Source organism: Cavia porcellus, unplaced genomic scaffold, assembly GCF_034190915.1.
Source record: "Cavia porcellus strain 051 isolate PalLab524CR breed Dunkin Hartley unplaced genomic scaffold, mCavPor4.1 scaffold_3, whole genome shotgun sequence".
NCBI classification, from domain to species: domain Eukaryota; kingdom Metazoa; phylum Chordata; class Mammalia; order Rodentia; family Caviidae; genus Cavia; species Cavia porcellus.
In genome coordinates, this window is record NW_026947486.1 from 20,158,082 (window position 1) to 20,215,595 (window position 57,514).

The following is a 57,514-nucleotide window of genomic DNA, read 5'->3' on the forward strand; positions in this document are numbered from 1 at the left end:
GTTCATTAATAATCTGAAAAAAAAACCCTGAGGAAAAGACACTCATACTCGAATCTGGGGAACTAGGCAGCCAGAGGTGAGTGTCTGTGCATCATCCCGAGCCCTGGGAGATTCAGATCATCACTCTGAGTGGTCAAGGAGCTGCCCAGCTTCCTGCCACACTCGACCAGCTCCAGCTCCACAGGTTTTCAGCCTGCCTATGCCACCCCCAGTAACCCTCTTTCAATCTGGGGAACTGGGCAGCCGAAGGCCCATGGGAAGCCTTGGAACAACACTTGAAACAGGGAAATATAGGAAAATGACAAAACAAAAGGCCAAAATGCAATCTCAAACCTCCAGCCCATCCCAAGAAAGCTTAGGAACTATGTACATAGAAGAAAATATATTCCATACACCTGAAATACCTGAAATAATAGCAACTGAAATAAGGAAGCAACTCTGGGAAGCTTTAAAGAAATTCAAACTAGAAATAATCTCCCAGGTAAAAGAAGAAATGATAAAAGTAACGAAAAAGATGCTGAACACATCTAAAGAAGACACAGTTTAAAAATTAGAGGAACAAAACAAAATGATAGAACCCCTGGATGAACAATATAAGAAACAAAAAGAATAGAATATTAAAAGCTGTTAGAAGAGACAGATCACCTACAAAGGAAAACCTATCAGAATCACAGTAGACTTCTCAGCACAAACAATAAAGTCAAGAAGAGCATGGAGTGAAGTATTTCAGATCCTAAAGGAAAATGATTTCCAACCTAGACTGATGTACCCTGAAAAACTGTCCTTCAAAATCGATGGAGAAATAAGATACTTCCATGACAAAGAACAGCTGAAGAACTTCATGATCACCAAGCCAACCCTGCAAAGAATACTGAAACACAGTTTAGATACACTTAGGAAAAAAAAACCACTAGGCAAGGCACATAATTAAACAGAATGGAAAGATAAACATCAGAAAGATAACATGTCACCAATAAACCAATCTATAACAATTATAACCATTAATGTAAATGGTCTCAATTCACCAATTAAAAGAAACAGACTGGCAGAATGGATCAAGAAACAACATCAAAAAACCCATCTAACCCAAAAGGAAACTTATGGACTGAAAGTCAAAGGATGGAAAACAATACTTCATGCAACAGGTACCAAAAAAAGCAGGGATAGCTATTCTGTTTGCAAACAATGTGAACTTCAACCAAGAATGATCAGAAGAGATAAAGAAGGTCATTACATACTGGTTAGGGGAAAACTTCAAGAGGAAGAGATAACTATCTTAAATATATATGCACCAAATTCCAGAGCACCCAGTTATACAAAGCAAGTATTAATAGAAATGAAAAATCAAATAAGCAATAACACAATTATAGCAGGAGACCTTAACACACCATTGACACTAAGAGACAGATCAACCAGACAGAAAATCAGCAAAGAAATAACAGAATTGAATCACACCTGTGAACAAATGGACTTGACAGACATATACAGAGGGTTCCATCCAACATCATCAGAATACACATTCTCCTCAGCAGTACATGGGTCATTCTCTAAAATAGACCATATACTAGCTCACAGAACATATTTAAATAAATGCAAAAGAGTTGAAATTATCCCATGCATGTTACCGGATCATAGCGCCATGAAACTAGAAATTAATGATAAAAGATACTACAAAAATCCCACAAACACAAGGAAATTAAATAACACACTCTTGAGCAATCAGTGGGTCACAGTGAAAACTAAAGAAGAAATTAAACAATACCTACAAGCAAACGGAAATACAAATACAACTTACCGGAATCTGTGGGATGCAATGAAAGCTATCCTCAGAGGAAAATTTATTGCACTGAGTTCCCACATCATGAAAACAAAACGAATACAAATAAATAACCTGATGCTATACCTCAAACATCTAGAAAAAAGGAGCAAGTCAAGCCCAAAGCCAAAAGAAGGGAGGAAATTATAAAAATCAGAGCAGAAATTAATGCAATAGAGACTAAGAAAACAACCCAAAGAATGAATGAATCAAAGAGTTGGTTCTTTGAAACAATAAATAAAATTGATAAGCCCCAAGACAACTTCATTTTAAAAAGTTAAGAAAAAGCTCAAGTTCATGCAATAAGGAATGAAAAAGGTGAAATCACTACAGACTCTGTAGAAATACAGAAGATCATCAACAACTACTTCAAAAACCTCTACTCTCGGGGCTGGGGATTTAGCTCAGCGGCATAAGCGCTTGCCTTGCAAGCAGGCAGTCGTGAGTGAGTTTGATCCCTGGTACCGATAAAAACGAAAAAATAAAAAAAAAAAAAAACCTCTACTCTCATAGGTTTGACAACAAAGAAGAAATGGACAGATTCCTAGAAACATATGAAGTACCAAAGCTAGGTCAAGAAGAAGTAAAATTGCTGAATAACCCAATTTCTATTAATGAAATTGAAAATGTAATTAAGTCCTTACCTACAAAGAACAGCCCAGGCCCCGATGGATTCACAGCGTAATTCTACAAGAAATACAAATAAGACTTATTGCCAACACTCCTCAAACTCTTCAATGAAATTGAAAGGGAAACAATCCTTCCTAAGTCATTCCTGGAAGCAAATATTACTCTAGTACCAAAATCTGAGAAAGACCCAACTGAAAAAGAGAGCTACAGGCCGATCTCTCTAATGAACACAGATACAAAAACGCTCAATAAAATATTGGCAAACAGGATGCAACAAATCATCAAGAAGATCATACACCATGACCAAGTAGGATTCATCCCACTCATGGTTCAACATACATAAATCAATAAATGTAATCCACCATATCAATAAAGCCAAAAATAAGAATCACATGATCATTTCTATGGATGCAGAAGAAACTTTTGATAAGATCCAACATTCATTCATGAAAGAACCTTACAGAAAATTGGCATAGATGGTCTTTACCTCAATACGATAAAGGCCATCTATGACAAACCCACAGCCAGTATCATATTAAGTGGCCAAAAACTGAAGGCCTTTACCTTAAAATCAGGCATAAGACAAGGATGTCCCTTATGATTGCTCCTATTCAACATAGTGCTGGAAATACTAGCCAGAGCAATTAGATAAAGAGAGAAATAAAAGGAGTATAGATGTGAAAAGAGGAAGCTAAATTATCATTATTTGTGGATAACATGATATTCTACATAGAAGACTCCCAAAACTCCACTGAAAGTCTAGATATAATAAATAAATTCAGCAATGTAGCTGGATACAAAATCAATACTCAAACATCAATAGCATTCCTATATACTAACAAAATCACTGAGAGAGAAATAAGAGAGGCCACACCCTTCACACTAGCACCCAAAAAAATGAAATACTTAGAAATTAATCTCACAAAGGAAGTAAAAGATCTATGCAGGGAAAATTATAATACCCTGAAAAAATAATATCTCAGAAAATGGAAAGCCATCCCTTGCTCATAGGTTGGAAGAACAAATATTGTTAACATGGCCATTCTCACAAAACTGTTATACAGATTCAATGCAATCCCAATAAAAATACCATCAACATACCTAATAGATCTAGAGAAATCACTTCTAAAATTTATCTGGAACCAGAAGAGACCTAAAATAGCAAAGACAATTCTAAGCAGTGAAGGCAAGGCAGGAGGCATCACAATCCCTGACTTTAAGTTATACTACAAAGCAACTGTAGTAAAATCAGCATGGTACTGGAATTAAAACAGAGGCAAAGACCAATGGAATAGATTAGAAAATACAACCACAACTACAAACACACTCAACTGCCTTATCTTTGATAAAGGAGCCAAACATATTCACTGGAAGAATGACAGGCTCTTCAATAAATGGTGCTGGAAAAACTGGCTCTCCATATGCCGAAAACTAAAACTAGACCTGTGCCTATCATCATGTACTAAATTAAAATCTAAGTGGATCAAAGATCTGAATATTAAAACAGAAACACTAAATCTATTGGAAGACAAATTGGGTAAAAACCTTGAAGACATAGGGGTAGGTAGAGAATTCATGAATAGGACTCAAACCGCATGGCAAATACTTCCCAGAATCAATAACTGGGATCACGGCTTATTAAAAAATTTCTGCATTTCAAAAGAAATCTCCAGCATAGTGAAAAGAAAACCCACAAACTGGGAAAAAATCTTAGTGAACTGTCCCTCAGACAAAGGACTTCTGTCTAAAACATATAAAGAATTAAAAAAATCAGACCCCCAAAATTCAAAGATCCAATCCAAAATGGGCATCTGAGATGAATACATAGTTCTCAGATGGAGAAATACAAATGGCAAATAAATACATGAAAAAATGTTCAGCATCATTAGTCATTAGAGAAATGCAAATTAAAACCACACTGAAAGTCCATCTCACTCCTGAAAGAATGGCCAGGATCAAGGAAACCATCAACAACAAATGCTGGAGAGGCTGTGGGGAAAAAGGCACTCTCCTACACTGTTGATGGGAGTGTAGACTGGTGCAACCATTGTGGAGGTCAGTCTGGAGATTTCTCAAAAAGCTGGGATTGGAAGTCCCATCTGTTCCAGCTATTCCACTTCTAGGCATATTCCCAGAAGAACTGAAAGCATCATACCACAGTGATATATGTGCACCCATGTTTACAGCAGCACAATTTGTAATAGCCAGATCTTGGAAACAACCTAAGTATCCATCAACTGAGGAATGGATAAAAAAGTTGTGGTATTTTTATACAATGGAGTACTACTCAGCTATAAAGAATGCTCACACTGAGATATTTATAAATAAATGGACGCAGCGTGAGACCATATTTATAAGCAAAATAAATCAAACTCACATGTATAAAAACCATATAATCTCCCGAGTGTAAGAAATGGTAAGACTACATAAAAGTATATGGTAATCATGATTACCCATTATATTGCTTTGAAGCCTTATAAATGTTTTCATTCATTAGTTGCAATGGTTTTATTCTGGGTTGATTTTATTGTCTGTGATGGTATGGACAGCTGTTTTAAAGAAAATGAGACATTATAATAGCTAGTGCTGATTTAATATCATCTTGTTTTGAAGTCCTACCATGCTTTTGTTCTTCTGTCTCCATTGGTTTTATCATGTTGTATCGTATTGGATTTTATTATATGTGAAAGTATAAACAAATTTTCTATGGAAAATGAGATAATATAATAACCATTGTTCATTTTCTGTCAGTTGGTTCTGAATACCCTGCAATACTTTCATTCTCTTGAATGGTTTTATACTATTTTGTTATGTTTGATATTATAGTGTATGAAGCTATACTCAAATATTTCAAGGAAAGAGACACTATGGTAGCCACCGTTATGTCAGGTTGTCTTGTGGTGAAACACTATATTGCTTAAATTGTTCTGTTCTGATCTGTTTTTTTTATATCCTCTTTTATCTTAATCTTTTTAAACTAATAAAAAAGACACTCATACTCATTTCACTAATGAAGAATTGAGACTTGGAACTGATGAATACCTTGCCTTGACCACACCAATTTAAGAAATGTTATTGACATTTGATTGAGTTGCTTTGTCTTCCACCCCTAGAGCTCCGGAGATGGGAACTGTGGAAGCACATGGGTCCTGAGCATGTTATGAATAAGCAGCCATCCTCAGGGAAAAAGATCCTGTCAGCTAGGTGCCACCGCAGTGCCACAATGCAGCCCACTGAAGCAGCCTATTCTCTTCGCAAGAACTGCCCAGAACGGCCCTAATGCTTGAAGCTGCACACTGTGGGAGCCCCATACTCTCACATGCAATTTCCTTTTTGAAATGTTGGGAATAGAAACATGTACAGCAACACTGAATCATATACCTGCCCTGTGGCATCTCCAGGAACCCCAGATCCAACTTGCCTTATGAAACACAGTCTGGAACTTGTGCCTACCCTCTACTCTGAATTCCAATGTATCTTTATTTTTTCAGCAGTACTAGGGATTAAACCCAGGACCTTCTTCACTGAGCTATATCCCCAGCACCCTTCCCTTTATTTTGCGAAAAACTTGCCCTCCTCCAACCTCTCAAAGTGCTGAGATTACAGGCAAGGTTCATTGTGCCCTGCCTGACTTATCATATAGGCAACTATGGCTTCCCCTAGTGTAGGACTCCCTGCCTACTGCATGGCTTCCATGTGCTGAGGCTGACAAAGCCCCGCCATTCTCTCCCTACATTAGCTCCCTTGCCCTGATCCTTTATAGGAAACCTGGCTGTACAACTGTACCAGGATCTCTGATTGGATTTGCTGCAGAAAACTCTTAGCCAGGTATAATGGTACACACAGCATTCCGGGAGGTTAAAGCAGGAGGACCCTAAGTAAAAGTCCCACCTGGGCTATTTAGCAACTTTTGTTTTTGAGACAGGGTCTTACTGTGTAGTACAGACTCATGTTGAACTCACTGTGTAGCCCAGGCTGGCCTAAGACTCACAGTGATCCTGCTGCTTCAGTCTCCTGAGTGCTGGAATTACTACTACACCAAGCAACAATTTAGCAACTTTGTGAAACTGTTTAAAATAAAAAAGGGCTGAGAATGTAGCTTAATGTGAAGACCTTGGATTTAATTCCCAGAAAAAAGAAAACCTCTTTGCTGAATCTCAACAGAAATCCTTTATATATTTATATGAATCCCTCCTGACCTGACTCAGCCCTGATGGGATTCTGTTAATAGCCCTTGCACTGGTAGCCCAATCCTGAGCCTGCACAGGAACCACTGTCAGTGACCTCACAGAACACTAACCTGAATCACTGGAGGAACCTGGCCCCTAAATCTGTAAGGACTCTCCTCTAATTCCCAACAGGAAACTATGCCCTAAGCTGCTACAAAACCCCTGCCTTTATACTCAGTGAGAACCTTTGGTTTGACTCTTTGGAGGGATCCAGGGAATGAACCTATATAAAAACTCCTACACGATAGTGGAACCCATCCTGACCTTGTTAAACAACCCATAATCTAAGCTGGGCACAGTGGTACACATCTGTAGTCCTGGCTACATGGCTGTTGTTTGCAACACTGGGGAACAAACCTGGGGTCTCACACATGTTAGGCACGTACTCTGAGCTACATTCCTAGCCTTGGATTCTAGTGTTTCTATTCTTTTCTTTCGCTGTGCTGTGGATGGAATCTAGGCCCTTGCACATCCTAGACAAGTATATTACCACTGAGTTACAGCTCCAGACCCTGTCCCAGTTACCCAGGCTCAGGAAGAAGGATCACCTGAGCCCAGGAGTTCAAGGCCAGCCTGGGCAACACAGTGATATCCCATATTGGAAAAAAGAAAAAAAGAACATTCCATAGAGACTACATGTATCTGCAAGTTTTCACTATTTACTACATGGAGTAGTAACTTGTAGAGAAATGTGGCTGATGCCTCTTCTACAGGAACCCTTCCTCTGACCAAACAGGAAAATGAACCTTGCTGAGCCCAATAGTCACACTTGCAATCCCAGCACTTGGGAGGCTGAAGCAGGAGGATCACTGCTAGTTTGGAGCAGTCTGAACTCATAGTGAGACCCTGTCTTCAAAAGGTGCGGGGCACTTGACCCTTTTTAGTGTCATTACTTTGCAGACATCACGACCTCAGAGTATTTTTCAGTAAATATCACTATATGTTGTTTTCGTCAAGTGTAGAGATTTGAAAGTCCTGAGTCTGTGACTCTCTTGCATTAAGACAAAAGTCATGCTTGGGTGGAAAAAGAGTGGAAAGAAAGAAGCTGAAACTGACATTTTCAAGAGGGTCAGAGGGTCTGGCTACTGGGCATCAGAGCTGTCAATCTGTTTATTAGTCAGCAATGCTAAACCCCAGACCGCTTATCTCTCTGGCCCCAGCCTACAGAGGGGTAGGAAATGGTGGAGAATGAGAGAGAGAGATTATGAGGACAAAACGGCCTCCTGCAGTTCTGATATTTAGACACAGGGTGGGAGATGCAGGGGGGTGGGCAAAGGTCAACCCCCTTTACCTCCCAGGTGCCCATGTGCTTTCTACTACAGCTTGAAACCAGAGGCTAGCCAGAGCCATAGGGAGAGCCACCACACATGAGAAATTCCCTTCCCAAGTCCACTCTGGCTTCATACTATTATCATCATTTTTTAGATGAATAAACTAGGCACAGAGCTGTTCACTAACTAGCCATCGGTCACATGGCTAAGACCCATAACCTCAGTTTCCTTATCTGCGAAGCAGCCTTAATAATGGGAACTACCTCACGGAACTGTGGTTTTCACAAATGCCCTTCAGTAATTGCTAACACTACCATTACTCGTCCCTGCAGAGACTTCTTCCACACCACCTTCTACTTTCGCAGCGGGTTAAAAGCTAACATTCGGCGCCTCTTCGGGACCACTGTTATTATTATTGTCACAACGTTTAGCATCATCGCCACGCCTATTGTGGGCACCCACCAGCCGTAGTCCAGGGTCAACCTCGTTTTTTAGCCCAGCCACCAGCCTGCCCGCGCTACGTCATCACTGTGCGCTGCGCCAGAACCCCTGGGAGAAGACGCCCCTTTCTGACGCCTTTGCTTCCTTGCTCACTCTCGAGTCACTGTGGCACGTTACAGTTGGCGTGGGTCCGAAGAGCTCCTAAGGTGACTGGGCAAGGACAAAGGGATGGCAGCTCTAGCAACCAGGACCACAGCGACGGTAGCTGGGATTGGGAAGCGCTTAAGCCACAGTCGGGTCTCGAACAACTGATGCCCGCTTCACGCAGGCTCTGTAAGGCTCGTCACTCGCTGACGAGCAGTTCGGTTTATGAGATCGTGAGAGGTGTGGTCGAAAGAGGAACGCTAGCCAGTGGCAAGGTCCAGGCTGTGGACAGGATCTAGATGGGCACTGAAGAGATCCAGCCCAAGGGAAAAGAGGGGATCTCGCACCCGCGGCCAGACAGGTTGCCAGAAAGTTGGCAGCGCGAGCCAAAGGCGGAGCTTGAAAAAGGGGCTGCGTTCAGTGAGTGGAGCCGGGAGGATTGGCTGGCGTGGACTGGCTGGGCGGGAAGGGGTGGAGGCTGGCTCAGGACTGGCTAAGGGGATCTAATGAAACGCTAGAGATCCGGTCTGGGAAGGGGGTGGGGTCCTGGGGAAGGAAAGGGGTAGTTCCCAGGGGAGCAGGACTGGCTGAGACGCTGGGGGCGGGGTCTGGTGGGGTGGAAGGTAACGGTACGGCCTGATAAGGAGTAGAGTTAGGTGGACGTTAAAGGTGGAGTCGAGGCAAGGGCTAGGTCTGGCTAAGAGAAAGCGTGGGCGATTACCCTGAGATAGGCCGGAAAGGGCAGGCCGGAAGGGATACGGTCTGGGCAAGGTTGAGAGGAATGGCGGGTTCTGGGAATGAGGCTTGGTAGCATGAAGGGCGGTGGTTAGACGCAAGACTGGCTGAGCCTTGGAAGGGACTCAGTAGATCGGTGAAAGGGTATGACGCGAAAGACTCAGGGGAAAGGGGTGGAGCCCAGTGAAATGGGCGGGGCTGGGTGGAAAGGACCCGGTAGACTGAGGCGGCCTCGGAGGGGCGGGGCTCAGAAGGCTGTGAAGATAGTTTAGGGAGGGAGGCTTGCCTAGGGGGCAGGGCCTGGAAGCGGTGGGGGCTTGGAGAAGGGGCTGGAATAGGGGGGTTCCCTGGGCGATCAAGCCCTCACTGCCATCTCCATGTCACCCTTCAGGGTAGTGTCAGAGGCCGAGGTTCCCTGATCATGAGCTCCACTGGCCAGGATTCCACTACAACCAGGCATCGAAGGAGTAGGCACAACCCCCAGTCACCTCTTCACGACTCCAGCGTCACTTCGGTGAGGTCCCCGACCTGCCCTGATGAGAGAGGAGAACTAGCCCGCCCCTCTTGGACTCTGACCGTTTCCCTCTGCTTGGCAGAAGCGAAATACCAAGAAGGGTGCTGTACCCCGCTCCAGCCCCAATCTAGCAGAGGTGAAAAAGAAGGGCAAAATGAAGAAACTCAGCCAAGCAGTGGAAGATGATCTAATCATAGGGTTTCAAGAGCTGGTAAGAGGGGCCCTGGTTTGGGCTCCTGTGATAAATCAAAACCCTGAGGCCCCCATCTTGGACTGTAGAGGTTGCTCCCTTTTCCCTGAGTGGATCTGTGTCTCTCTGCAGGATGTGAATCCTGAGGCCAAGATTGCCGTGGGCACCGGGCTGGTGTTTGATGAGCAGCTAAATGAATTCCACTGCCTCTGGGATGACAGGTGAGACTGAGCCTTCCAGGCTGTCCCCAAATATGCAAATAACACACATTCCCCCACCAAGTAAAAACGAATCTTTTTTTGGGGGGGGGCAGGATGTCCTCAAACTTGAGGCAGTCCTTCTTCCTCAGCCTCCAGAGTGATGGAATTGCATACTTGGACCATCACACAGGCTCAGAACAAATCCTTTCTAAAATCAGCCTGGAGACTGGAAGCAGAGGATTTAGAAAGATGGGGCTCTACTGGGTGTGGTAGCACACTGGCCTGTAATCCAAGTATTTGGGATAGTGAGGCAGGATCACTGCCTTAAGTCTGAGGCCATGGTGAATTACAGAGTGAGACCTTGTCTCAAAAAAAAGAGTGACACTCACACTTAAAAAAGTTCCTCTTGTTTAGCCAACATGTATTTACTGAAGTGTCTACTTATACCAAGTCAGTGGTATAAGGTCCCAAACAAAATGGTCCCTTCTCAGGGAGCTGGCTGGTGAGTGAGTAGAAGGACAGATCACTTAAACAGCCAACAGTAGTAGGAGTATTGTTTTTTTGAGACAGGGTTTCGCTATGTGGCCCAGGCTGGCCCCAAGTCACAGTTCTCCTGCTTCAGCCTCCTGAGTGCTGGGATTATAGGTGTGTACCACCATGCCTAGCAGCATATTTAGTCCTACACTAATATCCAGGATTCCCAGAAGCCTTCCTTGAGAAAGATATTTGTGTGAAAACAGAAGGATTACCCCTCAACTCTGCTTTCAAAAGCATCAGCTATTTTTTTTTTTTTTTTTTTGTACCGGGAATCAAACTCATGACCTTGCGCTTGCTAGGCAGGCACTATGCCATGAGCTATGTCCTCAGCCCTCAGCTAATTTTTTTGCTCTGTGTTCAAAATACATTCAGTGTCTATCCTCTCACTAGTCCTCTGCTTGCAGCCTCTACACAGCAGCCTAAAACACATGTATGGGATGCTGTTCCTTTTCTTAAATTGCTTTCTAGGTAGTATGACTTCATCATCCTAGCCTGTAGGATTCCATATGATCTAGCTCCACATCACCTGTGTGAGCTCAGCAGGCACCCTCCCCCATTCGTTTAACTTCACTTCACGACCCACCCTTGGCTAGCCTGGTACCCTTTTCATTAAGGCCTTTACCCTTTAAACTGATCCCTTTCCAGCTTTTCACATCTCAAGGAGACTATACAAGAAGGAGTTTACCTGAACACTACCATCCCTCCACACATGATCTTAGATATTTTCATAGCCTCTGCCAATGTTTGTTAATCATTATACTCATGTATTTACTGATTAATAGCTATCTTCTTATCCTGACCTAAGAACAACTCATGAGGGCAGAAGACTCATTTGTGGAATGCATACTTACCATTTCTGCAGGAGCTGGGAGTACAGCAGCAAACAAAATAAACAACCCTGCCTTTAGGGTGAGGGGAAAGAAGGAAACAGACAAACAGGAAGCAGATGATGCAGTATTAGAGAGAGCACTAAGGCTGGGGGGAGTAGCAAAGTGCAGTGGAGAAGGTGACACCCACATTTCCATTGAACAGGACAGTCAGAGAAGGCCTCTCGGACTGATGAGCCTTGGAGCCATCTGGGAGAAGCAGCCCTTAGGCCGGAAGGATGGCTGCAATGAATTCTCAGGGCTGGCTAAAGGGAGGTGGATGAGAGCAGGAGGTCCAGCGCAGGTGAAGCAAGGCATGAGACGGGGCAAGTGGTGGGAGACGTAAGCAGGAGGGTGCTGGGCCAGATTGCTTATGGCCTTCTAGATGTAGACTCTGGCTTTTACTCAGAATGGGACAGGAGCCAGGAGAGGGTTTTGAGTAGCCAAGGGCTGTGACCTGATTCAACTTTAACCACTCTCTGGCTGCTGTGTACAGAAAGGATGTTGGAGCAGTGAGGGTGGAGATGAGGGGCCTAGGACATGGTGGGGTGGCCCAGGCTGGAGGCTAGGGTGTCAGCAGTGACAGTGGGAAGGAGAAGGTCAACAGCAGGAGGCAGGGCTGAGCCTCAGCTGTGGGGTGGGCAGCTAAGGCAGGCAGGTGGGCAGACGTAGTGAGAGCAGACAGAGTGCTTCTCGGCGTTCCCATTCTGTGCATCTGTGTGACTGTGTCTCCATCTCTGCAGCTTTCCTGAACGTCCTGAGCGACTCCATGCCATCAAGGAGCAGCTGATGCAGGAAGGCCTCCTGGATCGCTGTGTGTCCTTTCAGGTGAGGCCCCCAGTGGACACTGGGCGGAGGAAGGGAGCTGGGAGGACCAGGCATAGCCTGAGTCTTAGTCCCTCATTCCTCTGTCTCCTCAGGCCCGCTTTGCTGAAAAGGAAGAGCTGATGTTGGTTCACAGGTTAATGCTTGGAGCCTGGCTGGGCTGGACTAACCAAGGCGGGCTGGATGCTCTGGGAAGGAATGTCATAGCCAATGTGGGTGGCCTTGGGCAGGTCACCAAGCCCACCTGAATCTGTGTTACTGCCTGTAATATGAGGGCTGGTACACATAAGTCTCCTCTGGAGGGCTCGATGAATGCTAGGTGCTTCAACCCTGCCCAATAGTTTATCAGCCCAGGATGAACTGTTGTGGGCAGAGTGATCAAGGGGTTCCTTCCAGGGGCCTGCAGAAACCCAGAGGAAGAGGCTTGGAGTGATGTGGCTCAAAGGAAGCTAGTTTGGCAGAGAAAGTAACTGAGCTAACTTCTGAGAGGAGAAAAATAGTCAGTCTGATCAAGTGGAAGGCTGAGGGAGGGAAGGGCCGACAGCTGCAACAGTCCAGCTGAGAGCCTGAAAGGAAAATGTGGCATGACTAGAGCAGGAGAGAAAGGATATTACTGGCAACCAGGTGTAGTGGTACACGCCTATCATCTAAGCACGTTGGAGGCTGAGGCAGGAGGATCATCACAACTTGGACATCATCCTGGCTACGAAGTGAGCTCAAAACCAGCCTAAACTGCATAGTGAGACTCTGTCTCAAAAAAACAAAATACTGGAAGTGAGGTGGGCTAGGGAAGAAACACAGACTGTGTCCTATGTCACAATTGTCCCCTCAGGTTGACAGTAGGGGGAGGCCTGATTTGAGCAAAGGTCTTGGTGTGGGGGGCTCAACTGAGGAGGGGGCAGGGCTCTCATCCCTTATGTGTGTCCCCAGCCTGGAGTTTATTGATCTGATGGAAACGACCCAGTACATGAATGAAGGAGAACTCCGAGTACTAGCAGATACATACGACTCAGTTTATCTGCATCCGGTATGGATGGGCACTGTGGGGTAAAGGAGTGGTGACAATCCTGGGGTTCCTCATCACAGTCCCTACCAAAGCCACCAAGCAGATAGGGCTGCTCTTCTGACTCTCTGGCTCCCCACTGTCTATAGAACTCGTACACTTGTGCCTGCCTGGCCTCAGGCTCTGTCCTCAGGCTTGTGGATGCAGTCTTGGGGGCTGAGATACGGAATGGCATGGCCATCGTCAGGTAGGATCTTTTGGCATTTTACTACTTCCATTTTTAAAAAGTTGTTCTCTCAAGTGTGAAGCATATAGACCTGCAAATTACGTTCATGTAGTATGAGAAGCAGAAGGCACAAAAGAGAATACAATACAAGGTCTGTTTCCCAGTGGGGATTTAGCTCAGTGGCATAATGCTTGCCTAGCAAGTGCAAGATCATGAATTCAATCCCTGGTACAAAAAAAAAAGTAATCTTAATACAAAGTCTGTTTCCTATCCTTGTCTCCCAGGTGTCACTTCCTTTCTTGGGATATAGTTATCAGAACCAATGATTCCTGAGTCTTTCCACAGATAGTCTTATTTAAGGAATAAGTATCATATTCCATTACACTACTTTTAATTTTAATTTTAATTTTTAGACAGGGTCTTGCTATGTAGTTCAGGCTGATCTTGAACTCACTATGTAGTCCAGGCTGGCCTCGAACTCACAGCAATCCTCCTGCCTCAGCCTTCTGAGTGTTGCGATTACAGGCATGTGCCACCACACCCAGCACCATTAGTTCTAAAGTATACAATTTTTCATATGTAGAACATTTTGAAATCCAGATGCATCTAGCAGTGATGTGTCAGAATTTCATTGGGAGCATTTTCTGCTTCTTTGTGGGCTTATAGAATCATAGAACATCTTGTCACAATTGGCTTTCTGGAATTGACAAAATACAGAACATAGAGCCCTTGTCCCTCAACCTCTTTTCTTTAGCTTCTCTAACAGTATGGAGCTTACACTTCAGTGGATACCACTGCATAAATCCACTTTGAATTAACTACTCTCCTACCAATGGGTGCTTAGGTTTGCCCCAGTCATTTGCTGCTTCAAACAAGTGTTACAGCAAATGTGGAGCCACATTTTTAAACAAATTATTTTACCCATTTTGTTATACAGTTTGTGGGCTAAGACCCCACAGCAGAATAACTATGAGAATGTATGCTTGGATAACTTTAATGAACATTATCAAATCTCCTTTGGAGATAAAGCAGTAGATTGGGGGTGGTGGCAGTTTGAGGGTCCTGGTTACTCAGTTCCTGGCAGATTAGTGGCACTGACAAGAAAGAAGTTGGAGGTCTCAGGAGAAGTTAGTGGTCCCAGGATTAGAGAGCAGGGTGAGTCTGTCTCTGTGAAGAGCAAGACCCCGCCCTTAGCTGAAGCCTGTCCCACACCGCCCAGGCCTCCTGGACACCATGCCCAGCACAGTCTTATGGATGGGTATTGCATGTTCAATCACGTGGCTGTGGCTGCCCGCTATGCTCAAAAGAAGCACCGCATCCAGAGGTCAGTGGCATGGGACAGGTGGCAGGTGGGATGGTGGTGGGCTAGAGTGGGCTAGGGTGGGTTACTGTTCCTCCAGATTTTCCTTGGTCCCCTGGGACAGAGCACCCCTCTTTTCTTCTGCTCACAGGGTCCTTATCGTGGATTGGGATGTGCATCATGGTCAAGGAACACAATTCACTTTTGACCAGGACCCCAGGTACACCTCAAGTCCCAACCTAGCTGCTACACTCTGGGATTCTCCCCTATCCCCACCCTCTCAGGCCCAGTCAAAAGGGCTGGGAGGCAAGGAAGGCATTTATCTTCACTGAACAGCCCTGGGACCAGGGTCCTTGCTCCTCCCCTGTGTGTCTGCTGCATCTGCATCTCACTGCATTGAGAGTCCCATTTTACAGATGGAGGGGACTAAACCTTACCCATTCAGAGATCACACAGAAAAGAAACAGGAGAGATTTGGCTGACAAATACTCAGATGTTTCTTCATTCTGAATTGTTTTTCCCTGGTCCTTCTCCTTCATACTGGGTTTTTTTTTTCCTCAAATGTCTTTCCATGCCTTTTGATCTCCTGATTCCTCATCTCTCAGTCTCTTTAAGTCCAGCAGCAGGGAGACAGATTGGGCAGTTCTTAAATACTATTATGTAGGTAAAGAAAACAGATAAAACTAAAAGTCAAGTACATGCAAGAAACAAGTAAATGTGGTGAGTCAGTCATTTAGCAAATTGGCTATGCAGAATTGATTTTGTGTGCGTTGACCTGGATCTGCACTTGATTTCTTCAGAAGAGAAACTTCAGACCATCCCAGGTGGGTGTTTGCCCACCTACTCAGCTGGGAGAGGGCTCTAGAACCCCAGAGCCTCAGCATCTATTTTCTAGAGATTTGCTGAAATCTCTTATCCAGAAACTTTCTCTTGTTTTCCTTCTGGATTGATTTTAGTCTCAGTGCTAGGGATTGAATCCAGAGCTCCTTGCATCCTAGGCAAATGCTTCACCACTGAGCCACATCCCCAGCCTGATATTTTTTTTAAAATTCCTTTACTGATGGGGTGTAGCTCAGTGGTATAATGCATAGTTTATGTCCGAGATCCTGGGTTCCTTTTTCAGCACCAAAAAATTAATAAATGGGTGCAGGTCTGTAATCCCAGTGGTTTAGGAGGCTGAGAAAGGAGCTTTGTGTGTTCAAGGGCTATTTTTTTAAAAAAAATTTTAAGCAAGGATTGGGAATGTAATTTGGCGAGGATTTGGGCTCAGTTCTTATACAGAGAGAAATAAACAACAGGTCTTTACTTCTTTAACTGGAATAAAAGGAGGGCAAGAAGGTAAATCACTGGTATCAAACTACCATTTCACTGGAGATTGGTTGAACTTTTTATTTTTTTTTCTAAACAAGTTCTCACTAAATAGTCCAGTCTGGCCTGGAACTCACTGGGTAGCCCAGGCTGGCCTCAAAGTTGCAGCAGTCCTCCCACCTCATCCTCCCAAGTGCTGCAATTACAAGGGTGCACCTCTACACTTGACAAGTGAATGTATTTTATTTTATTTTACTTTATTTTATTTTTTTATCTTTTTGAGACAGGATCTCACTATGCAGTTTAGGCTGGCCTTCAATTCACTTTGTAGTCCAGGCTGGCCTCAAATTCACAGCAATCTTCCTGCCCCAGCCTTCTGAGTGCTGGGATTATAAACGTGCACCACCATGCTCAGCAGTTGAATGTATTTTTAGATCCCCTTCTGGGCTGGGGTAGTTCAGTAGTAGAGCACTTGCCTAGCATCCATGAGGCCCTGAGTCCTTCACCAGCACTGCAATCAACAAATCAATCGTTTCTCTTCAGATTGTTTTATAAACTTAGTTTCCCTGGGTGCTGCTGCTTTTTTTTTTTTTTTTTTTTTTTTTTTCTTTTTGAGATGGGGTCTTGGTATGCAGTTCAGGCTGGCTTTGAGCTCACTTTGTAGCCCAAGCTGGTCTTGAACTCACAACAATCCTCCTGCCTCAGCCTCCCGAGTGCTAGGATTACAGGCGTGAGCCACCACGCCCAGCTACTACTTCTTTTCTTTGTTGACTCTGGGAGCTTTCTCATGGAGTTAGCTTTCTTTAAATTTTTTATTTCCTTTCTTCTACTGGTAATTTTTTTATATGATGAAGCCAACTAAAAATATAAAACAGTGCATGAATTTATCTTTGCATGGGGCCATGCTAGTCTCTGTATTTTTCCAATTTTACTATATGTGCTACCAAAATGAGCACCCTGGTGATAATATTTATGACCTCCTGTATATTTTTCTTCCTCTAATGGTTACCTTACTAAAAGTGTACAGTCAGTATTTAAATACCAGTGTCAAGCCAGGCATGGTGGTGCATACCTGTAATCCCAGTACTGGGGAGACTGAGGCAGGAGTATCATTTCAAGTTCCAGACCAGCCTGGGCTACAAAGTGAGTTTAAGCCAGCCTAAACTGCTTAGTGAGACCCTGTCTCAATACATACATACATACATACATACATACGTACATACCAGTGTCAAAAATAAAGCTGGGCATGGTGGCACACACTTGTAATCCCAGCAATTGGGAGGCCAAGGTAGGAGAATTTCTGGGAGTTAAAGGCCAGCCTGAACTACATAACAAGATCCTGTCTCATAAAACCTCAAGATATTTTTCTTCATATTTAAGAATTATTTTATGTTAATTGCTTTAAATTTCACAGCTTTGTTATCAACATTAATGACAATATGACTTAAATTTATCTAGATTCATTGATTATCACTATTTTTTACATTCCTTACAAGAGAAGAGGGCTGAGGATATAGCTCAGCGACACAGCACCTGCTTGGCAAGCACAAGGTCCTGAGTTTGATTCTCAGTACCAAAAAAATAGGAGGAAGAAGTAGAGAAATACTGCTCCTTTTCCAGAAAGAAGAAAATCCTTCCTGGAACAAGGCTGATAGATGGGCGGGGTAGACAGATGGACAGATGGGTGATAAATTACTCATTGTTCTTTACCCAGTCAGAATTGAGTCCTCTGCCATGCTTTTAGCTGGAACCTGTTTGTCATGCCTTGCAATGGGAACCTGTGCATCTCGGCCTTTCAGGGAGCATCTGTTCATCCATCTTTTCTGTTAAAATCTACATCATGCTTTTTAGTACCTGTTTGTCAGTCCCTCTGCCCTACTGAGTACTCACTTCCTCACCTGTGAGGTGGAAGTATGGTAGAAGCAGCCTATAAACCAGCGGGGACTGACCTTAGGACAGTGCTAGCCAGCATCCCCGCTCTAGATGCACATATGGATCCAAGTCCCACGCAGCCTTACCCTTGGCCCCTGGTTTCCCGCCTTTTAGAGGAACTGCTGAGCTTCCAGCATGGGCTGAGGCTCTTTGTTTTTTTATTTTTTTGGTTTTTTTTATTTAAAGAGAAAAAAAACAGAAAAAAAGGGTAGAAACAGTACAGAATTTCAGAAAAATAAACAGTAAGAAATCACCAGTCCATAAGTTACATACCGTCATCTTAAAAATAGTTGCTTGAGTTACAAAATTGAAGCATACAAAGTGATATTCAAATAATGACACTGCAAACAGTTCTGCTCAGTGATCCAACAAGAACTTAGTAATATGGTTATCAGTCATACACACTTGTTTTTTATCTTAAAGAGGGTAAGTTTAAACATAACAAAACAGTTTATAAGGAAACAATTTAAAGAAACACAGATTTCAAAGCAATTCCTTCACTGTCTTATCTATTTTCTCTAGTTTTCTTCCAAATAGTTGTCCCCATCTTCAGACACATTGAATATATACTGAACACTATAGAACTAATCAAATCATTACAGGATGATGAAGACTTTTTAGGTCTTCAAGACCTGATTTTGGGGAAGTCAATAATGACTACCATAATGTTTCTCAGTCTCTTCATAGTAGCTGTTTTTATCTTTATGTATGCTGAAATTGAATATAAGAGACTAGACTAATATCACTCTGAACAGTGAATGATAGTATTGCTAGATTTTATATCATAATGCTACAGAATTAGCACTGGGTTTCTTAGTGTCTCTTCTTCAGAGTATCTGTTCATTACATCGTGTATTATCTGTTCTCATAAATAGTTTAGAAATTCTTCCCATGTGTGAATCTCTACATGTATATCAATTCTTTCTGTATTATAGGGAAAAACAGATCAAAACAAGACAACAAAATAAATTCCTAGAAAAACATGAAATGAAAAAGACATATAAGACCACAATATTAGGTGATCTACAGTAGTTACTATGCTTTCTCTTGTTATTTTCAGTAGAATTGTCCATATCATCAGGCATAATATAATTGAACATAACATTACATAGCTATTTTTCACCAAAAACACAACTTTGAAGACATTGTAGGACTTGAAAGCAGTTAATAATCAAAACCAGGGGCTGGGGATTTAGCTCAGTGGCATAAGTGCCTGCCTTGCAAGCAGGCAGTCGTGAGTTCGATCCCTGGTACTGATAAAAACGAAAAAGACCAAAAAAAAAAATCAAAACCAGAATGGATATCTTTTACATCTTGTCATCTTCAGAGTAGTTACCTCTACTCTTAGACTTGATACTATCAAGCATACCAAATTTAAATGAAATCAGTTGAGGCTAAACAGTGGTTTAACAAATCAGCTTCAAATAAGATCAGTCATAGTAAGACAATGTAAGTAATACAGGGTTTCAGTGTAAGTTAATAGGAAATTAAGGATATTTACTGTGGTATAACCTGCTATTTTTGGGTTAGCTGTCTGTGCCCTCAAATCTCATATGAGTAGACAGACCAGAACAAAATATAATCAAAGCAAACAGAGCGATAAGACTACTGTGACTTTTAAATCCTGATACACTATTAACAATGTCCTCTGCCTTCCTTTTTTAGACAGTTCCTTCCTTTTTCCCTTTCTCAGGGTACTTGTATATTTTGTGTCCCACTAGCTCTTAATTAGGGGGCCAACCTGTTATCTATCTGAGTGTTGCTAAACCTTTTTACCCCTGAGCTTGATTTGAGCCGTATTCCTTTACTTACTAAGGTCACAAGGTTTTCCTTCCTTCCAGCTGTGTAGTTCTACACTGCCCAAAAGTGTCATAGCTTTCCAATCTATCTGCAGCTGCTGGACGAGTTGTCCCTATTTCTCTCTGGTTTCCTGTCACATATGGCACGTTTTCTCATGTTTGACTCTCAGTTTATTAACCCTCTTTCAGGTTGAGTGTATTTCCTATTCAGAGCATCTCGATGGATCCTGCCTCCTAATCTACTCAGCCTGTGTTTCTTTTTTTGTTAGTGTATCAGGACTATCTGTATTAAAGATTATAGCTTACTGTCTCTGCCTCATTTCTTCTATTTTATTCTTCTGCTATTATTTGTCCACTTTACTCCTTCATTCCACTGTCTGCCCCATTCATTGAGGCCTCTCTGTCACTGTTGCTGGAATCCTGGTATTTTTTCCTCTGTCTCTCTGGAATGTCCTTCAATATTTTTGTAGGGTTGGGTTGGTGGCCATGAACTCCCACAGTTCCTCCTTGTCTTGGAAATATCTTGTTTCTCCACTAATTTTGAGAGAGAGTTTTTCTGGATGCATCAGTCTTGGTTGGAGATTATTTTCTTTCAGGGCTTGGACTATTTCCCCCCAGGCTCTTCTTGATTTGAGAGTTGTGTTGATAAGTCTGTCGTTATTTTGAAAATTTTCCATTGTAGGTAATCTGCTTCTTTTCTCTGGCTGCTTTTAATATTTTCTTCTTGTGGTGGATTTCTGGAATCTTGATTATTATATGTCTGGCTATAGATCTGTTTTGGTTGTAGGTGGGGCGTGAGGTTCTTTGCAGCTGAGCTGGCTCCCCTAGCCAAAAGCTCTGTCACCTTCATGTGCCTCCAGTGTCACGGGAGTTTCCTTGCTGTTCCTGCGTTGATCACAGAAGCCCTTGGCAGGCAGATAAGATCTAGAGCAGGTGTGTCCAACCTGTGGCTCACTTGTCCTCTTGCCCTCTTTTCTTTAATGTTATAAGTACAAAAAGGGAGATTTATCAGTTATCTACATTAACTATATGTGGCCCAAAACAATTCCTCTTCACTTAGTACAGCCCAGATAGGCCAGGCAATCAATATCCCATAGGTTGGACATGCCTGACTAGAGTCTGCCACAGGATCAGGAGGTCCCAGAGGCTGTGGTAGACCGCATAGCACTTGGGGTCTCAGACTTGATTCCGGAGTTGGGTAGACACCAAAGGGACAGTGCTGTTTGGTGAGGGAAGGCTTCTGATGGGGAACCAAATGAATGAGAAAATGGGTAAATAAATGTAAGAATTAATGAATAGGAAGATAAATTAGTGGAAGAATGGATGTACAAATTAGGCCCTCCTGTGGTGGCATATGCTTGTAATCTCAGTACTCTGGAGGCTGAGGCAGGAGGATTGCAGGTTCAAGCTCAACCTGGGCAACTTAATAACTTAGTGAGATTCTGAATCAAAAATAAAGAATCTTTTATTTCCTTTCTTCTAGTGATAATTTTTTGTATGATGAAGCCAACTAAAAATATAGAACACTGTATGGATTTGTGTATCGTCCTTGCATGGGGGCCATGCTAGTCTCTCTATTTTTCCAATTTTACTGTATGTGCTGACAAAATGATAATATTTATAACCATGTATATAGCTTAGTGTGAGGATCCTGGGTTCAATCCCCATTACTGCAAAAAAAATAAATTGATAGGGAAATAAGAGAAGGGGGAGAGGTTGAATAGGGAAATGAGTGGTTGAGTAAACAACAGCTGTGGGTTGGGAGTGTCCATGCTTCTCCTTCCTCCTCACCTGTTTTTCTTTGCATTGCTAGGGATGAACCTAGGGCCACATGCATCCTAGGTGACTTCTCACCTCATTGTTTTTCTCTGCCCCCAGTGTCCTTTATTTTTCCATCCATCGCTATGAGCAGGGTCGGTTCTGGCCCCACCTTAAGGCCTCTAACTGGTCTACTACAGGTTTTGGCCAAGGTCAAGGCTACACCATCAATGTACCTTGGAATGAGGTCAGTGTCTACCACACTCTGCCCCCAAAGTGAGACCCAGCCCTACCCTCTGCTGTCTTGGGCAGGTAGCTATCCATCCCCATCATGCCTCTGTTCACAGGTGGGGATGCGGGATGCTGACTACATTGCTGCTTTTCTGCACATCCTGCTACCAGTTGCCTTTGAGGTCCTGGGGTCTGGGAAATGTTGGGGTGAGGGACAACAGTAAGGGATGGCTCGTGAGGACAGGTGGTCTCATGTAGTCTGTTCCCCCCTCAGTTCCAGCCTCAGCTGGTCCTAGTAGCTGCTGGATTTGATGCCCTACAAGGGGATCCCAAGGTAAAGCAGGCCTCTGAGGTTGGTGGGTGAGTGAAAGGAGCTGCATAGAGCCAGGCTCACCCTCCCTGTCCCCCCAGGGTGAGATGGCCGCCACTCCAGCAGGGTTTGCCCAGCTAACCCACCTGCTCATGGGTCTGGCAGGAGGCAAGCTGATCCTGTCTCTGGAGGTAAGTGACCTTTATCTCTCGGCCTGTGAACCCTGGAAGGCTTCAGAACACAGCTTTTGGGCTGGAGTGTGGCTCAGTGGTAAAGCATTTGCCTAGTATGCATGCGGCCCTGGGTTTAATCTCCAGCACTACACACATGTGAAGAACAGAGTTTTAAAGTCCACTAGGAGTCCCTGGTCTGGCATCTCCACTTACTAACTGGACAGTGTGACACATGTCACTTCACTTCTTTATGCCTCTGCTTTCTGTACACAAAATGGGGAAAATGTTAATGGTAATCACCTTATGTCACCTTCAGTGAATTAAATGAAGTCACCCTGTGAGTTCCTTGTTGCCTAATATGTAGTATGCACCCTAGTGTTGTTATTGTCATTATCATTCTTCTTGGTAACATCTGGGCCTCTCCTCACCTCACAACTCCTCTAAGGGTGGCTACAACCTCCATTCCCTGGCTGAGGGTGTCAGTGCATCACTCCACATCCTTCTGGGAGATCCTTGCCCCATGCTGGAGTCCCCTGGTGCTCCCTGCCCAAGGTGAGCCTGGAACAAAAGGTCAGGAGGGGCTCCCATTGCTTTCTGGAAGGCATTTCATTGCATTGTCCCCTCCCCTCTCTCCAGTGCCCAGGCTTCAATCTCCTGCACCCTGGAAGCTCTTGAGCCCTTCTGGCAGATTCTTGTGAGACCAGGTAAGAAATGAGGAGTGGGCTTGATTGGGAGTGGCCATGGAGTAAGCCAAGGGGGAGACTTTCAGATCTCCCTCTGACTCAACTCTCCTGGGCCACATTGATGGCGAGTGTCAGGCCTTCTCACCTGGCCCGGGTTTCAGGCCTCCTCTTTATGTTTGGACCACCTGTGTCCTAAGTGTTAGGTGGTGGAGTAGGGCAAATTGACTTGTCCTCGTAGCAGAGACCCCAGAGGAGGACAGTGTGGAGGATGGTGTGCAGGAGATCGAAGAGGAAGGACCTTGGGTGCCCTCCGTGCTGCCAATCCTGACCTGGCCCTTGGCGCAGGCTCGAACTGGGCTCGTTTATGACCAGCGGATGATGAATCACTGCAACGTATGGGACAGGTGTGCAGTGAGAGGGCTGGCCTAAGTTAGAGGGGCTCACTCCCCTCAGCACCGAGACTGACCTCTGCTCCTACTAGCCACCATCCTGAGACACCCCAGCGCATCCTGCGGATCATGCGCCACCTGGAGGAGCTGGGCCTCGCTGGGCGCTGCGTCACCCTGCCTGTGCGGCCCGCCACAGAAGCGGAGTTGCTCACTTGCCACAGGTCAGGTCCCCACCTGGGTGGGTAGCACAGGGTAGGGGCTAGGCTTCTGGGTCAGGCCCTGAACCCCTCCTCCCATGTGTGTGTACTGCCATAGACCCAGGGGCATCCGAGTTCTTGTCACCAGGTTGGGGCTTTCCAGAGCAACAGAGCCTCCTCACTGTTCCCCGGGCTCTTCTCTGTGCCTCCAGTGCTGAGTATGTGGAGCGCCTACGGGCCACTGAGAAGATGAAAACCCGGGAACTGCACCGTGAAGGCGCCAACTTCGACTCCATCTACATCTGCCCCAGCACCTTCACCTGTGCACAGCTTGCTACAGGCGCTGTCTGCTGCCTTGTGGAGGCCGTGCTGTCCGGAGAGGTAGGTTCTGGGCTGGGGGAACAGGGTCCTAAGGGACAGAACAAAAGGGCCACCTGCCACTTTTGATTGCCTAGAGAGAGTTAAGCAGGGCCAGAGGAAAGGGGCAATGGGGAGGCCCCTAGCAGCTGGTGGACAAGTGGGCAAAAGAGAGGGATGAGATGAATGGGGAGCACGTGTAAGGGAAGTGATCCAGTCCTACTCCTCATTGTTCCCCCCAGGTTCTAAATGGTGTTGCTGTGGTGCGCCCCCCAGGGCACCATGCAGAGCAGGATGCTGCGTGTGGTTTCTGCTTTTTCAACTCTGTGGCTGTGGCTGCTCGACATGCCCAGGCCATCAGTGGGCGTACCATGCGGTAAGGACTCCCTGGAGATCCCCAAATCCTGATCCTTGTGGAGACCTTTCCCCTACCTTCCAATCCAATGCTTCCTTGGCAAGCCCATGACATATGACATAGCCACTAAAACTTTTCCAGAAACCACCAGTTGTCCACTTGCCCAGCACCTCCCCAGTAAAGGACCAAGGAGGGGGCCTTGCAGTGGCTCCCCTGCTAGGACTCCTAGATTGTGGCACTCAGGCACTTACAGCCAGGATCTAGGGTCATACCCCTGTTATTTCTCACCCTTAATAGTCATCTCAACAGGATCCAGACCTAGGTCCCTAGGGATTACTCTCAAAATCCCAAGATCCAGCACACATTAATTAACCACCCAGGCTCTCAGGCCCCATTATCCCTGTCCCAGTGGTAAGTGTCCCAGTTACTGAGAAGCTATCTCCTCCCCAGGATCCTGATCGTGGATTGGGACATCCACCATGGTAATGGAACTCAACACATATTTGAGGATGACCCCAGGTGAGGGGCTAGGGCTAGGACTGGGGCCAAGGGTGTGTTCAGGGAGGGGTTGAGCTGTGCTGTGGAGGCCCTTGGACTCCCTAACCAGCCCTGGCTCCCTTTCCATCCCGTCCCATCAGCGTGCTATATGTGTCCCTGCACCGATTTGACCGAGGTACCTTCTTTCCCATGGGGGACGAGGGTGCCAGCAGCCAGGTAGGCAGGGCTGCAGGCACAGGCTTCACTGTCAACGTGGCCTGGAATGGGCCCCGCGTGGGTGATGCTGAGTACCTGGCAGCCTGGCATCGCCTAGTGCTTCCCATTGCCTATGAGGTAAGGCTTGGGATATATGTGACACTCCCGTGTGCACGGTGGCATGTGCCTGCTTCCTTAGCATGTGTAGAGTGAGTGACTGCATTAGACAGCCTGTGGGTGGCTGTGATGATGACTGTTGGGACAAGGATGGCTCAGATGGCCTTTGTATCTGTCTAACTGCACACAAGGTGTCATGTGGCCACCCCCTCTGCATGACATTCTGTGTGTAAGTAACCCCTCTGCTATATGTGTGAGGGCCTTTTGGATGCCCCATAGTGGCCTATGTAGCTTGCTGGATCAGAATTCTGTCTGCTGTCACGAGTACCCATCTGGATTTGAGGGTGGCCGTGAGTGATGCCAACTCTGGAACTGCATGTGTGCAAGGAAGAGCTGGGGGTAGGTGGGTACCCTGTGTGATTCTGTGCAGGGAGCCCTCTTCTTTGCGACAGGTGTAGTTATTGTATGTCACTGGGCACTGCTGTCTCTCACAGCCTGTATGAGATGCTCCGGATATGAGAGGCTGTGTGGGACCTCGATTTCTGTCTGTCCATCTGTCCTGGCTGTTTGTATATGTGTCTCTCTGGCTAGGTGGTGGCCTGGCTGTGATCACCTTCCCTGTGTGGGTGCTGAGGACCAGTGGCATATGTACAAATGACTGTGAAGGCACATACGTGCTACTCTGCAAGCCTGGGAGTAGTGTACACTTTTAGACATGCCTGCGTGTGTGACTGCACAGGTGTCTAGGACTACCTTGTAGTGTGTAGAACCTTGTAGGCCAGTGAGCACTTCCCATAAGTATAACAGTGTGTCCGAGACTTGTGACAGTATGCGAGTGATTGTAACTGTGCAGGGGTGGCTGTGGGTCACTTAATCCTTTGAGAAGCTGAGTATGTATGCATGACTAGTGGCCCATGCAGTTTCATCTATGTGAAACTCATTGTGCTAGTAGTATGTGACCATCTCCTCTGTGTGTGGCACTTGCATTGTCACATGTCTGTGATCAAAATATGCCTCCTTTTGGTACTCTATAGAAAATGCTGTATCATGTATGTGTCCTGTGTTTGACCCTGGGCTGCATATATAAGGCCGTATATGAGGCATCTCTCCATTGCTCATGTCACCATCACTTGACATCTGAGTCTCCGTGTCTCCTTTCTCATGGTTCTGTTGTGGCCCCTCCTGTTCATTTCTAGTGAATCCATGCCTCTGTGTGGTGTGTCCACACTCTGGTGGTCTATGCATGTCCATTTACCCTAGCTCTGAGTCTCTGCTCCTTGTTTCCTCATCTTCTGCTCTTTATTTTCAGGTCCCCAGGGTTATCTCTCCCAGTTTCCAAGTCCCCATCTCTGACTTTCGTCTCTTTGTCTCCATCACTTCCTGCCTCCCAGAGCCTCCCCTCATGCTCACATGTCTCCTTTTTCCTTGCCTTAGTTTAACCCAGAACTGGTGCTGGTCTCAGCTGGCTTTGATGCTGCACGAGGGGACCCATTAGGGGGCTGCCAGGTGTCACCTGAAGGTTATGCCCACCTCACCCACCTGTTGATGGGCCTTGCGAATGGTCGAATTATCCTTGTCCTAGAGGTAACTGTCTTTGGCCCTCTTCCTGTGGTGGGGGCAAGCAGTTTGGAAGAGTTGGCTACATTACTCAGGGTAATTTCCTAAAACTTCCTTCAAATGTTCCCACTTGGGATTGTGGGCACATCCTGGGCATTAATAATGACACTAAGAGCATTAGCCTCTTTAATTGAGCACTGACTATATGTACGGCACTCTTCTCTGCACTTTATATATGTATTTCTAATGTTTACTTGACAAAGAAGCATGAGGAGGTAGGATATGCTTCCTGGTCATGTTCTTCTTCCAAGATCAGGTCAGTTTGGGGCCAGAGATTTAGCTCAGTGGCATAAGTGCCTGACTGGCAAGTGCAAGGTCATGAGTTAAATCCCTAGTACCAAAAAAAAAAAAAAAAAAAAAAAAAAAAAGATCAGGGCAACTAGCTGGCTGTAGTGGCACATGCCTGTAGCCCTAGTACTTGAGAGGCTGAGGCAGGAGGATCACTATGCGTCTGAGGCCAGCCTGGGCTACAGAATGATTTCAAGGTTCAAGGACAGTCTGAACTTCATAGCGAAACCCTGTATCAAAAGACCAAAAAAATTCAGGGCAACTGAGGTACAGAAAGGGGTAAGGACCACCCTGAAGTTGCACATTTAATAATAGCAGAGGCAAGGCTTGAATGCAGGCAAGCGTTCTAGCTTGTTCTATGGATTTGGCTTTTTAATACTACCCGAACTGCCTCTAACAAGTTCTAGGAAAAAGTACATTCGTGGACCTTTTGTACATGACTCAGTACCTCTATCCTTGTGTAGAGATAAGTTTCCTTATCTGTAAGATGGGGCTGGGTAATCATAGCAGAGTGCCTGGCATACTATTAGCACTGCATATGCTGCCTCTTCTTACTGCTATGTGTTGTTCAGATATTAACCCTCTCGGCAAACTTCTGTGCTGCTCTTTTATGGTTGAGGATGGTTAGGTCACTGGGAAATTAACTGGTTTACAAAAGTCTCACTTAAAGTGTGCCTAGGACTGCTTATGGCAGGGTAGGGAGTGGTTAAGAACGTGGGCTGTTTTGTCAGTTGACCCAGGTTTAAACCCTGCTGCTGCCTCTTCAGCTTTTGTGACCTCAGACAAGTCATCTGATCACTCTGAGCCTTACATATAAAAAGATTAGGTACTGGAGTTCCAACAGAATATGAAAAAGTTCAAGATAGGGGATGGTGTAGAGAGAAAGGACCACTTATCCTTATTTTAGTATATGTGCTGCCAAAGTGAGCACAAGACCAGTTGTGCTCACCTATATCTGTACTTGGACAGGGCAGGGCCTTCTGTGTGGGTTCACAGCAGGCTCTTGTGCAGGTCAGGGTGGTGGTTCATAAGCTGTGAGGGATTCCTGCAAAGTGTGAAGTCATTTCTGGATAGCATGAAGGCAGTTCCCTGTGCAAATTGAGCACCTGTGGTCATGAGAGCTAAGTGTGTTAGTATGCATGAAATATATAAAATAGGATCTGGCACATAGCAAGCATATAATACATGTGCACTATTATTAATGTTCTTGTCAGTGTTGTTATCTTGCACTTGACAACACAAACAGTTTACCTTACCAGCACACAGTAAATGCTGCCCATCTTACAAAAGTGGGTTCCACACATTTGTTCCTAATACCACCCTCCACTCAGACTTAGAAGGCCCTAGAATAGGGAGGAAGGACAATTAGGCAGAACATCTAACCTTCCCGATTCCCTGATGAACCCCCACTCCACCTTTCCCTCCCCTTTTCCTTACCAAAGGGTGGCTACAATCTGACATCCATCTCAGAATCCATGGCTGCCTGTACTCATGCACTTCTTGGAGACCTGCCACCTCAGCTGCCTCTGCTGCGGCCTCCACAGTCTGGGGCCCTGGCCTCCATCACTGAGACCATCCAAGTCCATCACAGATACTGGCGCAGCCTACGGGTCACAAGTGAGTGTGTGGGGGGATGACAAAGGGTGATGAGGGGACTATGGAAAGTCGGGCAGGGGCAGGGATTAGAGTCCAAAAGGAGGACAAGATCCACACTCAAGGATCTTGCTCCATGGTTCCAGAGGTAGAAGACAAGGAAGGACTCTCCAGTTCTAAGTCAGTCACCAAGAAGGTGCCCCAGCAAGCCAATCCTGGGTTGGCTAAAGGGATGACCATGCCAAAAGAGAAAGTTCTAGAAGTGGACATGAGGAAGGCAACCTCAGCATTACCTGCAGAAGAGTCCACAGACCAGACTAAACCAGAGGCAGCTAATGTGACGCTCACTCCAGACCAGTCCTCAGAGACAGCCACCAGGAGAGCCGCCCTGGACAAGGCCCCCTCAGAGGAGACTGTGGAAGAAGCCCCAGTGCACCAGGCCACCTCCGAGGCAGCTACAGGGGCAGTAGTGATGCACCCGACTACTTCAGAGGAGGCTGAGGGAGGAGCTGAGCTGATCCAGACTCCTCAAGCCTCATATACAGAAAATCAGTTCCCAGCAGCCTCACCTGTGCTGGGAGCCACAGCTCTGCTGTCCCCCAGTCAGCTGACTGGGGATCCTGGGACCTTGGAACTAGGCGGGGAAGCTCTGGTAAGGCCCACTGCACCCAGGGAAAGGGAAGAAGGGCAAGAATGGGACTTCTCAGATGCATCTTTTCCTGTGTGTCCAGGAGACCCTGGAACCTCAGGCCCTAGAAGAGGAGAGCCTACTAGGAGAGGCAGCTGGAGGTCAGGATGTGGCTGACTTGAAGCTGACACAGAGATTTCAGGACCTTGCTGAAATTAACCAGGTAAGCTCAGGGAAAGGCTGGGCTTATGGTATCTTCTCTTGTTCATTTGTGCCTCCTCACAGGAACATGCAGTGTAGAAACTTTTAAGAGCTGGGGACCTCAGCTTACTCAGTTTCACCCACCCTAGGGCATATTATATGCTGTGACACCACTGCCCTGGTGTCCCCATTTGGTGGCAGTACGTCCCATCCCTGCAGCAAGTCTGGATGTGACCCAACCTTGTGAGGACTGTGGAACATGCCAGGAGAACTGGGTGTGTCTGTCCTGCTATCAGGTACATAGCAGAGGAAGAAAACGGGATGGGAGTATGTGGCCTAGGAGCAAACTGCAGATGGGTACGGAGCCCTGCCTGACATTTAGTCCCCAACCTCAGGTCTACTGCAGTCGTTACATCAACGCTCATATGGTCCGACACCATGAAGCCTCTGGGCACCCGCTGGTCCTCAGCTACGTCGACCTGTCTACCTGGTGTTACCCCTGTCAGGCCTATGTCCACCACCAGGTGGGCCCTGGGCAGACTCATCCTTACCCACACACATGCATACCCTTCTATCCCTGGGGGAAAGGAACCCAAAAGCCTCTGGCAGTTTCCCAGAGATTAGTGCTGTCTGGGGCATTTGGGGCTGGCCAGGAGGTGGGGTGGTTGAGGGCTGGAGTGGGGGTAGCCTCCTGGCTGTGGTAGAGCGGTCCTCACTTCTCTCACCCTGCCCTATTCTTGCCTGTTCCTCAGGATCTCCTAGATGTGAAGAATATCACCCACCAGAAGAAGTTCGGGGAGGACATGCCCCACCCACACTAAGTGTCAGAAGGTCCTCTCTGTTCTCCACCTTCCACCCCAGACAGACCAGCCTTATTTCCTATCATCTATACCTTGGATGAGGGTAGCTTCTGCCCCATCATGAATATCCTTTGCCAGTGGCCCAAGGGTGCTTGTTAAAGTGTAAATACATTTTAAGAGGACTGTGATCATCAATTGTGAATCTACCCCTGTCAACTGCCAGTTCAAGGGACACCACTACTACTTCCCCACAGGAAAGAGGGGCAGCTTGGTGTCCCCAAGAGAGGGCTAAAATCAAAAGGACAACATGGGGAGGGCAGTTACAACTGGCAGTTATGGCAGGGTTGCATATTTAATAAACTTCAAGTTGTTTCAAAACCTGGAGAAAGCCTTTTAACTTTTGAGAATACTGAGACCCCTCCACATCCCTTATCTAGCAGGACTGATAAATAATAAAGGAATGAGGGGTCTTCAACAGATCAGTCTTCTATCCATCCATTGCCCAAAAAAATCTTAACTGAAAATAGAACAAGTGGCTTGACTGGCTCCATTGGAGATTTAATAGTAGAATCTATGAGAAAATGAGTCTCTGCCTTAGAAACAGGTGTCACAGCCAGTTACAGCCACAGCCAAGGCCAAGAATACAAGGGAAACTATCTGGAAGTATCCTCCACATGCCCCAGTTTCCCCATCTGTCTGGTTGACCTAATTGGTAGGGTGGGTTCAAACTTCACCTGGATTTGGGGGTTGTGGGTAGAGATCCTGGTCCAGAGGTAGGAAATTGGAGCACAATTTTGGAGTTTTAGTTCTCTCACATAAGAATTGCTTTTGCTGAGGTTTCGGAACTTTATTGCCACTTTAAGATCCCAAGATGACCACCAGAGACCCACCTAATCAGAAAGGAAAGGTCAAATGAGGGGAAGGGCAAGAAGGCTTGGGCCAGCCCAGTTGCACTAACATTGTAGATGGCTCACCTCCAAACCTCTACTAATTAACTCGGATCAGAACTGTGTCCCTGTGCTTAGCTAGCTGCAAGAGAGTCTGGGAAATTTGTAATTTGAATTATCCATCTCTGATCCGTTATTTTGGCCCTGACAGAGTCAGCCCCTCCCGTGAAGTTCTTTCCCTCTGGACAGACCCAAACCCCACCAAACCTACCAACAGCTGAGTTTAAACTGTCACAAGCTCCTCGCGCCCCAAACACCCACCAAAACAGTTCAAATGGTTCAGCCAGGTCAAACTTGACCATTCTGAGCACAGGCAAGAGAGAGGCGCAGCAAGACTCAGCCAGAGCGCCCCTCGCGCGCATGTCGCAGGTGGTTGCAGCACCACCTGGGCCGCGCGCGACCGTTGGGGTGGGCGGGAGGGGGCGCGAAGGCAGACTGCGCATGCCTACTGCCCCCTACCCGCCACCTGGTGGGGAGCTGCTTTAGCCCGGGTTGCTCCTGTCAGAGCTGCCCGCTGTGTCCCACCACACAGCTCCCGGGACTCAGGTGAGCGGACCGACCGCCCGGATCCCAGCCGCATTTGGGCCTGAAGGTCTCCTCGCTGGAGTCGAGGGTACCCTTCCCCGCCACCATTCATTCTAGGGGAGCGAGCCTTACATTCACCGTGCGGGGTCGGGTGCCTGTGCTTTGCGGGAAGCGGGGGCTGATTCCCAGGATGGCGCCCGAAACTAGACCGGAGCACCACTATGCGGTCTGGAGGTGCGCTCAAGGATGCGGCCCTGGGGTCAACCCTGCTTACCTCCATCCCCTCATCTCCCCTGCCTCGGACAAAACAAAGCGCAGGACCGCGCTGGTTGCCCGAGCCTGAAGGGGGCCCACGCCCTTCCTTTCTTCCTCACTTTTGTGGCGCGGCTGGGAGGCTGCCGACTGGGCCAGGCAGCGTCAAGTGGGCACTCGCAGGGTCTCAAGGACCCTTTGGGGACACTGCAGTAGCACCTGACACAGCGAGGGCTCTGTGCTCAGAACAAGGCTGGGACCCCAATTCTGTGTTGGGGCCTTGTGATGTAGTCCAGTCTGTCACTCTGCTTCTCTGAGCGCCCTGTTCCTCATGGGATATGGGAGTCCTGGTGACCATAACCTAGGCCCCACCCCTAGGGTGTCCCAGCTGGGGCTCAGCCTGCGTGTACCACACTCTCAGAAGATGCTATCTGGGCACCTGTGGTCATTACCAGCACTTGGCCAAGGGGAGAGCCTCTCTTATATTTCCCTGCCTCTGATGATGGCACCCCAAATTTTCAGTTGATCCAGCCCCAACTTGCCTTCCCCCTCTTCCACCTATTCACCTCTAGAGACAGCCCACCAGTTTCAGAATCTACCAGAACCTTGCCTGTCCTTTCCATCTGCCCCACTGCCACCATCTTCAACGGTGATCTCTCTTTCCTGGTCTCCCCTCAAGTCTATCTTCACAGCCACATCTTCCTCTCTCTTCCCCAAAGGATGGGTGCCTCCAAAGCTATTTTCTCCTCTCTTCATCCTGCCCCCATTTTTGGGCAGAGACTTGCAGTGAACATTTTCAGGAATCCCTCCATCTCACCCTGATCTGCACAACCCAAACTCATCTGGAACCCTGGATCTGCCCCCAGACTACCATTGCTCCTTGGTTTCTAGACTATGGTAATGGTGCACTCAATGAAGGCAACTCCCAAACCAGACGGGGAGGCACATTTAATGAGTTAATGGTGATTTGCTTTTTTTGTAGTTTTTTTTTTTTTTTATCTCTTTGAGACAGGATTTCACTATGCAGTTCAGGCTGGCCTTGAACTCACTTTGTAGCCCAGACTGGCCTCAAACTCACATCAATCCTCCAGCCTCAGCCTCCTAAGTGCTAGAATTGCAGGCCAATTTGCTATTAATAGCTAATACAAATTGAGCACCTGCTGTGTGCCAATCCTCTTTAACATGCAAGTTAATTTCCTTATTGTGTTTATTGTCTCACACTGCTAGAATCTAAAGCTCTCAAGGCCAGATGAATCTGTTTTGTTCAGTGCTGTATCACAAAGTCTGGCATACAGGAAATGCTTGAATTAATTAAGGAAGATTGAATAATAGTAAAAATGCTTAACATGGGGCTGGGGATTTAGCTCAGCGGCATAAGCGCCTGCCTTGCAAGCAGGCAGTCGTGAGTTCCATCCCTGGTACCGATAAAAACGAAAAAGACAAAAAAAAAAATGCTTAACATTAGCTGAGCACCTCCTACTGAAATATATTTTACATATTTATCTTGTTACCTATTGCCAGACAATATGGAATTATAGACAATAATGTAGAATATAACATTCATAGGGGTCAGGGGTCATCTATTTTTTTTTAATTTCTATGTCCTTGCCACACAGGAGGTTTTCAGTAAATATATTTTGAATAGTTAATAAGACTAAATTCTAATGAAAATAGTTAATAGACTATATAATTAACCTAATTTGTTTGGTTTATTTATCTCTTCAGATACTAATATTCTTTTAGAACACAAACCCTGGGACCGAACTGGCCACCTGGAGGCTGTGTTTCAATGTCCACTAAAATAAACAAAATCCTGCCCTCCCTCTGCAAACTTCACAGTACTTCATAAATATGCTAAAATTCATTTAATTGCACATTTTAACTGGGTGAACTGGTGGTGCATGTTTGTAATCCCAGTATTTAGGAGGCTGAGGCAAGATGATCCTTGACAGTTCAAGGCCAGTCTGAACTTTATGGAATAAAAATTATATTTTAGTAAAGTGGCCTGAAAAATACTGCCTTGGGGTTGAGGGGATAGCTGAGTGGTAGGCAACCCTATTGCCTGGTCCTGGGATTCTCAGTAAAAAAAGAAAAATCTCCCCTTCACAAAGTTGATATGAGGCGGGGAGAGCAACATGAATAATGCATGCTGTGTACTTGTCCTTTTAGAAGGATATTAGGTGGTGATTAGCATACCATAAGTGCTCTACAAAGGTTAATTCAATGCTACTCACCTGTCCTTTTAGCCCCGGGTTTGCCCTGACCTCTCTTCACTGTTGTCTTTCTTCCATCTTCACTAGCAGACCTTGCTGTTTATCTCTTTCCTGAATTGCCTTTTGGGGCATGGAGCTGCCACTGCCACCAACTGATGTCACCATGAGCCCGGGCACCTGGAACCCCAGCTCCCAGGAGAGACCTGAGGCTTCAGTGCACAGCAAGGATACTGCCAAGAAGTTGCCTGAGTACAAGACAGTGGTGGTTGGCGCTAGTGGTGTGGGCAAGAGTGCGTTGACCATCCAGATGACCCACCAGTGCTTCGTGGAGGACCATGACCCCACCATCCAGGATTCCTACTGGAAGGAGGTAGCCCTGGACAATAGAGGCTACATTCTGAATGTGCTGGATACAGCGGGGCAAGATATCCACAGGGCCCTGCGGAACCAGTGCCTGGCAGCTGGGGATGGCATACTGGGTGTCTTTGCTCTTGATGACCCTTCGACTCTGGACCAGCTGCAACAGATGCGGGCCAGCTGGGGCCCTTGCCACACCCAACCCCTCATCCTAGTGGGCAACAAGTGTGACTTGGTGACTGCTGCTGGAGATGTGCATGCCACTGCTGCAGCTCTCGCCCAAAGATGGGGGGTCCCCTTTGTGAAGACCTCAGCCAAGACACGGCAAGGTGTGGAGGAAGCCTTTGCCCTGCTCATCCATGAGATCCAAAGGGCCCAAGCAGCCATGGCAGAGGCAGGGGAAGAGAGGGCCCAGCACAAGAAGGCTATGTGTAGTTGTGGCTGCTCTGTGGCCTGAAGATCTTGGTCAGGAAAAGCAGCTGCTCTCCCAGGCTAGGGTGGAGTTCACTTGATGAAGATACCTCAGAAGCTACTAATAACATGGACACATCACTGGTGATTGGGGATGGATGGACAGTTTTCTTTCTTGCAATTGGTGAGGAGTTTTTGGTGATATGGGGTTGTCTGGAGTTTGCTGTGTCATGCCAATTTAAGAGATTCTGTACAAGATTAAGTAAATGATGTTTCCCGTTTCCAAGCTGCCTCTGTACCAAGTGTTATGTGGGTGGGAGCAAGACTGGGTGGAATGTTACTTGAAATATGATAAATGTTTCATTCAAGAAATATGGGGGAGCCCTCCATATGCCAGGCCCTGCTTTGGGTACACAAAGGATGTGGAGGTAAATTCTTGCACAGCATGCATTATTCATGTTGCTCTCCCCGCCTCAGATCAACTTTGTGAAGGGGAGATTTTTTTCTTTTACTGAGAATCCCAGGACCTTTTTTGACAGAAGGTTAGGAAGTGATGGAGACTGACAATAAGGTAAGTAAAGGAAAACAATGTCAGAGTGGTCATGGAATTCTTACGAGTAGGTGCTAAAACCTTGCTGATACCAGGAGCAGAGGGAATAATCAGTGTAAAGCAAAGGTCAAGACCCCAAACCAGCCACTGGCCCCCTGGCAACCTTTATCTTCAGGAAAAGGAACCCCTGGAAGATGCTAATGGGCCCTGAAACAGACCTCAGGCCCAGAAGGGAGGGGCTGCCATTGTCCCTGTGGATGGCTGCACTTGTGAGTCAGGTGCCTGTGAGGAAAGGCATGGGCTGAACAGCGGGTGTAGCTAAGTGCAAGACCTACGGCCCCTCTACCCCAAGAGCAGCTACCACCCCCAGCCCACCAGTCCCTTAGCTGACTGCGGCTCACAAAGACAAACAGAGCTGTTTCAGATATTGTTATTGTAAGGCTAGGGGGTGGGGGTTTGGCGGGTTGAGGGGTAAGCAGCTCTCAACGTGCTGGCAGGGGTGTTCAGGTGGCTAGCTGGCCTGCTCCTGGGTTCTGGGGCACGCTGGATGCAGGCGGTGCTCAGGGTGGCAGGAGACGGCGCGCTGGCGCCGGGGGCGGGGGGTTCTCTAGGCGTTTCACGCGAAGCAGTGCCCCAAGAACACCTTCAGGGGGAACGTCAGGAGCCAGATCCTGGTTGGCAGAGCGGCGAAGGCGGCGCGGGGTGGTCCCAGCTTCCGGCTCCGCACTTCCCGTGAGGATTCGCCCCAGCAAATACCTGCGGAACAGAGCAAAATGCAGTGAGGGTGTGGCTGCAGGTGGCCCCTGCAGACCAGGAAGCTAAACAGCACACCTTGCAACCCATAGTTTCTGGCCCTTCCCCACCCGTGTCCCTGGCCCACTGCTCTCAAGAAGCGAAAGTTCTCTCTCCACGCCCATGCCAGAAATGGTAGCATCCTGGCCTCCCCTTCCAGGCAGAAACCAGGCACCTGGGCCTCCCTCCCCAGGGCCAGGAGGCCATGTCCTGCACTGCTCCTCTAGTGCCTCACACCTTTCCTCTCGGGATCTGACTCCTAGCTAGGTCCCAAGACCGTCGCCCTTCCCTAGGACTTAAGTGTTCTCGTCACCACTGGATGATGTAGTTCCCCTCGCCGCCCTCCCGAGGTGCAGTGTCAGTCCCCTCCCTGCACCTCAGTAGCTCTGGGTCCACGTCAGGCGTCTCGTCACCAGTTTCCTCGGCATCTGAGCCCGTGGGGCCGTCGTCATAGACTGGGGGCCGGGGTCGGTGCGCAGCGGCCGGCACGGGAGCGGGGACAAGCTGGGCTGCAAGGGCGGCGGGGTCGAGGCGGGCGCGAAGCAGAGCTCGGGCAAGCTGTGCGGCTGGTGCATCGGGGTCATCGTCCAGACCGAGGGGCGCGTCGGAGGCGCGGGGAGAACCCCAGACGCGCAGCAGCTGTGCCAGGACACGTGCCTGCTGATCCTCGGCCTCCTGCGCCTCGGCCCGCGCACGCTCCTGCCGCTCAGCCTCCAGCAGGTGCGCCAGCGCCCGCGCCAGCTCCTGCACCGCACCCGCCGCCGCCTCTCCTCGGGGCGCCGCCCGGCGGAAGCGGCGCTGAGATCCAGCCTCGGCAATGGCTGGCGATGCTGCGCTTAGGCTGCGGGGGTCCTATGGGAAGATAACGTGGGAGGGAAGATAAGTGTATCATCACATTAGGACAGGCCCAGGACCTCTGACTTGGGGACTCCACAAACCTCAAATAACCAAAGCCACCATGCCCCCCATAACGAATATTTCTAGGGCCACAGGAGACCCCAAATATCTCCAGATACATGTAAGACCCCCGATAGACTCTTAGACCCATCTCCAGCAATCTCCAGTAATGCTTTAATACTCAGAACTTGCCCTTAAGACCAGTGGGGACCAGATTTGAAATGAAAACTCCAAAGAAAGAAAAAAGAAATGAAAACTCTCATACTTTGCTGATAGACATTAAATTATCAAAATAATTTTTAAGAACAACTTGGTAATGTCCAAAAAGAAATACATACCCTATGCCCCACTGCCGAGGTGTTACACCCCAGAACAGCTTTGACACATATACTACTGGACATCAGTTTGTGAAAGATGACAGTAGCAGTTTGTAATAGCATAAAGAGTGTGGGGCTAGGGATAGCATAAAAGTGGGGAGAGGAATAAAGGCCTGAAACAACTCAGTATTCACTGACATATTAAGAATGAATATATAAACTGGATGTGGTGGTACATGCGTGTAACCACCGCACTCTGGAAGGCTGGGGCAGGAAAACTATTGGAGCCCAGTCTGGGCAATCTGACAAGACCTTGTCTCAAAATAAAAAAAAAAAAAAAACAAGGGCTGGGGATGTAGCTCAGTGAAAAGGCAGTGGTAACACAAAGGTCCTGGCTCAATCCCTAGTAATACAAAAATAAATCAATTGTGCTATTCTCATAGAACACAATATTATGAAGCAAGAATTTAAATGCATTATAGCCAAACACTTTAATATGAATGAATCTCACCACCAGTGTAGAACCAATAAAAGAAGTTTGGATAAGGGGTGTAACTCTGGCAGGGCGCTTGAACCAGGCCCTGGGTTCAAGTCACAAGACCACACACACACACACACACACACACACACACACACAAAAGGCAAGTTCCAGAATCCCACTGCAGACTGAGATGACTCGACACACAAGGACTTCCTAGTGACCCCTAGTGACTACCAGGAGGCAAATTCTGGCTTTGATTCCATTTCTATGCTGCAGATTGCTTAAAGATACAATATATGTATGCGAAAATCCTCAAACAAACGCAAGAGATAAATGGACAGGAAATACATAGAGGATAAGGATTGTAAGGCAGAGAGGATACGGGTGGAGGGACACCCTGGGGCTTCTGACTATTACTGGTCAGGTTCTAATTAATCTTAAGCTGAACAATGAGCACACAGAAGACTCATTTTATCATTAGTCTTTACAATTGTACATATATTTAAAATATGCATCCAATTAAGTATATGCACATTAAGCATACAAATCTATGTACATTAAATATATTGTTCTATGTAAAATATTTAATAATTTGAAAACTCCTCTTTCCTTGATGCAGATGGCCCTGAAGAGGAAAAGGAAGTGCCCTTGGTTGTTACTCAGCAGCTAGCAGCTCCTGGGGAATTACCAACAAGCTTTCCTTTCCTCTCTCACATGCGCATGAAGACTGACAGCTTCTGAGATACTACACACAGCCCAACACTGCCACAGCCACATGCAAAGAACGACACATGCTCATGCAGTTACACTCTCCAAGGTGCAAGGACACGCAACACCTGTGAGGCACAATGCAGCACAGGGACATCATGGCTCCTCTCCGAAATGACACAGCTTCACAAAGAAGCGGCCTCGAGAGCACATACCCAAAGTCCCAGGCACTCAGCTTGACAGAATGGAGTGTGCCCAAGGATACACAAGGACTGTGCTTTCCAAAAGGAAAACAAAATCACAGACACATATGAACACACGCCAAGACACGCCCAGGGGCCACACCATCACACATAAGGATTCATGAACACACATGGTGTCACTGAGAAAGCAATGGAACCTGCCCAAAAAAGCCGCACATAAAAAGCATCTTCAGTACCACACACCCTACACACGGGGACAAACGTCACTTTTGTAGGACACTCATGAACAAGCACATAACACCCTTGCACTGCTGTCATCACATCAAACGCATACACAGGGCTGTGCGCACCCTTCCTGAAAGCACCCTAGAGCTATGGACAGCGCCACAGGTCTCAGGCCAGGCCCAGATGTGTCGCCCTGACAACCTCACGTAGACCAACGCCTGCAGTCGTGCCACCCTTGCCAGTGTCCCCGCACACCCCTGGGGTGGCTCCTGTGAGGATGCGGCCCGACCCTTGACCTCAGCATCCCCTGCCCCACCCCCACCCGCGCCAGACTGGAATCGCACCTTTATGGGCCTCGCACAGAGTGCAGGGGGCAGCTGAAGGAGGCCCAACAGCAGCAGCACCAGAAGGCCAACGCCCCCGGCCCGCGACCCGCGGAGCAGCAGCGACCCCGCCATGCTGCTCCTGCGAGCCGGGCTCCGGACAGGCGGGCAAACTGGTCGTCTGTCAGGTGCGCAGCGCCTGGGTAGCGCACGGCTGCGATGCTCTGCGGCTGCGTGCTGGGAGCCAGCCGCCTAGTTCTCCTCTCCCACTCCACGCAGGCGCAGCATCAGCTCTGGCAGCCTCTGCAGCCTGCGTGTTGCTGGGGTGATGCTCCAAGGACAAAGTGGAGAGTCTGAGACTGCAGCTGATGGTTGCCATGGCAGTCGGAGAGCAGTTGCTAGGGCAACAGACCTTAATGTGGATTAGCAGACAGCCAGGGAAATCAACTTAGTGAAGTGAAATGGGGTCCAGTCCCTAGCTCTTCCTCCGTGGGGAGGAGATGGACTTTGCTTATTGGATAAACAGCTGCCTGCTGCGGACCCTGCAGGTGCTTTGTAGAGAGACAGGTTCCACCCCTATGATGGGTAGTGCTGAGCCCCTACCTGAAATAGGGAGTTACAGTAACCGCGAAGTCAGAATGGCGATGACTCAGTGAACGCTCAAATACAACTGTCTGCTAGCCAAGGCCTTCTCTCCACGACTGTCCTTTCATGTCCTTTGCAGTCTTCGTCTCCCCATCTGCCTCTCTTTATCTCTCTTCCCTCCATCCTGCCAACATCCTCCCATCTCTATCTTAATTTACTGTCTGCATCTGTTTTTTTCATTATAGATAGATGCATATATATATTATTGTCCATGTATTGTTCTGGAAACACATTTAAATGATAAATCAGGAGCCAGAGCTCCTGCTCAATGGTAGAACCAGCTCAATGGTAGAACACAGTGTTTAACATTTGTGAGGCCCTGGGTTTGATCTCCAGCACCAAACAGAAGGCAAAATAGATACGGGACAAGAAACAAGATTTTAACCAAGCAATGTGCCACATGCCTGTAATTTCCAGTACTTGGGAGGCTGAGGCAAGGGGATCACAAGTTTGAGGCCAGCCTGAGATGCATAGTAAGATTCTGTATTAAAAAACAGAAAACAGGGCTGGGGATTTAGCTCACCAGCTCAAGAGCTTGCTTAGTAAGCTCAAGGTTGTGAGTTCAATCTCCAGTACCATCTTCAGGTATATATATATATATATATATATATATATATATATATATATACATTAAAATGAGGAAGGAATATTAACAGTGGTTATTTCTGGGTAAGAAAACTGTTGTTTACATTTTATTTTCTGAAAAAAGGTTATAATTACTATTATATAATCAGATAAAAGCAATAAACACTTTTTATTTTGTAATTAACACAATGAATGGAAACATGGGTTGGGCATGGTGGTAGGTATCTATAATCCCAGGACTCTTTTTTTTTTTTAGTGCAGGGGATCAAACTCATGACCTCAACTCTCCAGCCAGGTACTTGTGCCACTGAGCTAAATCCATGGCCACATCCTAGCACTCGTGGGAGGCTGAGGCAGGATGATTGCACATTATAGTCCAGCCTGAGCAGTTCAGCCACAGGGCAACAACCTATCTCAAAATAAAAAAGTTTAAAGATCCTGAGTTCATTTCTCAGTACCAAAAAATAAAATTGGTGACATGGCAAAACTTGAAACAGAAGAAAAGATCCACGCAGATGGCCAAGGCCAAGAATATATGTAATCCACAGATCTTAATTGCTTCCATGTGTTCAGTGTCACAAACACATACAGTGAAAATCCTTAATCCACACCATCTTATGAGTCGGACCTGAAGATTATTCTCCCCAATGGCACAATACTCACAAAGTTAAGGCACGTCCCATGCCTCCCCATTTAGGTTCACATCTTTGCATAATTAGCTCATATTGAATGTGTGATTGACCAAAGGGACTGACTGAATCTGAGTATATTAAAAATTAGGTTGAGCTGGGTGTGGTGCACCCCTGTAATCCCAGCACTCCAGAGGCTGAAGTAGGAGGATTGTTGTGCTTTTGAGGCCAACCTGTGCTATAAAAGCTAGTTTAAGGCCAGCCTGAACTATAAAATGCTACTCTGTCTCCAAAAATAAAACTAAGGTTGAGGGCTGGGGATGCAGCTCAAAGGTATCACTTTTGCCTATAGTACAAATAATGTCCCAGTGTCATCCCCAACACCACACACACAAAGAATGGCTCAATCATCTGCTGAGGAGATATTCACTCCCTTGACTCGCGAAATAGGTAAATGCTCTGGGGAAATGTAAGCAGCTAAAACTGGAAGCTGCCACCAGGACCTGAGGGTGGCCTCCAGGTGGCACCCAGCAAGAAATTGAAGCCCACAGTTCTACAACCACAAGGAAGAGAATCATACCAAAAGCCTGAGTGAGGCCAGTCAAGTCTAAAATGATACTGTAGTCCTAGTGGGTGAGACACTAAGGGATGACCCAACTAAGCCAGGCCTTCCTCCTGCCTGGGAAAACTGGGGCATAATGTTTGTTGCAGGAATGTTGTTGTAAGCTTTGTAGTCTGTGATAATAATGCCACAGAGCAATAGAAAAGGCCAGGCATGGAGGTCATGTCTGTAATCCCAGCATTTGGCTGAGGCCAGAGGGTCTCATGCTCTGTTTTATTTTGTTTTGTTGTTTAATGCAGCATTTCTTGGTTTTATTCAAAACAGAGCATAGTTTTAGCACTTTACAGTAAGAATTTTTTTTACTCATCCAAACCCTGTGCCAAGTAGGAATTTTTTTTTACTGGGGATCAAACTCATGACCATGAGCTTGCAAGGCAGGTACTTATGCCACTGAGCTAAATCCCCAGTTACAGTAGGATTTTACACTTGTCATTTACCTAAATGTTCTGCTTCAAGTCTTTAAAAAAATTCTAAGAATTCAGCCTATGTTGTTTTGTTTTCAGTCAGGTTTTATTGATACATTTTAGGCATAGCTGCCTTCCAAGTAGCTGGGACTGCAGGTGTACATCACTGTGCCTGGCCATCTTATGAATAATTAAAATCTCTCCAAATTAATATCTAATCTAACTTTTGTTTGCATAAAGTCTCTATGCAGCTCAAATTGGCCTTGAACTCACTATGTAGCCTAGGCTGGTCTTGAACTCACAGCAATCTTCTTGCCTCAACCTGAGATCATAGACATGTACCACCACATCTGACCTATACCTTATTTTCTTTTTTCTTTTTTTTTTTTTTTTTTTTTTGTCTTTTTCGTTTTTTTTATCGGTACCGGGGATCAAACTCACAACTGCCTGCTTGCAAGGCAGGCGCTTATGCCACTGAGCTAAATCCCCAGCCCTATTTTCTTTATCCATTGGTCTGTTAACAGGCATCTTAGCTGTTTCTATAGTTTAGCTATTGGGTTTTTTGTTTCTTTGCTCTTTTTTTTGAGACAGGGTCTCACTAAATAGTTCAAGTTGGGTTTGAATTCAATATGTAACCCAGGCTGGCCTTGAACTCAAGGCAATCCTCCTGCCTCTGCTTCCCTAGTGCTGAGGTTACAGACTTATGCCACCATGCTTGGCTGGGTTTTTTATTTTATTTTAAAGGGGAAAAAGTAAAAATTTCAAAACAAGATAATAGGAGCATAACAATGGTTAATACATTGCATGTTGTTATTTTTAAATTAGTTACTCAGAGTATAAGATATAGGTCTTTAATTGTACAAACAATATTAGCACACTTTTATTTTCAGTGAACTAAGGGAAATTAGTAGTAGTAGCATAACAATCTTAACTATCTTGTATCTTTTCCCTTCCTTCTTGTCTCCTTTTCCCTATCCCAATTTCTCTTTCCATTTGAATACTTTCTTCCCATGTTACTTGGTTTTGTTTTTTTAAAATAGGGTCTCAGTAAGAAACTGCCCAAAGAGGAAAAGTAATTGGAATAGGGGAAAGGAAGATACACACACACACACATAAGATAACTGTTATGGATTAAGAACTAGTGGTCAATTTAGTGCCCGCTGGATTACATCAGCATGGCACTAATCGAAGGTGCTCCACTAGAGGAAAGTTGCCAGGATAAATAGGTGGAGAAGAAGGGAGCTGTTGGAGGGCTGAGGCATTAAGGAGACATTGTGGTTCTCCTACAAGTTGCTGTCTGAGCTGTTGGTTCTCCTGGAGAAGCTTTGTTCCTCACACCGAGCATTTCTTCCTGGCTCTGGAGGGGAAGACGTGTGCCACTTGATCTCCAGGGTGAACTTGTCACGCTGTTTCCTGGCAGGTACCCGACTGTGCTTGTCGTCAGAGGAGCTTGGGGCCTCCGTGTCGCTGAGGATGGCTGTGGTGCTTTTCAGGACAGCTCTGGTCTTTGTTGTGTGACTTCTCGGCTCCAGCGTAGAACCCTCATCCCACTAGCACAGCTCCTTCACGCTGCTGGCATAGACTTTCTGGCTTCCACCGCTGACCCTTGGGTCTTCCCGGCACGGATCCATAAAAGAGTCCTTCTTGTGGGCTCCAGACCTCCAGCTGGACTTGTGGGAGGCATTGTCGTGGGCTCTGGCTTTTATCTGGACTCATGTGGGACATTGCTGTGGGATTTAGGCCCTTGACTAAATATTCTATGTTTTTGGTGTTGTGGATAGATTTCCTGCATTTTCTTGTATTAACTCCTGGTGACCATATTATAAAAAAATATTATAAACTCCATGTTCTGATTCTAATTGTTCTCTGCACAACCCCTGATTACAATAGCTAAAATGACTATACTACTAATTGGAATAGCTATTGGAAAAAAACAGTTAATATTTATATGATTAGATCAATTTTACACCTATATCTGTTATTCTAAGCAAGCCTTTTGAAGGTAACCATATGCAGTATTACAACCATTGTCAAATTCCTATCATCTTGTTTTGTCAACCTATACTGTTATTGTATTGGGTTTGTTGTTGTTGCTTGTCTCTTCTGCTTTACGTTTTTCTTTTCTGTGCTTTTTTTTCTCTTAAATAAGAAAAAGAAATTAGAGTTTTTAAAAATTGTTTTTTGTTCCTTGAATTACTGCGTTCTTCTGGGTCCCTCCCATTCCCTTAGTTGATTATATTATCATACCACACCTTAGTGCTTTTCCACACTTCTGGTGGTTCTGAATTGTTCATGTTTACAAACAGGGTGATGTGTGTAATCATCACATTGTTTCATTAATATGATAAGGAAAAAATACATTGTCCCAGAGAAAATGACTTCAGCCAAGCAACAGTCCAGCCATACCTGTCTTCATTTTTAACCCACTGTGAGCCATTTTGACTTGATTTTGGATGTTTTAAGAAATATTTGATGTGCTATAAGGTTTGGGTTTTTTGCATGTAGATATCCAGCTGTTCTACTATATTTATTGAGGGTACAATCCTTTCTCCACTTAACTGCTTTTGCATCTTTGTCAGAAAATCAAATGCCTATTTTATGGGTATCTATTTTGGGACTTTATATTGATACTTTGATGGTTTGAATATCTTGTTATCAATGTCATTTTTTGTCATGATTGGTGTAACTTTGTGATAAGTCATGGGGTTAGGGAGGGTTGGGGTTCTAATTTTGTTCCTTTATCAAAGTTGTTTAGACTGAGCCTTTTTTATTTTTACAGAAATGTAAGAATCAAAATATTAATCTATATGAAAAATGATATTGACAGTTTCATAAGGGATTATGTTTTCTAATGTTTGTTATTTTCTTCTATTTTTGGTTTAATTCTACCTTTTATTTTTACTTTTTAAAAAGTTTAAAAAATAAAAATAAATAACATAGGGTCTCACTATGTCATCCAGGCTGGCCTTGAATTCACTACTGTATATAGCCCAGGCCAGCCTCAAACTTGCACTGATCCTCCTACTTTAGTCTCCCAAATACTGGGATTATGGCACGTGTCACCACACCTAGCAGATATAAACATGAATTTCACAGCTATAAACATGATATGCAGGTGTCATGACTTACTTTTATCAGTGTTAAGCTAATGGTTATCTGAAGTCAACTTTTTACTCTTTTTCTTAATACTCTGTCCCTCTTGGAAACTTTTAAAGATTATCTTTCTTTGGAGGGCTGAGGTGTACTCAGTGGTAGAGCACTTCCCTGACATGCATAAAACTACAGGTGTGGAAAAAAAAGCTAGGTACACTGGTGTGCATGTGTAATCTGTAATGCCAGAAAGACTGAACCAGGATCGCTAGCCTGAGCAACACAGTGAGACCCATCACAAAGAAAAAAGAAAGAGAAAAAGCCAGGTGCAGTGCCACACATATGTGATGATCCCTGATACCAGATAAGTTAAGGCAGAAGATTCTGAGTTTGAGGTCAACCTAGGCTTTACAGTGAATTCAAGGATGGCCTAGACTACATAAGGAGACTGTCACAAAGAAAACAAGAAAAATATGTGTGTGGTGAGGCACAATTGTAATTCCAACACTCCAGACAGCTGAAGCAGGATACCAAGTTCAAGCCTGTCCTGGATTATTTAGTACTTAATGAGACCCTGTCTCAAAACAAAATAAAAAGTTGGGGATGTAGCTGGGTGTAAAGGCCCTGGGTTCAGTGCCCAGTACCACAAAAAGGATTCTTGCCAAGAGAATGAATGTGCGTGTTGAACATTAAGCACTCTAAGATCAGAGATAGCTTCCTGAACCGCGTGAGGGAAAGGGTCCGAAAAAGACCAAGGCCAAAGAAAAAGGCACCTGCAGCCCCATTGGCCTATGTCCCTGCATTCCTAGCAGAACTTGGCAGAACCTGGAACCCGGCCCGGTTGCTCTGCCTGTCCACACCTAATTTGTGGTGAAGTGTTCTAGGCCCTAGGTTCAGTGCTGCTTAAAAATGAGTGAAAGGTCTTCTGAACTATAAGGATGCTTTTCTTCACTGAGGAGGAGGGCAGTGCTCGCGCTCACTCCAGAGAGACCCAGTGCTTGGAGTGGACTCTAGTTGTACCCAGGAAGCTGGTCTTGTCTTCACTCTTCACATGCAATGTGTTTCTTGCTGAAAGATGTGAGGTGATTTATTGTGCAGCAGAGGTTCACCCAACTTGGGGGAAGAGTCAAAAATGTATGAAACATTTATATTGGCTCAAAATAGTCATTCTAAGTCACTATGGGAAAAGACGTATAAAAACAAACAGAAGGCATGACAACTAGGAAGAGTTAACTACTTGGAAATGTGTTGTAAGTACCCAGACCTTAAGGATAAGGAATTTGCCTTTGAAGTTTCCTACTTAATAGTTTCAGTCATGTGTGGGGGCATACTTTCAAATCTTAGTGCATGACAGGCTGAGGCAGGAGAATCACTGTGAGTTCAAGGTCAGCCTGAATTACACAAGGTGACAGTGTCTCAAGACCCACATGCATGCACACACACAATTTTAAAGTACCCTTTAAAAAAGTATTCAATGTTAGCCAGGCCTGGTGGCACATCCCTATAATCCAGCACTTTGGAGACTAAAGCAGAAAGATTAATGTGAGTTCTGATCAGCCTGAGCTACACAGTGAGACTCTTTCTCAAAAAAAAAAAAAGACTACCCATTCAATGTGAAATTCTTTTATTTTATCTTTGAGACCTTTTTTTTGGCATCAGAAGTGACCTCAGGACCTTGTGTTTTCCAGGCAGGGACTTGTGCTGAGCTATATCCCTATCTTGTTTTATTTTTGAGACAGGATCTCATTATTCAGGCCATCCTTGAACTCACAAAATAACTCAGCTGGCCTCCAACTCACAGTGATCCTCCTGGTTCAGTATCCCAAGTGCTGGGATTCCTAGCCTTCTTTTGTTTTGAGACAGTGGCTGGGCTGGAATTTGTGATTCTCCTGCATCAGCCTACCAAAGTGCTGGGATTATAGGTATGTGTCACCATGCCCAATTTATAACTATATTTTTATGATTATGTATTTTTGTGTGTAAAAGAATCATATCATAGCACAAAAGTACAAACATTACAAAAGCTGTCTATAAAAAGATTTGTGGGGTCCAGAGATTTGGCTCAGTGGTATAAGCAACTGCCTGGCAAGCTCAGGGTCTAGAGTTTAATTCTCTCCCTCGTACCAAAAACCCAAAAACAACAACAAAAATCTTACCCAGGTATTTAGCTCAGCAACATAAGCACCTGCCTGGCAAGTGCCAGGTTGAGCTTGATTCCAGTACCAAAAAAAAAAAAAAAAAAAGATTTGTGAACTGGGCTTGGTGATTCACAGTTGTAATCCCAGAACTCAGATTGAGGCAAGAGGACTGCTGATGAGAGTTCAAGGCCAGCCTGGGCTATGGTAGTAAGTTCAAAACTAGCCTCAAAAAAAGAAAGAAAGAAGAACGACATTAAATGTGGTTTTTGTTTGCTTTTGTTTTTGAGGTGCGGTTTTACCACATAGTTCAAAGTGGACTTCAACTCACTATGTAGCTAAGGATGGCCTTGAACTCTTAGTGATCCTCTTGCCTCAACCTCCTGGTGCTGGGATTACAAGACTGTGCCACCACACCCTGTAGAAAAGAAGTTCTGAATATCTGACATCACAGATAGACTTTGAGGACATTATGCTAAGTGAAATACACCAGTCATAAAGGGACAAATACTTACACAGAAAGTAGAATGATCGTTGCCAGGATTACAGGGAAGGGGAGAATCAAGATTGTTTAATGGGTGTAATGGATTCAGTTTTACAAAATAAAGAGTTCTGCAGGGGCTAGGAGGGTAGGTTAGGCATAGCTTTCTTTTTTTAAAATTTTATTTAAAGAAAGACTAAACAAAACAGAAAATAGGTAAAAATAATACATACGTTCAGAGAAAAAATAAACAGTAAGAAATCACTAGTTCAGCCAGGCGTGGTGGCTCATGCCTGTAATCCCAGCACTGGGAAGGCTGAGGTGGGAGGATCCTTGAGAGTTCAAGACCAGCCAGGCTACAAAGTGAGTTCAAGGCCAGCCTGAACTGCATAGTGAGACCCCATCTCAAAAAAAAAAAAAGAAGAGTTCTACCATGGTTCCTGTGTTGTGTCTTGTTATCTCCACTAGAATTGGCTACATCATCAGACAGATTATAATTGAATATATCAGTAAATAACAGTTTTAATAAAAACATAACCTTGTATATAATATAGAACCGGCAGTTATCAAACTAGAATGTGTATCATAGAGTCTTGTCATCTTCAGTGTAGTTGCCTATACTCTCAGACTTGATACTATCAGTCATATCAGTTTTAAATAAAATCCTCTCTGCCTCATTTCTGTTATGCTCTTTTTTTGCCATCAGTTGTCTGCTTATCTTCTTCATTCTGTTTTCTGCTCCATTCATTGAGGCCTCTCTGCCACTGTTCCTGGAATCCCAGTACCCTTTGTGCCAGCCTTTATAACAGGGGGTAAATGGACGCCAGAGCTTCCTAAGTTTTGCTAGGTACACTAGCATATTAACCAGAACTGAGGCTGGAGTCGCAGGAAGCCCAAGTGAAAGGCACAAGCAGATGTGCAGGGAATGGCTGTGGGTGGTTCAGTGGTGGAGCACTTGCACTGGATTCCCCCCAGCACTGAAAGAGAGACAGAGATAAAGGGAGGGAGGAAAGGAAGGAGGGAAGGAGGGAGGGAGAGAAGGAGCAAGGGAGGGAAGAAAGGAAGGAAGGAAGGAGGGAGGGGAGGAGGGAAAGAAGGAAGGAAAAAGAAAGAGAGAGGCCAGGTGTGGTGGCACACACCTGTAATCCCAGCACTCAGGAGGCTGTGGCAGGAGGATTGCTGTGAGTTTGAGGCTAGCCTGAGCTACACAGTGAGTTTGAGACCAGCTTGAACTATAAAGCAAGATTCAGCCTCTCTACCCCACCTCCTATTAAAAAAGAAAGAAAAGAGAAGAATCACCCATAAAACAACCTAGACTTTGTGACTGAAATTGGAAGGGGGGGCTGGGGAGCAGTCTGGTACTGAGTGCACAGTGGGTGGGGCAGCCTCCCTAGTGCTGGGATTACAGGCCTGCACCAGCACTCCTGGCCTAACCACTTTTTAGGGATCCTAAACCAGTGATACTCCTGTCTCACCCTCCAAGAGTGCTGGAATTACAGTTGCATGCCACCACGTTTGGCTTTTTCTCATACTCTTGATGGCAGGTAGGCAAAGCAATCTCTATACATAGTAAGGGCCTAGATTCAGGCTCCTAGCTCAGTCACCTGGTAACGGAATTTGATGACCCAGATGGGAATTGTGCCCTCTGCTGGAGCCAGTTTGATATTATGCCTTGGAGTCTGCCCAGGTTATTTGCCCCAGGAGAAAGGGGATGAAGGGTTCATATTTGGTTCATAACGCTCCTGTTCTTCCTTTCTAGCCAGTGTCCACTGTATCCATCAGTTTTTTGTCTTGTTTTTTCTATACTGGGAATTGAACCAAAGGCCTTTAACATTGAGCTATTCCCCACCCACCACCTTTTTTAATTTTTTTTTTTTTGTCTTTTTCATTTTTATTCGTACCGGGGTCCCCAGACCCCTAATTTTTATTTTGAAACGGTGTCCTTTTCAGTTTCCCAGATTACACTGGAACTTGTCATCCTCCTGCCTCTGCCTCCAAGAGTGCTGGGATTGCACGCATGCACAACCATGCCCGGTCCCTGCATTCTTTCCATAGATCCCTTATGGTAATTATGTTTCCCTTGAAAATTAATTAATATTGCCAGGCATAGTGGTGCATGCCTGCAAATGCCAGCATTTGTGAGGGAGGCAGGAGAATCACTGAGAGCTTAAGGCCTGCCTGGGCTACAAAGTGAGTTCAAGGTTAGTTTAAATTATACAGAGAGACCCTGTCTCAAAAAAAAATCAGTTTCTATGGGCTGGTATAGCACTTGTTTGGCATGTGCAAAGTCCTGGGTTCAATCCCCAGCAGTACAAAACAAAAACCCTGACCTTGTGATAACTGGACCTTACCCTCACAAAAATGCTTCTGTGGAAGTCATTCAAACCAGGTCAGCAAAGCTTTGCTTGCTGCGAACAGGCTATAACCATAAGGCACATGGTTCTCTTTTTTTTTTTTTTTGGCACATGGTTCTCTTAAGGGATCCTCTAGCTTGTTTTGCTGCTATTATCGCCACTCCAGAAATCTGTCCTCCATGGCAGATAAAAATTAGCTTTGTTGGGGCTGGGGATTTAGCTCAGCGGCATAAGTGCCTGCCTTGCAAGCAGGCGGTTGTGAGTTTGATCCCCAGTACCGGTAAAAACGAAAAAGACAAAAAAATATTTAGCTTTGTCATGGTGCAATAACAAATGGTAGCTATTTGCTCTCTCGAATTCTTCAAGATCTTACTATGTAGCATACAGGAGGCTGTCCTTAAACTCTCCATCCTCCTGCCTCAGCCTCCCAAGTGCTGGGAGTATAGGTATACACTGCTGTGCCCAACTATTTGTTGCTAATTGTGTTTTGTTTTGTTTTTTAGGGTCTCACTGTGTAGCACAAGCTATCCTTGAACTCACTACATAACCTCAGCTAGATTCAAATGGTGGCAATCCCCCTGCCTCACCTTCCAGAGGGCTGGGATTATAGGCATGTGCCACCATGCTCAGCTGCAGTTGTTAATTATGTAGGCATTGGCCTTGTACCTGCCTGCTGCATGGTTGTTCGCTCTGTTTACTTAGATATTTACTTAGATATTTACTCTATTTACTTACTAGAGATATTCAAACATTGGAAACTCCACAGCTGGAGGTTTAGCTCAGTGATAGCATTCTTTTTTTTTTAGTGATAGCATTCTTAAGGCTCTGGGTCCCATCCTCAGCACCAATAGAAAATAAAACTACCACTCCCCATGGGCCATATTTCCTTAAGGATATCCAGAAATCTCCAAAAACAAGGCAAGCCTGGGCTGCTCAGAACTCCCAGTAGAGCCAAGTATGATGTCCTATGTGGAAGACCAACTGGAGGACTGTCCTTGAACAAAGAGCAATTACCTCCACTTTGGCTAACCCTGGCCCTGTCTCCATGTACTGATATGCACAGAGCTCAGTAGTTCCTCTTCCCTTCAGTTGGCCCTAGGCACTGTAAATAGGGCTAACCCAGGTGTTGAGATGTAATCTTCGAAGCAAGACAATAGATTTCCCACCCCAAGACTCCCAAAATATGGTTGATCTGGGGGTGGATGAAGAGCCATGGCTCCAGGGCTGTCAACCCTAGATAAGAGGCTATGACTTCACAGGGCAAAAAAAAAAAAGTTTGCACATCAGAACTGGAGCACCAGCCTCCTAAGCATTAAATGCTACCTCAATTGTGTTCTGCAGATTGATCTCTCTGCACATCCTTCTCTCTGCATATTGCAGAGGTGCTTTCTGGCCTCTATGCTAGCCCAGCGCAGAGGACTCGTGGATTTCCCACCATTCTCATTGTCACTCATCCTCAAACCACTCCCTGATTCACAAATTAATAAAATCTGGGTTAGCTCTATGTTGAGGCTTTTGTTCCACTGAACTTTCATCCTGGCTGGACTTAGGACCCCGTGGCTCCCCATAACTATAAATATATCTTAGTGTCTTTATTCTCGCTGTGGATTGCACTGGAAATGGTAGTTCGGGATTAATTCCAATAACTTTTCCATAGGATTACAAATATAAACCTTCCTGGACCCCAACAAGGATGAAGATGGGAAGGGCTCCCTACAGGAGGATTGCAAGTTCAAACTCAGCCTAGGTAATTTAGTGATTTACCAAGATGCTGTCTCAAAAGAATAAAAGCTGGTCAAGGGGAGATTCTGCTTTAACAAACACTTCTAGGCTTGAGGTGTGGCTCAGTAGCAGAGTCAGATTTTTAAACTTTGTCTAAGAATCGTATGTTAAGCCCAGCCCAAGGATGCACCCTTGTAATCCCAGCACTGAGGAGGCTAAGACAGAAGGGTCACCATGAGTTTGAGGTCAGCCTGGACTATATAGTGAAACCCTGTCTCAAAAAAAGACAAAAAAATTATTTTTAAAAAGTGGCCATCAGGACCTGGGGATTTAGCTCAGTGGCATAAGCACCGGACTGGCAAGCATAAGGTCATGAGTTCGATCCCCAGAACCAAAAAAAAAATGTGGCAATCATTAAGGAATGGATAAAAAAGATGTAGTATTTTTTTTCATACCGGAGATTGAACTCACGACTAAGTTTGCCAAGCAGGCACTTACATCGCTGAGCTAAACCCCTGGCTAAGATGTAGTATTTTTATACAATGGAGTATAAGCCATACTCAGCCATAAAAAATAAACTGGAGACTTTCACAGGTAAATGGATCCAACTTGAGACTACACTCATCAGTGAAATAAATGACACACATGTAAATATCGTATTGTATCACTAGGGTGAGAAGCTGAATAACAATATTTTTATGCGTACGTATATGTATATAAAAAGTTAAGATAATAAAAAAGTGCCAAAAACAAAGAGATAAGTGTAAAGTATTTTAAGATGTGTCTTAATGGCAATGTGTCTTTTACTGCAATATAGTTTAAAAATTGTAAAATCTTCACTGTGTTTTTTAATCACACCTGGCATACTACTTGTCTCCCAGGGTGCTGTTCAAACATGCTTTGCTCAGAAAGCCTGGGCTACAGAGGGTCCCAAGCAATCTGCAGACCTTCTCCCAATGCACTGCTCAGAGTTTTTAATGACACAAATAGCCCACCTCCGCCTGCGTGCCATGGGTTTGCCACCGTTGCTCTGTAGTGTTCCATTGTGTTCATGTGCACAACTCACTAGGTGGAGATGCATTTGAAGAGTTTTTGATTTGAGATGCTTCTGAATAAAGCTGACATAAACATTCTTTATGACTTTAACATTTATACATGTTTCTGCTTAGTATACACCTAGAAGTGACATCACTGGGTGATGAGTGTGCATATTTACACCTGGAGTAGACACTGCCAGTTTCCAGCATAACTGTGCCTAGTATATCCCCATGAGATATGAAGGAGACCCTGCTTCTGGAAATCCTTATTAACTCTTGGCAAGACACCTTATCATTTTTTCACTGTTCTTTTTTGTTTGAGACAGGTTTTCACTATGTAATTCAGGCTGGCCTTGAACTTACTATGTAACCCAGTTTTGCCTCAAACTCACAGCAATTTCCTGCCTCATCCTCCCAAGCTTATTATCTTTCATTTTTATTATTTTTCTGCACTGGGAACAGAGCCTAGAGCCTTGTGCAATTGTTCTACCACTGAACCACACCCCTAGTCTTAGTGAGGCGTCCAATTGAGAGAATTTGACCCGAATGTCTATCTTGGTAGTGTGGATTGAACCTAGGGAACACTGAGCTGTATCCTCAGCCCTTCCTGTTTTTGAGACAGTGACTTGCTAAACTGCCCGGGTTGAGCAGACTTCCAAGAAGATGGTGGAGTGGTGAATAGCAGAGAAATAGCCTCTCTGAGATTTGGGGTCCAGATGCTGGAATATAGCAATGTGAGGAAGAAGGAGAGAAGTGGGCCCCTGGTACCCAGCCAGTGTCTGAAGTGTGAATTAAAGCCCACAGGGGAGGAAAGGGAGAGACATCAATGAAGAAGGTGGTGGCAAAGGGTGCTTTTCCTTGAACCACGGTTCACTGTGTGGGAAGTGAGTCTGAAACCTGCAGATACATGGTGACTTCTTGTGACCACAGAGACCTCCATGGAGAAATGCACCAGTTGAACACAGCAGGAGACACAATAGACTTCAGTGGACTCGGCTTTCATAGTCAGTATGAGGTATAACCAAGTCAAATCAGCAGGAGGGCAAGGAGTCAAGTTTAGGATGGCAGGGTTTCAGCCTCATGGCTAGAAACCAGCTTTATGCCACATGTGGTAGTACATGCCTGTAATCCCAGCACTTGGGAGGCAGAGACAGGATGATCGCTATGAGTCTAAGGCCAGCCTGGCTACAAAGTGCATTTAAGTCCAGCCTGAAGTGCATAGTGAAACCCTGTTTCAAAAAGACAAAATAAAGGGCCAGGGATTTAGCTCAGTGGCTCAAGAGCTTGCCTGGTAAGCATGAGTTTGTGACTTTGATCCCCAGTACCAGAAAAAAAAAGACAAAAGACAGACAGACAGACAGACAGACAGAAATAAAGAAAGAAGCCAGTCTGAACTTCAGTGCAACTAAAGGTGCAGGGTTGCTGGGATTATTTACTACCCTACCATAAATCTATGGCTGGCCTGCTGGGATTAATTAACAGGGATTTAGGCTCAATTTATCTATCAGTGACAGCAGAGACACACTGAAGTGGACATTATTTTTTCTTGTTTTTGTTTTTTCTTCTAAATTATTTGTTCTTTTCATATGAGTGTGAAAATTGTTTCCAGTTTTTTTATCATGTTGTTATTCTATTCTTATTTTTTATATTTTCCTTCTCTTTCCCTACTGTCTTCTTCACCAGTTTCCCAAAGTTTTCATAATCTTCCTATGTTCTCTGGTCTTGCTTTTAATCTCTTTCTTTTCTATTTCTCTATTTTTCCCTTAACCTCTTTTAAATTTGCTCCCCTGAGGGTAAAATTGGCATATTGAGGACATATTTACTGTATATAATTTTCTTTGGGGCTGGGGGTTTAGCTCAGCGGCATAAGCGCCTGCCTTGCAAGCAGGCAGTCGTGAGTTTTATCCCTGGTACCGATAAAAACGAAAAAGACAAAAAAAAATTTTTTTTGGTTTGCTTTAGATTTTATTGTAAAACCACAAATATAGTTCATATAGTTAAAGGTAGTGAATCAATAATTATTGCAGTTTTTTTATTTTCTATGCTATTTGATATTGTTATTGCTGATTGTAAAGCTTTAGCCAAGGTGACATAATTGCTCTAACCAGTTGTTCTGCCTAGTAAACCAAGACTGAGTTTACCTAAGGGTTATAAACAATACTGTAGGCCAGGGCCAAAGAACCAGGAGTGAGGCCAAGTAGGCAGCAGCTTCGCATTCCTAATAAACAGAAGAGGTGGGTTCTTGCAACAGACTAAAACTCAAAAGCCAGCTATACCTTGAAGATATCTCTGAACCACTAGCAATAAAGCTACTTGTCATAAGAAATTTATAAACATCAGCCAGGAATTAAACTTAAAAAAATAGAAAATGAGAAGACACTTAAACAAGGTGCAACCCAGACTTCAAGTTCACCAAAGGCAAACCTAGGGGGCAATGAGGTGGAACAATTTGCAGGCCACTCACCTGGACTCTTCGAAGTGGTAAAAGTGGACACAACAAAGCAGATGAATAAGGTTCTAGAAAAAAATCAATCAAAAATAATTCCTCAGATAACTACAGAGATGGCAACTATAATGAAAGACTTGATTAGTAACTTTTGATTAGTAACTTTAGACAAGATACAGATTACCAAGGAAACATGAAAAATCAATCCAACACCTGCTAGATGATATAAAGAAGAATGATAAGATTGGAGTCAGTGAAAAAGCAGGAAATCGCACAAACAAAATCTGTTTACAAAAGTAATGGCAAAAAACTTCCCAAAGGGACTGGGGATTTAGCTCAGCGGCATAAGCACCTGCCTTGCAAGCAGGCAGTCGTGAGTTTTATCCCTGGTACCGATAAAAACGAAAAAGACCAAAAACAAACAAACTTCCCAAACATGGAAAAAGATTTTGACATACAGATAAGTAAGGAATATAGAACTCCAATGAGCCTTGATAAAAAACCAAAACTACCCCAAGACATATAATAGTCAAAATTCCAGAAATTTGACACAAAAACAGAATAGTAAAAGCAACTAGACAAAAGAAACAAATCACCTATAAAGAAAGCCCATCAGAATCACAGCTGACTTCTCAATACAAATGTTTGAGTTAAAGAGAGCTTGGAGTGAAATTTTTCTAGTCCTAAAAAATACCTCCAACCCAGATTGACATACCCCACAAAGCTATCTTTCAAAATTGATGGAGAAATAAGATACTTCCATGACAAAGAACACCTAAAGAAATTATGGATAATAAAAAAGGAAATTCTTGAACAAATCCACATTCAAAATGTTCTAAAGGACATTCTAGAAAGAGATAACAAGGACTACAACTCCATGAACCCCAACAGAAGGAATCCACTAGGGAAGAAAAGCAATTAAACAGAGGGGAAAGACAGAAACAGTAACATGATAAGGAAAATAACATGATAAGGATAAGTCAATATATATCAGTTATAACCATTAATATAAATGGTCTCAATTCACCAATTAAGAAAAAAAAACTGGAAGAATGGATCAGGAAACAAGATCCAACTGGGTGTGGTGGTGCACGTCTGTAATCCCAGCATTTGGGAGGCCAAGGCAGGAGGGTCAAGGCCAGCCTGGGCTACACAGTGAGAAGACAAACATGAATTATACAGCAAGACCCTGTCCCAAAAAAAACAAAAAACAAACCCCCAAAACAATACTTCATATGACAGGAACCTCCAAAAAAAGCATGCATACCTATTCTGTTTGCAGACAAAGTGTATTTCAAGCCAACACTGATTAAAGACAAAGAAGGCCATGATTTAGTGGAAACCAGTGTGCAGACTCCTCAAAAAATTAAAACTAGAGGTTACATTTGACCCAGCTATTCCTCTTCTTGATATCTTCTCAAAATAACTAAAAGGATCACATCACAGTGATATATGCATATCCATGTTTATGGAAGTACAGTTTGTACTTCAAATAAATATGTGAAAAATTGTTCAATACCACTGGTCATTCAAGAGATGCAAATTAAAACAACACTGAGATTCCACCTCACCCCAGAAAGAATGGCTAGTATCAAGAAATCAACCAATAACAAATGCTAACAAGGCTATGGAGAAAAAGGAACCCCTTTCCACTGTAGGTGGGAGTGTAGACTGGTGCAACCACTGTGGAAATCAGTATGGAGATTCCTCAAAAACTAGGATTGGAGGTCCCATTTGACCCAGCTATTCTCCTTCTGGGTATCTTCCCAGAAGAACTTAAAACATCATACCACAGCAACACATGTGC

General features: G+C 45.2%; 3 protein-coding genes and 2 pseudogenes across 18 annotated transcripts; 2 read left to right on the forward strand and 3 right to left on the reverse strand.

Moving 5' to 3' along the window:
• Positions 1-8,489: 8,489 nt before the first annotated feature.
• Positions 8,490-30,734, forward strand: Hdac6 (histone deacetylase 6). Of its 16 annotated transcripts, none has more exons than XM_003462586.5 (29): positions 8,490-8,593; positions 9,658-9,780; positions 9,863-9,991; positions 10,103-10,191; positions 12,317-12,401; positions 12,494-12,534; positions 13,329-13,425; positions 13,551-13,648; positions 14,847-14,951; positions 15,079-15,147; positions 21,845-21,971; positions 22,072-22,137; positions 22,230-22,289; positions 22,367-22,456; positions 22,884-22,990; positions 23,075-23,142; positions 23,360-23,525; positions 23,603-23,731; positions 23,920-24,088; positions 24,307-24,440; positions 24,870-24,938; positions 25,058-25,250; positions 26,664-26,813; positions 28,577-28,751; positions 28,874-29,379; positions 29,459-29,578; positions 29,706-29,852; positions 29,952-30,080; positions 30,309-30,734. In XM_003462586.5, exons 2-29 carry the CDS (start codon positions 9,688-9,690, stop codon positions 30,375-30,377), a joined length of 3,480 nt encoding a protein of 1,159 aa, XP_003462634.1. In that variant the 5' UTR covers positions 8,490-8,593; positions 9,658-9,687; the 3' UTR covers positions 30,378-30,734. The 16 variants fall into 16 exon arrangements, 11 of the variants coding, with proteins under 11 accessions (XP_003462634.1, XP_063101876.1, XP_063101877.1 ...); XM_063245807.1 differs by having other exon boundaries at positions 8,593-8,648; positions 29,952-30,084; XM_013144327.3 differs by lacking the exon at positions 8,490-8,593 and adding an exon at positions 8,624-8,648.
• Positions 17,096-17,191, reverse strand: LOC111754756 (U6 spliceosomal RNA; annotated as a pseudogene).
• On the reverse strand, positions 21,479-21,579 carry LOC111754763 (U6 spliceosomal RNA; annotated as a pseudogene).
• Positions 30,735-30,860: 126 nt separating the features above from the next.
• Positions 30,861-35,341, forward strand: Eras (ES cell expressed Ras). Its single transcript, XM_063245808.1, has one exon. The coding sequence runs from the start codon at positions 34,424-34,426 to the stop codon at positions 35,105-35,107; it is 684 nt and encodes a 227-aa protein (XP_063101878.1). The 5' UTR covers positions 30,861-34,423; the 3' UTR covers positions 35,108-35,341.
• A 684-nt stretch (positions 35,342-36,025) lies between these two features.
• Pcsk1n (proprotein convertase subtilisin/kexin type 1 inhibitor) lies at positions 36,026-39,832 on the reverse strand. Its single transcript, XM_003462560.5, has 3 exons — positions 39,579-39,832; positions 36,780-37,255; positions 36,026-36,367 (listed from the first exon to the last, which is right to left on the reverse strand). Exons 1-3 carry the CDS (start codon positions 39,690-39,692, stop codon positions 36,172-36,174), a joined length of 786 nt encoding a protein of 261 aa, XP_003462608.1. The 5' UTR covers positions 39,693-39,832; the 3' UTR covers positions 36,026-36,171.
• Between the last annotated feature and the right edge of the window lie 17,682 nt (positions 39,833-57,514).

Coding starts and splice junctions, on each gene's coding strand:
- Hdac6 (XM_063245807.1), top strand. CDS start 8,616: ATGGCAGCTCTAGCAACCAGGACCACAGCGACG. Junction 9,781..9,862: donor ACGACTCCAGCGTCACTTCG/GTGAGGTCCCCG, acceptor TCTGCTTGGCAG/AAGCGAAATACCAAGAAGGG. Junction 24,089..24,306: donor AGGCCGTGCTGTCCGGAGAG/GTAGGTTCTGGG, acceptor TGTTCCCCCCAG/GTTCTAAATGGTGTTGCTGT.
- Eras (XM_063245808.1), top strand. CDS start 34,424: ATGGAGCTGCCACTGCCACCAACTGATGTCACCATGAGCCCGGGCACC.
- Pcsk1n (XM_003462560.5), bottom strand. CDS start 39,692: ATGGCGGGGTCGCTGCTGCTCCGCGGGTCGCGGGCCGGGGGCGTTGGC. Junction 37,256..39,578: donor TCTGTGCGAGGCCCATAAAG/GTGCGATTCCAG, acceptor ATCTTCCCATAG/GACCCCCGCAGCCTAAGCGC. Junction 36,368..36,779: donor GTGGACCCAGAGCTACTGAG/GTGCAGGGAGGG, acceptor TCTGTTCCGCAG/GTATTTGCTGGGGCGAATCC.